This window comes from Aplidium turbinatum, chromosome 8 (assembly GCF_918807975.1).
Source record: "Aplidium turbinatum chromosome 8, kaAplTurb1.1, whole genome shotgun sequence".
In the NCBI taxonomy this organism is placed as follows: Eukaryota; Metazoa; Chordata; class Ascidiacea; order Aplousobranchia; family Polyclinidae; genus Aplidium; species Aplidium turbinatum.
This window is the reverse complement of record NC_137479.1, coordinates 8,141,784-8,204,801: the sequence shown is the minus strand read 5'-3', so window position 1 is coordinate 8,204,801 and position 63,018 is coordinate 8,141,784. Positions and strand designations below refer to the sequence as shown.

At 37.5% G+C, this 63,018-nt stretch overlaps 2 protein-coding genes across 3 annotated transcripts; one reads left to right on the top strand and one right to left on the bottom strand.

The window, feature by feature from the left end:
* Positions 1-7,181: 7,181 nt before the first annotated feature.
* On the bottom strand, positions 7,182-19,875 carry LOC145775782 (protein ANKUB1-like). Its single transcript, XM_082587150.1, has 10 exons — positions 19,724-19,875; positions 18,449-18,618; positions 17,967-18,246; positions 17,185-17,331; positions 16,765-16,916; positions 15,426-15,609; positions 14,196-14,396; positions 10,077-10,170; positions 8,441-8,578; positions 7,182-7,673 (listed from the first exon to the last, which is right to left on the bottom strand). The coding sequence occupies exons 1-10, from the start codon at positions 19,823-19,825 to the stop codon at positions 7,306-7,308; spliced, it is 1,836 nt and encodes a 611-aa protein (XP_082443276.1). The 5' UTR covers positions 19,826-19,875; the 3' UTR covers positions 7,182-7,305.
* Positions 19,876-28,584: 8,709 nt separating this feature from the next.
* LOC145776405 (AP-2 complex subunit alpha-2-like) lies at positions 28,585-57,270 on the top strand. 2 transcript variants are annotated; one of them, XM_082587805.1, is made up of 23 exons: positions 28,585-28,653; positions 31,841-31,909; positions 33,962-34,104; positions 34,529-34,722; positions 36,303-36,432; positions 36,892-37,023; positions 37,595-37,673; positions 38,898-39,048; positions 40,921-41,089; positions 41,408-41,545; positions 41,998-42,180; positions 42,519-42,743; positions 43,147-43,341; positions 43,724-43,819; positions 44,439-44,557; positions 45,147-45,224; positions 47,528-47,610; positions 49,611-49,702; positions 50,605-50,723; positions 51,072-51,194; positions 51,469-51,545; positions 52,521-52,648; positions 52,882-57,270. In XM_082587805.1, the coding sequence occupies exons 1-23, from the start codon at positions 28,587-28,589 to the stop codon at positions 52,957-52,959; spliced, it is 2,868 nt and encodes a 955-aa protein (XP_082443931.1). In that variant the 5' UTR covers positions 28,585-28,586; the 3' UTR covers positions 52,960-57,270. The 2 variants fall into 2 exon arrangements, with proteins under 2 accessions (XP_082443931.1, XP_082443932.1); XM_082587806.1 differs by lacking the exon at positions 45,147-45,224.
* Positions 57,271-63,018: the final 5,748 nt, after the last annotated feature.

Genomic DNA, 63,018 nt, shown 5'->3' with positions numbered 1-63,018 from the left:
TTAATAATCAGAACAAATGTGTGATGTGACAAAAATGTGATAAATAAATAAACTGATGGATTGATTGAACAAAGAAAATTAGGCTACTTTAAAGTTCAGTTCTTTCAGCCGGCTTTCTTTCATTCAGCTGAATCTAACTTCACCTGCAGTTCATTCTATTAATCTGCTGCAAAGCTCTTCTTCAGCGGAAACCTTCAACCGTCACAGCCAATCCAGTCACCTACTTCAACAGGCTACCAACACGTCAACAGGTACCCCTTTCATCTTCTCCACAGCAAAAACCTTCCACTCTTACCAACTTCAGTATTAACATGTAGGGCTTGTAGGCCTACCTTCTCTTCAGCAAATCCGTGCTTTCCTGGAAACTTCGCTGTCAAATTACCAATCAGCACCCATTCTTTCCTTTAAAACCCTCATCTGGCAGCTATTTTTTACAAATTTTTTTTTAAAACAATAAAAACACGTCCGCCCTTACCATTACCAGGTAATACCAAACGAAAAATAAAGACCAAAGACAAACAAAAGACCCAATGTCAACCTAGCGCTTTGCTCATTGTCACTTGTCAGTTAGTCAAACTTTTCCGATATTGAAAAAAAGTACAATACGAAAAATAAAAAATAAAAATTACAAATGGTACCAAATAGTACCAAATTTTTACAGAGTACCAAATCATTTTTTAGGGTACCAATGCAACCAAAATAGTACCAAATTTTTAACTTTTTGGCACTCCAGAGTACCAAACGGCAACACTGTGAGTGAGTGATGATTGATTCAGAATTGCTAAGCTGCCATTCTATTCTGGACTTTGAAAAGAAGACAATTGGTTTGGATTTCTCATATATTTTAAATTGAGACAAACTATTCTATCTGGCAGCACCGTTTATTGAATGAAACGATGTTGCTAAAATAAAATTTCACAATGCGAGCTCGTCGGTGAGAGTTTTTCTATTTCACAAAAGGTTCTGTAGCAAACGTGACGTATCGTAGGTAGACTTGGACAACTAGAATTTTTGTAGTTGTTTGAAATTAGTTTAGAATTATAATAAGAGTAATTCAAGCTTTTAAAATTAGACTAAGATTAAAATTAGAGCTACCTAAGTTTACACAAATTAGAGTAGAATTTAAACTAGATTAGAATTAGTTGGACTCAGTTGTCACATATCTTTTTTAGTTGGATTAAAAACGCCAATGTGGCAACGCGGGATCAAAGTGTCATTCCACCATCACAGCGCCAAAACCCCTTACGTCATAATATACATTGTAACGTCAGTGAATTGATGAATTAATCGAATTTTTCATGACTTTGCTGCTCAAGGGATGGAATGACACTTTGATTTTGATCGTTTTATTGCATTTTCTTTGTATAACGTTGATAAGAGCGCAGTATCCTACCATTTGCCAAAAAATACTGTTGAACAAACAAAAACTGGAGGTTGGATAAGAACTAAGTTACAATTAGAGCAAACAAGTTTTTACAGAATTAGATTAGAATTACCGTACCGTACTGACAAATTTTTCAGTTCAGTTCAGTTTATTTTTTGTTTTGTTGGCGAAAAAGAAAGACACAAAAAGCAAAAACACAATAAACACAAATAATTCGCACAACAAGGATGGCAGCGTAAGACCAAAAGGTCACCAAAGTCAGCTGCCACCCAAACATTTAAACAAAAGACTCAAAATTAAGAACATTAACACATATATAATATATAGCACAATACGAACACTTTACATAATACATTTACAATGGAATAACACAGGGCAACATAAAAAAAACTGTGTAGAGAAATAAGCGGATGATACGTTTCAGGAGTGATCATTGTACAAATTCTTTAATAAACATTTATATTTAAATTTAAAAACGTTATAAGACTTTTCTTTTATTTCTTTTGGTACTTGATTCCATAGTTTCACTCCATTAAAACATAGCATCTTTTTACCAGAGTTTGACGTCGTAGAAGGCAACTATAAATCATTCTTTTGGTTCTGACGGGCGGGTTTTATGATGGTGAATTTCGTTTACAAAAGTAAAGCAGCCAGCAAAGGCCCGGGGCAGCATTTTGTGCACATATTTGTACATAAATTTTGCAGTCTCTAATTTAATAATATCATCAATTCTGAGCACATTAAATTGGTGATAAAGAACAGTTGTGTTTGTTGACCTCGGCAAAAATAAGCAGGATCGAATGAACTTGTTTTGTAACACTTGAAGTGGAGCACCCAATGTAGAGTTTGCTCTTCCCCAATTTATAATCGAGTATTGGATCTTGGATTGAAACAAAGCATAATATCAAGTTTGTAATATTGTTAAAGGGGCAATGTATCTCAGCTTAAATGCTATGCCGCAGACCTTTGCAAGCTGCTTTCTAAGATTAATAATATGACTATTCCATGTCAATCGCTCATCCAAAGTTACACCTTATTAGACAACTTAGACATCGAATTAGACAACTAGAATTAGCTAATTAACTAAAATTATCTAGTTGTCCAAGTCTGAGTAGGTTGAAACGGCCACTCATACGTAGCCGTCAGAGTGACGACAACACCCCTGGGCACAATGGTGGCGAGAGGTGATCAGGACACACGATCTTCCACGTCTGGTTTATTCTTGAATGTAGACACAAATGCGAGACAATACGTCAGACATACTATCAGCATATGGAACGAAATTGTCGACTTTTTGCGGAGAAAAGTCTCTCAACGCTGCAGGACGTGGAAGGCAGTTTTATGATGGTTTTTAAAACACTGTTCATGTTCGGGTTAATGTCAGCAGGGCGGTATAGACACTTTAACATAGGACAGTTTTCCGTGCGAACCCGCTATTGTGCGTGCGTGCGAACTCGCATTGGTTAAGAAAGGTAGGACAATTTTCCTTATAAACTCAATTGATTGCAGTCATTAAGATCCTTCTTGCACTCAGTTCAGTTGCAGAAGAAAAAACAACATTAACAGAGGGTGGGAATCGAACCTCCGCAATTGAAATGACTATTCCCTTGCCCTAACCTTAATCCATTAGGCCACGCTGCTTGTGAAGATACATTCACTTAATTTTCTTTCGAGTAGATTATCACGTGATTATCAGAATATCACGTGCTGAGTCGCATGACTGAAATCAGCTGATTCGCACGGAAATCTGTCATATGTTAATGTTCCTACCCAGCAGGGCAGCTGTCCAGTACTTCCATTAATATTTAATGTAGGAAAGTTTTCCCGATTTATTTTTCCGTCTGATGTGTTGAATAAATACAGCATGTCCAGCATCTGGTTTGGTTGGTTTTGAATCTTTATCCTCGGACTGACAAAGCCTTGATAGGTTATTTCCGGTAGTTTCGCATAGTTGTAGACTGTAGAGGCTCTTGACGCAGGGCGGGTTACAGAGATTGACAGAGTGAAGTAGTTGGTTTCCAATTGGTTTAGAAACCAACTAATCTCTGCATATATTCTTTTCCAATTCTTCCACTTGGTTTCCAATTGTTGAAGTGTTGTTGCCAGGGAATTATTCCATTCCGTAGGTGCCGCTGAATTTAGAGCAGCCCTAATATGCTTTGCTCAAGCGCACACCCCGAGAGCAGAACCATCGCCGCTTGATCGTAAAGCTTCTTCGTTCACGAAGTCACGCGCTAACCAACTGAGCTATCGGAGCGGACAGCTATCTGCGATCTCAATGCCACACAGTGCACACGGACCATTTAGGCTTACAATGTTTTTTTCGCCAAAAGGGGCAGATCCAAGTGCGAAAGAGGCCGCTGTTCTCATTAATCCATACGTGTCGTCCATAAAGCGGAAGTTTAACTTCGTTATCTGCTTGTCAAGAATACAGTGCTACAGCACCCTTAAATCCTCCTTGCTCTTGACAGCCGACGTTTTTCCCAGCATTGTGGTGACAACAGACTTGTGAAACTTCGAAGGCAGTTTGCTTTCACGAGAAGCAACCACGTCCCACTTAATTATCTCATGTTTTACCATCAGTTCTTTTGTCAATTTGAGCACGTCACCAAAGCCACCCTTCGAATCCTCGAGGAAAGTTGCATATGTAGCTTTCAGTGTTTCAATCAGTGATACAGTCTGTCACACACAGTGTTGAGCTTTGCAGGCCCTTGGTGGCAAAATCGCTGTTTTCAAACAGTTTGCAAAAAGTCACAAGCATGAAAATGAACTTTTTCGTTTGCATCTGCTGCAGGAGCTGCTCTGCTTCTATTTTCGTTTGTCCACTGGATTCGGAAAAGCCAGCCAGAGCCTCCAGTAATACATCAAGCAACTATCATCTATCTATCATGCTGTGAAATGGTGATGCCACAGACAATTCAGTGCCACTTGGTTGTTCTAGTGTTAAACATTAATATGTTCTTTTTTTTCATGAATCTGATTTTGGATGGGCCCACTGTCAATTTGGGTGGGCCTATACTAATCAGGCCTACCCGGTAGATTCGCCCCTGGTTGATACCCAGCATCTCGAATCTTTCGTAGAAAATATTGAAAATTAGTTTCCACGTTGTGAATTAGAAAATTAAGCAATTGAGTAAGAGATTCATTTTTATCACAGAACTCTTATCTCATTTTGAACCTTTTAATAGGAAGAACAACTGATAGATATGCCTAAGGATGGAAATATGAAGCTGTTACTCAGAAAGGTGCCACTCGACGAGTTCTGGATGAAACTATATATTCTTTTCATCGAAGAAAAGGCGTTAGTATTTTTATTACATGTTTCCACACAAAAATAACGATTAGCCCTTTTGGCATGAACAGAATAGCCTATAACGCTTCAAAGCTTTTCGAAGCAAAATGTATGCTAAAGCAAAGGAAATAGCTTTGGATTATAAATCTGCTGCTGATGGAACATTGGGTGCTGCTAAGGAAAGACCGTACAGAGCAATGTTTTATGCAGGATGTACGGTTTTAGGATTTGCTGCATACAAGTCGATGCCAACAGAAGCACAATATACTCTTATCTCATTTTGAACCTTTTAATAGGAAGAACAACTGATAGACATGCCTAAGGATGGAAATATGAAGCTGTTACTCAGAAAGGTGCCACTCGACGAGTTCTGGATGAAACTATATATTCTTTTCATCGAAGAAAAGGCGTTAGTATTTTTACTACATGTTTCCACACCCTACCTATAATCTAAATTGAATTTTCCGTTTTGACGAACATCAAAACAAAAAGTTAAATAAGGTACTTGTAGTCAAGGAAGAAATGATGGTAGGTTTATCGCATGTGCACTTAGATAAGGATGATTTGCACGAGAAATCAAGAAAAATTTTTACACTGACTTCGAAATTAACAAACCTAATGTTCTTATCAAAATGCCGTTTCAGAGTGACATTCAATCTCCAAGTAAAATTGTTGTGATAGGCTACTATTATTATGTTGATTTCTAAAGGTATTATTATTAATTAGCTTTCCTAAAGGCACAACAAGCAGACTTGTCGACTTTACTCCACACTACATGAGAACTGAAAGTCAATAAAGCTACCGTACTGTAGGTATGAATACAGTTTAAAAATCTTTGCTATGAAACATCTAAAGTTTGTTCCAACTAACTGTTGCATTCGAGGTGAAAGATCGTAGGTGTTCTATGGGATGCCACAAAATCCCTTTCTCTTCTTTAAGGTGCAGTAAGCCTGAAACGATTGGAAACAAGCCCGGATTTATGGGGGGCAGAGGGTGCAGGTGCCCCGGGCCCCCCGACGTGGAAAAAAAATGTGATTTTTTTTTTTTTTTTTTTTTAGCCTTTGAAGTTTGTACAAAATGCTGTGCAGTGTAGGATTAATGCTACTGTAGACGTAGAAGTATTTTTTGCAAGTATTTTTTCAAAAATTTTTTGCAAGGGGGGGCCCCCGATGTAAAAGTGCTCCGGGCCCCTCATCAGCTAAGTCCGGCCCTGGTTGGAAACCATTGAGTTATTGAGCGATAGCTCATTTGGTTAAGGGCCTGACTTGATAAACGAATAAACTTCATCAAGCGGCGCTGGTTCGCCTCTGGGGATCTGTACTTGAGTAACATACTAACTTATGTAATAACATACATACCGTATGTAATATGTATGTTATCTTATGTCATGTATGTATTATTATGTTATGTATGTATTATGTGATATTATGTTATGTATGTATGTTATTACTTATGTAATAACATAACATACATACTTATGTAACCCTTATCAAGAACAATCGGAGACAGGGCTTGCATCAAAGGTCCAAAGCCTCTACTCTACAGGTAGGCTATGAAAAACTGCCCAGAGATTAAGCTCTCAAAAAAGCTTTCTCAGTCCGAGAATGAAAATTCCTTCAATCAATCGATTTGACTACACCTTGCTGGTTCGGTATTTTTTGTTTCGTGCCAAATAAAACTTGGCTTGGCTCACCAGTACGTCCGCTTCCGGATCCGTACTCACACCAAACAAAAATCTCAGCAGGCACACCATACAGTCATCCACATGGAAGGATAAATTGCCAGGGAGGAGCAGGACACGGCGTACCGAGTGGACAGTTGCTCACTACTGGTGGTCGACTTGTCCATTGTCCATAGGCTTACGCCACGTTGACGAAGATTTAGATTAATTGGACGGGAAGGCATGGAAACCAATTTCGTGTCCACCTTCAGGCATGCTTTTTATTGTCTTGCCAAAGACACAGCTACATGCCATTAAGTGGTGTCGGACAGACACCCTTTCGAGTGCCGCATCAGGGCTCTCGGCGATGCAGCCTACACGCGACACTAGCATACGCATCTGTGAATAGTCAACAACGTTATCAAGGCAAAGAAATCTCAGGTATCGGTAGCCTGCCTCAAGCTTCTATACCTCTCTTAAAGTTTTTAATGCTAAAGTTAAACTGTCAGTTAGCGACAGGCTTATGAGACTTGTCCTATCAAGCTCCAGTAGCTTACAATTAGTGGCCAAGGCTATTTTTTGAGAAAAAGAAAATATAGCCTAATTTAGATCGACCTTACTTTGAAAGTTGTGCTTGCGTGCGTGTAGCTTATTTCTTTTTACATTTTGTTTGGATAACAACCATTGAAAAAAGATCGCTACGATCTGATATCTTATTTGGCTGAAATGGCAGAAAAGGGCGACCAGAAGAACAGTTTTAGCTGACCCTGGATTCGTTCTCACGATTACAATTAGGCTATAATGAAAACGCAATTCTTCTTTTTTATATAAGATTTATTTACCACAAGCAAACCAATAAAGAAGATGATGAAAACTGAAAAAATCATTGACCTGAATTGCTATAGCAGTTAGTCTAGCTTAGGAAATAGTACAGCAAAGTCTAGCTTAGGAAATAGGCTACTGACAATTTTATCCTCTTGTTTTAATTGGGCTTGATGCTACTGTTGGCAAACTTTTAATTAGTCTGGGTGCATTGTTTGGATCGTATCTGCTCAAACAATTATGCACTCCTCTTTTTGCCAATGATATAGCCATATCTGCTTGTCGAAGCCAAGCCTTGTCCTTGAAAGTGCTGGCCACAATCATGCACTGGATGGCGCTCTCGCGCGAATTCATGCCTCGATACTTCTCAAAAATATTCAGAGTGAGTTGGACTGGATTTTGAATGCGAGAACTGACGTGAAAAAATGGACGAAGAGTGTTTTCAACGCTTACAGCCGGAAGAGAAATAGCTCCATCGATTAACTTTAGTCTACGAGAAGGTTTCGAGCTGTTGCCTGAAAGTAGAAACAAACGGACTGAGTTCAAACGTAGGTTCGGTTAGCACAATAAAATGATTTCAGATGTTGTTATACTGCGTTACCTTATCACGGAGCTGCTTTACTTTTAGCACATTGTTTTGATGTCTTTGTGTTACTGTGCCAATTAACTTTGAACCAAACAGAATAGAAGCAACAGCAAAGAGAACGAAAAAAAAAAAAAAAAGTTTTACAGATTAATTATTACTGACCTACCGTATATAGGTTTGTAATTATCAGTAAATAGTATACAATTACTGAACTACAGTAGGCCTATATAGTATATAGGCCTAGCCCAGGGTTACTCAACTAATCTTAACAAAGGTTCAGTTTGACAAGTTGAATATTTTTAGCGGTCCGGTAAATAAGTTATTTCACACGCAACCACGAAAGTTAAACTATCTGGGAGTAACTATTGGGGAGTCTTGGAGTCAAAGCCCCCCGGCAACTAGGATAATCACAGTAGAAATTGCTTCCTCCCAGTAGAAATCTGTTTAAAGAAGCCCTGAAACGTGGCAATGAGGTTATTCTTCCAAAAGCTCAAGGTCTACCATCAACACCCAGAAGGTCCGGATTCGGACCGCGGTCCGCCTGTTGAGTAGCCCTGGCCTAGACTATAGGTTTGATTCATATTAGGTTTTGCTAAATTGTGGTTGTCTGAGCCTGCTAAATATAAATTCATTGCTGCTTTGATGTGCGAAACCATACAACACTTTTACTTAGCCTAATGCTAGCTTATCTTCCACCTTCATTGATTGCATGGAGCTTGCTTTGTTGTCCAGGTTTAGGTGTTTGGATGTAAGATGCGGAATCGGTGTTGTCGTCATCAGTTGGACTCATCTCTTCACAGTCACGTGACGAGAAACGGAATGTACGAGAACGACCTGACCAAGGCAGCAGGCGAGTTGATGTAAAAGCTCGGCTTACGAAAAGTAACTAGAGTAGAGTACGTTGTAATGATGTTTTCTGTTTAAATAATGCTAAGTTATAAGACGTGAAAAATTTCGGCTTATAAACTATTATACCTTTGTGTAATTTTTCTTAAATGTAAGAAAAAGTAAGGCCGATGATAATTTTTTTACATTTGATCATTTTTTCAACAGCACAACTGCTTATAAAATTGCAAGTTAATGGCCTTGTTGATAGGCTAATGATGACTTCGGCTTTGTCCTAGTCCTATAGAAAAGATTACTCCAATAACTTAATGACAAGTTCCTGTCTTTTTCTCAACTTTTTGTTTTTTAACAAATTCAATTCATTTCTTAGCAAAACTTTTCTCAAAAAATCACACTTACCAATTGGCGGTAAAATTACGTTTCACTGAAGTTCGAAATTAAAAAAATCGATTCTCATTGGCTTAATCATCACTCTTGGAAACCATCATCTCATTCGAAACTTCGACAACTCTCTACTTTCATTTCACTGCGCTGAAGAAATCCTCAAGACCGAAACATCGCCTCCGTCGGTAGTTAAAATTATCTTTTTAGACATTATCTTTTAAATTTTTTTTATTGTTTATCGTTTTGTATACATGTATTAATAATTACAAAGATCATTAATAGAAGGAAAGATAAACGGTAAAAGAAACAAAAAAATACCAAGAATGATTTAAACATCAAACATCACTAAATGGACAAAATTAAGTTATGAAAATGCAGTACGACCAGCTCATGGTCGTGAACAATGGCGCATTGTATCAACGGATTGTATCCAACCCTCAGTACGAGGAAGGAACATAATGATGATGAATAGATTTGTATCGAATCGGTTACTTTGATATGTGTCCAAATATTATTGTGTGTGGTTGTAAATAAAAAAAATTGAAATGGTAGACTAAATGAAATTTTAAACAAAACTTCTACTCTAAACTAATTTTAATTTGATGAATTTGGTTACATACAAAATGTGCGTTTAATAAAAAAATATTGCTCCTAAAAATGCCTAAAAAGTGACCAAATCAAGATTATATTTGTTGAAATTTTCTGGAGGGCAAGCCTCCCGCTCTCTATTTTAGTTTCATTTATTTGGACATTCAGTTTTTCATTGCATTGTTCATTTATGTAATAAATTTTACCTTGTTAAAACTCTGGTCCTTTCCCAACCTATTTTAGACCCCCTTTTACATTGCCGACATAGCCTACCAACTATTTTTTCTATAAAATCTTAAAAGTTTTGAGAATTGAGACTCTTCTAAAACGATGAATGTAAAAAATTTCCCACATTGAAAAAGTTTGCTGCCCTAAACGCTTTCTGGTCCTATTTTTAAAAGCGACCATTAAACATTAGGGCCCACTAATGGATTTCAGTGGGGGGGAGGCGAGATGGTACTCACACAGTCTTATCTTGTCCATCTCTGTTTATAGGTTGTGATATATTTCTAACCTGTACTGGGAAGATTTGGCAGACGCCTATCTTGTTTTCCTAGGCCACTTGATGTCGAAGATTGTTTCCACAGCCTTGGCCCATGTGCAGAACCCTAATACATGGATTAAAAAAGTTAGGTTATTCTGATTGTAAACTATGAGATCGTACCTTTTAACATGTTTTGCAAACAATAAACAATAATCCAAGCTATGTGTATTGTAGGCCTATTGGGCTAGGCTGCAAGCAGTTATTGCTGGATCTAGACCATTGTAGCACATTCGCATTTGGTTAAATTTTTGAATATTGAAACCTTCCAGTTGGTTACAACATAATAAAAGTATACCGGTAGATTAAAGGTTGGCAAATTTTTTTATGTTTGACGTTAGTCAGTGTGTTAGCCAGCAGACCCACGACGATTTATCCCATAGTGTTTTGCGGCACATAACGGTGTTTCATATATAAAACGTGCTAAAAAACGTGAGTAAAGTGTATAACACATTTTGGGTTTGATCTACCTTTTTTGAGTATTTTTTTTTCGTTTTAACCACATGAAAACTACAGAGGCTGTGTTCTTACAACAAAATAAAGCTGCAACAAGCTTTCTCAGTTCGGAAACTGTAATGAATGAATATTAGCCTTTACTCGTGCAGACAAGCAGGGTTTCTAACTGGGTTTCGTAAACACCATAACAGATTGCAACCCTAATGTTTAAATATTGAAAAACGCTACTTCCCACAACATTCATTGATATAATTATTTGTAAACAATCAAGCAGTCTAACAACAATAAGTAGGCCTAACTGTCCTTATATTTCTAACATATTGTAGACTAAACACTTGCAAACAATCAATATGGTAACATAGGGCCAGCAGTTTGGAACAAATTTCCACCTACAATAAGAGATGAAGGTAAAACCGTAAAAGGCTTTAAATCAGAAATAAACAAGCTAAATCTTCCATGAAAGAATCCCATCTGAGGATTGCTGGTAGAAGATCTTCTGTCCGAAAGCATAAGCATTGTTCAGACTGTACACACTAAACAGACTAATAACTTATTTCATGTCCCTGCAATTTTTTCTTTGTTTTTTTTTTTAATCTTTATCCTCGGACTGACAAAACCTTGATAGGTTAGCCTACTTCTAGTAGTTTCGCATACGTGTAGAGGCGTTTGACGCAGGGCCGGTTACCGAGATTTTTAGAGTATAGCAAAAGGATAAGATCATGTTTTCTTCGGCATTTTTCGGAAATAAAGCTAAGTTTTTATGTTTTCTTGTTGCTAATTCCTGGCTGAGATGTTTGAATGTTTGGTATTGGCAAAACTCGTTCTTTTAATGCAGTTTTGTATAAAATTAGGCAATTTTTTTTAGACTGAAAGCATCAATCTCAATATTGTGACGTCATACGCGTGCCGAAGGGGGGGTTGTAACCCCCAAACCCCCCCCCCCCTTGGCTACGCCACTGATCTAACGTATAAAACGTACGGTAACCCAAATTTCTCACATTACTGTGACATGACATGCCACTATGAGGCTACATCCAGCTAGCGGGTACTGTCTTTTTATATTGATTCAACTTCTGCAGACGTTGGATCGGTGTGGAAGTGGCTAGTTTTGCTGGCTGCGGGGTCTTTTAATTATTGTTTTATCGACCTAAATTTATATCAAAACACGCTTGATATCTGTAAAACATAACTTCTGTGGGTATAATTGGATTTCCACAAGATAATGATGTTGTTTTTGCTTGTTTGTTTTTGTCATTGGTTGTAACCATTTTGTAAGTCATACAAGGCCTGATGCGTTGCGCTTGAAATGACTTCGCTCGTGGTAGGATTTCCCTTTGGGGTTTTCTTTGCCTGCCTTGCTCTTTGCTATAAGCTAAATGCAGCAAAATGTGCTCCCCATACGACCACCAACACTCTTGATAACGCACCATGGCTGATCTTCATAGCAAGTGTATATTTATACAAATCTTGAATATCAGCTATATGGGCTAATAAACCTTTAGCCTGAATGTATATTGTTTTATTTTTTATTTTTGCTGCTAATTTATTTAATTCTCCTTTTGTCTTAAATTTTTCTGAAAGTGTTGCGACCGTGTCAATTTTCTTTTAACCTAATATCTTATTTCAGTCTCAAGCATCGCTTCTACATTTTTCTAGACCTTTGCTATGTTGACATGAATTGTTTTTGCTGCAATGGTTAGAAATAAAAACAATTGAACTGAAGATTCGTGGCAAAGAAATTTGCTTAATTTTAGTTTAAAAACGCTAAAATAAAACAAATGCCCATGCTCCACTAGTCTACTACGTTTACATCGTTAGGCTAAGTCTCCAACAACAATCTTTCAAAGCAAAAACACTCCTATTCTCAATGTAAACACGGCTGTGCCGGTACGGCCATGATAATGTGTTACGAAACAGAAATTACACCCTTCCCTCACAACATCATGACTTTTCAAGCAGATGGCAAGGTTGTTGGTTGCGTAACCTCTTCCATGACCGTGTCAAACGACATGAGCAATCTAAATTTGAGAGCGACAGTACTTATCAGCAAAGAAACAAAGATAACTTATTGATGTAAACCAAGCATGTATTAATTAGCACAATATCGGCAGGGGCGCCGGAAGCGGGGGGCAGGGGGGGGGGGCGGATGCCCCCCTGCCCTCAATTTTTCTGCAGATGGAAGGGCAGGGGGGGCAATGGTGCCCTTTTAAAGTCGTGTAAGCTACTGCACATTTTGCAATATAACAATTTCTGCTACTCGCTTTTAGCCTAATTATAATCTTTCCCCTTTGCCTCAAAATAATATTTACGGCACAAAATTTTGCAACACAGTAGGCTACAGGCCTTAAAACTCGTTTTTTTTTTCGGCAGCCATCGTGGCCCACCAGGAGCTCCTTCTCGGCGGCCAAATCTGCGTGCTTGGAGGCCAAAATACAAAATAAAAATAACGATAGCACAAGTAAATAGAATTAAACTTGCAACAATGCTAAAATGATCACTTAGCGTTGTTGAAGTCTGGGCCTGGGCGACGTCCTACAATAGAATCGTTGCACCACGCAATAACTGCTTTATCGGGATTGTAATCCAGTACTACGAGACCATTTAACGACACTCGCACGAGTGTCTCCAATGTGGCTGATTTTAAAGAAGTTCGCCATTCCCCTAGAATTCTTTTTAGCAACGAAAAATAACGTTCGACATGTGTTGACGATGACGGCAAGGTAATAAAATAAGTATTTTAATGACGTGAAAGACATTACTAAAAGAAGCATAATTTTTGCAAAATATGATTGAAAAATGTTTTCCCCACGGATGTCAACTAACCTAGTTCTCCTTTTTAACAACGATTCAATGTCCGACAACATCGAATCGACATAAAAACGACAATATTGCCAGCCGATGTAAATTAGCACTTCGGATTAAGACTTTGTTAAAATAAACGTCTAGAATTACAAACAAGACTTACAGCGCTAGTGATCGCAGATGGATATATTCCATCAATAACAAATATTCCCGCACAATGCAACAGTGGCGATTATGACGCGCTGACCTAATTTTGCGTCACTCTTTAATACTACATATTTTCGACAGTTAATCCACGATCATTCTATTGCGAAATTAAATAATTGGCTAGAAGAGACCGTCGGCCAAACTTGGCCGATTGAGGAGGTAGCACCGGCGGTCATTCAAGCACTACTTAGCGGCCATGGCCGCAGGCTGCTTTAAGGCTTGACAGTAGGCTACATCATTATAACATAGCATGATGCCCTTCTTTGTATACCAGACACTTGTAGGCTATAATTACTCAATACATAGTGAGCTGATAGATTAGCATCATGGCTATATCTTATCTTAAAACTTGAAAAAAATGGCCTTTTAGTAAACAAAAGTGCCCTTTTTTCGTAATCTTGCCCCCCCAGGCAAAAATCGTTCCGGCGCCCCTGAATCGGCCTAGGCCTACTAGAAAATAAATTAGGACACAAAGTAAAAAGTATTAACCAAATGGCCTAAACAGCTTTTAAGCATTTCAACAGGTGTTCGAACTAATCATTCCATTTCAATGACAAACGCATCACCTACCACGAGTTCGCATGATTAGGCCTACACCAGGAAAATCAACCCCTGGATTTCACTCACCTTTATGTCTTGTGAAGAAGACATTGTTCTTGTTCGTTTGTGTCGAGGCAACTTCTTCGAACGCTGCAGCATAGATAGTGCCAAGCCGTTTTCATTTGTCCATTGCGAAAGGTGGGCTAATTCACTGATCTTTGACCTTGATTGCATCATACTTTCTCGATATCCATCTACGACCACACCATTTCCAACAATTGCAGTCCCCTTATAAATTTAAATAGATTTCAAGATCAAAAGTAAATGTTAAACTTGTGGTTACCTCAAAACAATCGCTTTAATGGTCAAACTTTCGGTAACGACTAGAACATCACACAATTCAGGCGAAAGAGAAAATTGAAACGATCGGGAAAAATGATGGTTTGCGATAATGAGAGAATTGAAAGTAGTTACTTTTAGCGCCAAAAAACTCGAGAGTGCGATGTTTTAACTATTTCCCGATTAGTTTTCTTTTTTCAATTTGCTCTTTCGCCTTAGTTGTGTGATGTTCTAGTTGTTACCCAAACTTTCCGCCCAAGCGTTGGAGCGAGATGATAGTCCAGAATAGGGGACAGAATACGCGGCAAAATGCAAGCCTGAAAAGAATTATGTACGGTAGTCTACATGGCCTACACAGTACACGGTATACTCTTTAGTCCTTTTTGTTTATAACTAATTTTACGTACAAAAGATAGGGAGAGTTTATTTTATCAACGGGAATGAATATTGAGACTACTGCACGTCATGAAAAATCCTATCGTCATATTTCCATGTCGTTAAAGCTTGTGAAGGGCCTGGCCGAAGAAAAAGAAGGAGGTTAGACTTTTGGCCTATGCATCAGTCGATTTAAATCAGCTACTTCTTTGATTGATGCGTCAATACAGTTTATTTCCATTGGGTCTGAGATAAATCTATTGGTTGTATTTTAGCAGATAGTCTATGAAGTACCAAACACGGAGTTGAACTGAGACTGAGACTTACTGCTATATATACTTAATATAATTAACTGTTATATTAAGAGGAGAAAGCATTGATCGCTGTGCCACTGAGCTGGCATAGCAGCAATGGCGCGAAGATACAACGCAAGCAGTGGCATATGCAATAGTTTACAGAAAAAGCAAAAATAGAAATGTAAATAACAAATACAGTGCAAAACGTCAATGTTATTAACCGACGTTTGTAGCAATACGCAAGAAATATTTGGCAACTAAGGCATAACTTTATTATGAAATTATTTATGTATGCAAGACAACATACTTTGTACGGTCGCCTTCTCAAAGATGACAAAAACGCTCCTTGTTTTGCCATAACCCGTTCCCTTGCTCTCTCTGACCATTTTCGTGATTTTATCACGATCATGGTCGCTAGAGTGACGTTGTTTTCCGTGTAGCTTCCATACAGTTTTGAAGTTAAGTATAACAGTGCCTCTGTTTGCCCATGCCTAAGCAAAAGAAATTAATTTTATTCTTTTAGAATAAGTACGTAAGTGCTTCACCGAATTTGGTATTAAAATCCATGAGGCTTTGCTCATAAAATCCTGCAGTCCTGGCCTCAATAGGCAGCTGTTTGCCGCAGGCGCCACCTATCTGCTAAATGTTTTCACGTGATTTTGCGTTATTGATTTGTGTTTTTTTCCAAGGCAATTAAGCGTCATGCGATTTTGCCTTTCCTCTGCCTTGCCGTTCCATTCTTATGCGTTTCTTTTTTCGATTTTTGTGTGTGTATCAGTTCTGTAATTTCAGCTAGAGTTTTCAAGCTAGAGGAAGGTTGTGAGATTTCTTCTAGTAAGCATAGCCGATTTTTTGCTTGCGAGTTGGCCAGAGAAGCAAGTGTTTTGCGCGGTGCAGAACAAGAAGGAAGGTGCAGCTTGAAATACAAATTTGAGCTCTCAATTTTAAATCAACTCAACCAAACTGGAGACAGACAACCCAGAAAACAAGAAGGAGACGCCGTCTCTAAAAAGAAAACGAATGCATTCCGAAGAGGAGTACCAAACGGAAAACAACCCAGACGAAAATGGCAACAATACTACTATTTACAGTCATATTGAAATCGAACCAGCCGGGAGAGCAAAAAAAAACATTAAAAATGTATTCGCCGATACTGATCGACCGATGTCTGCAATATCTAATAGGCGAATACAAATCCTGCTCAGCAAGACAAGATGGAGGACTTCAGATAAATGCAAACCCAAGCCAAATAGAGGTTATTCTCAAAACAAAGATACTGACGGATGGAAACACCATCAACATTCCGATCACCGCCTACGCCAAAAGACCACCTGGAGCAAGTGGAGTAATATATAATGTTCCTCTCGGCATTGGAGTAATATATAATGTTCCATTGCACAACAAAATAAACCAATCAATCAAACAACAAACGTAGAATTTATTAGTAGCCTAGTCCTTTTTGGGATGATAACTCGGAAGAATTTTTTTTTTAATATGTGGTAGGGTAGCCTACTTTACACGTTTGAGCTTGCAAGGTGTGGTCTTGCGTAGATTTTCACTCTTTGATTCAGCAAGTTGTAAAGTTTAAGAAACATAAAAAGCAATTTGGCCTAAAAACAAACAGTTTTTGATAGAACAAACTTTACCGACAGCACACTTGAACAGGGGTATGTCCTCGACCGTCCTTGGAAATTAAGCAGCAAATATTGTGTTGGACGAATATTCTCAAAACATTAACATTACCACATTCTGCGGCTTCGTGAACTGGGCATTTCCAGGCGTCAACATGAGACGAAGGCTGCAATAAAAGACAAATTTATTAACAGCTCTTGCTTCATTTTTCAACAATTTTTCTGCCACAAGATCATTCTATTGAGTGTATAACGTCATACTCATAACTAAAGTAACTTTATCATTGCTGTTGTTTTCCGACAAAGAAAAATAAATTGAACTGATGTGATATAGGCCAATCATTATTTCTGATCATCGCAGGGAATCAGTAGGTTACTTATCGGCTTTCCATCATCAGTACAGATCAAAATGCAATTCAAAACGAGTTGTTTCACCTTGCTCCAAAGTTTTGCCGGATGCAATCCTATGGGTTCTTCAGGCTTCACAGCTCCTCGTTTTGGGTTGATCAAAGAATTGGCTAAATCGACGTGCCCAAAGTGGGCAGCAATGTAACATGCCACTCGAAATTGAAAGCGAGAGACCTAAAAAGCAGAAACCAAAAATAAGCTACCGTACTTAATTTTCACTTCAGTTCATTTTTTTTTATTTCTGACCATCACTAAGAAAAACAACATATGCCAAACATAGCAGAGGTTTAGAAAAATGTAGACGCGACAAAATGCGAACGTTATGACGTATAGGCAATTTGAGACCGAAACAAGGTAATCAGTTTAAAATTTGTCACTGTCACAATACTTTTGGCACGGTCGCAACACTTATTTAGGTCGACCACTTTAAATCAAATTCTAAGTAAGAGGAGGTTTTGGTTCTCTTTATGACTAGGCTATTACGATTCACAAACAGTTACAATAGCCTAAATGCATAACTTAGCATGTGTCCCGGCAGAAACACCAAAAAATACACAAGCAAACTATTAAAACAGTACCCTATGTTTGTCTATAAAGACGAAACTTCTCTTCTTTTTTAAAGTGTTGGTTTATCTAAATTTTGCAGTTTGTCCTTCAAAATTTTAATGGAAATAAGCTACCATCTAGTGAACAAAAACTTTGATCTGCGTTCTAAACATGATTAAATTAGTTTTCAGAAAAGTCCAGAATTTTTTTTTTTCCATTGTGATTCTTTTAAACCACTCTTTTCACAATTAGTGGTTAACCACCTGTTCATCCATAGAAGCATTTTTGTAGACTTTCTTTGTGTGTCCTTGAGTAGCCGCGGCTAACAAGCCATTCCAACCATCCCAGACGTGAAGTTTAATGGTGGAGCCGAATACAACGCCGTATTTTTCCAGTGTGTAGTTATCAAACATTTCTTTGCCATCTGCTGTGCATAATCGGAAGATGGAGACCGGAAGACCAGTCTTTGTGGACACAATTGTACGTAAGTCTTTCAGATAAGTTTTTGCGGGATCAATTTGATCTCGAATCACAACAAGTTCTCTGAAAAAGAAACTCAAAAGAATCAAAAACTGAATTGACTTATATGGTAAATGTAAGATAAGTTACAAGAAGTATGTGTTCTTGTTTTTAAACTACAGCAAGATAAGTCCACGTGAAGGCAAAGAATCAGTAAATCAATGTGAAAAAAAGCATCGACTTGCAGGCTGTGACATCGCAAAAAAAAGATTAATTAACTTTTTACCCGTTGAAAGAGCAGTCAACGTGAAGAGCTGGTTTGTCTGAATCTCTGAGGGCGCTTTTTACCGTTGCCCCTGATGTAATGCCTAAATCCGAGCATACCCACTCGTCATGTAGCACCCCTCCGGCGTAGGTCAGTTGCAATATTTTGTCTTCCACGTGAGATGAATTCAACTAATGAAAAAATATGCCAATTGTCAAAGAATTTATAAAAAAAGTTAACTTATGGCTGATAAGTGAAGAGTGTAGGCTACTTCACATAGACTAGTTTGTGGTAAGGCAAGAAATTAGAGAATAGCTACTTTCTACTGGTTCGATTTGTTAGTTTAACCACACAGCGTAGGCTATTATCACGAAAAGGTTACAATGTCTATCTGTTTTGTTGAGTTATTAAGGAAACTAAAATAAAATTAGTGATACACAATAGTCTGTTTGTTCTACCAGTTTATTTGGGCCTTGATTGACAGGAAAGTTATTTCCAAAGCGCAGTGGAGAAAAGTGTTTTGTTGATTCAATGTTGTAAGATATCACATTTATAAAAATGGATAAATTTTATTTTTCTAAAGGGATGACTACTTTAAATTGCGTAAACATGTTGAAATAGCAAAGCTTTGTCCAAGCTATTCAAAAATTATTTCCCATTTTCAAGGTCGTTTCATTCTTGCTACTTGGTTCTACATTATTTTCTTGAACTAAGCTTAATGTTTTTAGCCTGGTACGTAATACAAGCGTACAGGAAACGATTTATTTCGTTAAAAGTGCGATTTTCTTACCAAAGAGAAGAAAAAGTCTCCTTACTTCAAAAGATTGTGCAAACCTGGTTATATGAAGCGCATTTTTATGATATTCCTCTAAATATGTTTTGTTACTTTTAATATTTTTCCTTTGGCCTAACCTAAATAACTTCTTGCGAAACAAATATTTTTCCACGTCATTGAAACGTAAGTCGGCAATTTGTCAGATGTATAGCAAGAAAGGAAACCTCAGCATTGCTTATAAAAACTTTTAAAGTCCGTTTTCCAACATTTTGAAATCCATTATTTTTTTTTGTCTTAGTTATTTTTCGCATGACGCTCATTGGCTTGATAGCTTTACAATTGACTTGAGTGATTAAAAAAAGGTATAAATTTGTTCCTAATTGTTTTACTGAAAGTTGTTTCAAAGACAAACTTCTATGTGCCAAATGTAAAAAACAACAAAACTAAAAACAAAAAAGTGGTCAATCAGCGATTGCGTGAGGTAGGATGATTTGCTGAAGTAAGATCAAGAGAACAATTACCTTGAAGTGGTCTCGCAAAACCGTTTTTACATCTCCGACTGTTTGTCCAGGTTGCACATCCAAGGGAAGCCTGACATCTTCAAAAGCTACAAATATCCTCATTGCTTATAGAGGCAATTGTAAAAAATGTCAAAATAGGCTACTTTCCTCACTAACCTAAAAATAGCTTTGTTATGATCAAAGATTGAAGAAAGAGTATAATCAAAACCATGAATTGGTCAACTTTTGTAGTAGCTTAAATTAAGCTGTAACGATAAAGCAGCATAGGTTGGAAATTGATTCCTGAATTTTGTTGATATGAAATCTTCAAAGCCTTTCTTCCAAGGCCAAAGACCACATTTTTTCTTTAGAAGTTGTATTTCTTTTTTGCTGAAATTTTACTACATTGACTAACAGAAACCTATTTTTTATAGTATATTAGGCTATGCTGAATATTGAATGAGGCTGTTCTTATATTAGGGTATATTATTAGATGGGACGTGCCATTTTTGGTTCAGTGTCTAGTGGTTGAATCCTTACCAAGCAGCTTACTGCTAGCATGCAACTTTCAAAACTAGCGATCGTGTGTAGGCCTATAGCTTATTGCACAACGTTTGTTCCTTACAAAGTTTATTAGCAAACAATTGTATTTATAAGTCGAAGTGAAATATTGCAGTCGGTTGCACTGCTGTAGTAGACTCACCGAAAGTGATGTTAAACGTCATGCAATTTATAGCCGACTGAGAAGAGAACGCAAAAATGTAAAACACCATGCGAGCAATCAAATCAGACGTTTGTACCCAGAAAGACCACAACACAACTTAGTCCTTAAGCTTACCCAGTGATAGCTCTAAAGGGGTGCAATTGGTGCAATCGCTCCCCCTTAAAACCTTAAAAAGTAACTTCATTCGCCGTTACAAGTTTTTTTGTCAGTCGTAGAGACTTTGAATAATTTACTTTGAAGTAAGCTATACGATTTTACGGTTGTTTATTCTTAACTGCAGTTATGAGATTATAATGGGCACAGTTTAGATTCTTGCTTGTTAAAAATGAAGACTTCTGTTCTATTCCAACTAGTTAGCAAAAAGTACACAGCCACCGAAAGTTATAAGATGTTTTTCCCTGTCCTGCCAACTATATGAATTTAATTTTTAGTTTTTTAAATCAAGAAACGCTTTCAATTTTTTTTCTTTTTTTATCAATAAACTTTGTAAAAAATCTTATTCGGTTTGTTCAAATAATTTCATTAACACAGAAAAAAATTCAACTAAAAAACTTTCTGATTCAACTCAATATGACGTTCAATTAACCACTTGTGCTGCACTGTGCCTCTCACAATAATTCAAACTAAATTTAAAGATCTGATTTAATCAAGGTGACATGAAATAACAAAGGCTGTTGGCTTCGCTTTATGAAAGAAAAAAGGATTTAAAATATATCAAATGAAAGGACAAAACCAGCTGGACACTACGATAGTAAGGCAATACTCTTAATTTTACGTATGCTTCGTGTCGTATTTCCACCAATGTAATTAAACCCGTTGTCATTTGTTAGAATCAATGGTGTCATTGATACTGGATAGCTTCTGAGCAACCAAATAATGGCATCAGAGACCGGAAAAAGTGTTTCTTGTTTTGAGAACTTTTAAGCCTCACCGGGGCGATGGGGGGTCGAAAAAGGCCCATCTGTATAATTCAAATTTTTTATGAGTACCACACAGCTTTTTTTTTGAAGTTATTGTTACACTATACCGATATTTTTTCTGAAAAAAACAAACAAAAAAACAAAACAACGCAAGAATAAACCGAATAATCCACGTCCCAAACACCTGATTGAGCTTTTAGCTTTGCAGAGATAGCCTACTGCTAATCCGATCATTTTAATTTTCAGTTTTTTACAACTTTGAATTCGTTGACATTTTGTCGATCAGCTTAGCCCACCTCTTATTCAATAAAATTATTTTTTTCATTAGGCCTATATTTGTTTAGATCAGTTTTAAAAGTTTAGGCCTATGGAAGAGGCCATAAGTAATGATAAGTTATTATTTTATCACCATCGTCATGTATAGCGCCAGTTTGCACTGTGGATGTGGCGTTATATAACTTAAATGTTGTTATTATTATTATTATTGCCCTTTGGCGTATTGGTCACACATTTCAAAGGAAAAAAAAGCTGACAATAATAAGTTTAATCTTAATTTCATAAGTCTACAATGAGCAAATCCACAATCAGTCTTTCACTGATATTTTACCAACGGGTCGTGGTTTTTAAGCTTTTGCAATTTTTAGCGCTACTTCATAGAATACACAATATAGCCTAAAGTTTTTGTATTTTTGTGAGTGTTTGTACATCTAGTTTTGTGCAGCTTAATTTGCTTCGTTTCCTTTCAAACAATTCTTTCAGCTTTGTTCTAATCTCTTTATCTTTGGAATATAAATATTTCTTTGGATCTGAAACTTTCATCGAGTCATTACTGAGCTGCAGAGGTGGGCAGTAGCGCGTTACTTTTTTGGTAGCTTTGCTAGATTTTTGTTAAAGTAGCGACTGCACTAACGGTGCTACTTTTTTCAATGCAGCGGTAGCGGAGAGGCGCTACATATCTTTCAGTCGTACACCCGCTACTTTCCAATTTAAAGTAAAAAAATGACTTATTTTTAGAGATTTTTTATGGAAACAAAGCGTGACAAAAGCCAAGCAGAAATCATTCAACTTGCTTGATATCGACAAAAGTGTCATCAACACTAGTCACGACTCCTTGGATGATTTTTTTTGTGTGTTGGACTGTTGGACGTTGGTGCCATTACATGAAGAAATTCGGTACGGAAAGAAAATTCAATTGTGGAGGCCTTTCTTCAGACAACAGCACGTCCTTTAGCTTTCGTAGTGCCGATTTATATCTTCTTTTTATTAAATGCTGTAGGCCTACAACATTCCCCTAGACAGCCACTTTGTCTGGCCCATATCTGGTAAAGATCGACCAAATAAAGTGGCTGTCTGGGCCTATTTCTTCTAATGCTGCAATAGAGAGATTTTCTCCGTTGGAAAAACGTGCTGAAGCCAAAGCAGGCAAGACAGCAACTCGCATTTTGAAATGCCCGTGTTTTTCAAAGATGCGTAACAATAAATTTCACCAAGAACGTGCTTTCTATAACTAGGCTACTTTGAAATGGCTGTGTAAACGAATGATATCGTTTGTTTTCAAGGTCAATTCGACATCACAAAGTGCTTCCTGTGTCATTTCAAGATATGATGAAAGAAAGTAGTTGGAAAAGTAACTTAGAGGTAGCGCGCGCTACTTTAGCCAGAATAGTTGTATAGCAGGTAGCTCGCTACTTTTATCGATTGGTAGCGGTAACGCGCGCTATTTTAACCCGAGTAGCAGTAAGCCTAGCGGGTAGCGGATTTCTTTTAAAGTAGGCCTAGTCGATTTTCACTTATGCTGAGGGCCGCGCGGCATAACTCCCTAAACGACACATCACGTTTTTGGTAGATCAGTAGCCTATCATCTGTTGCTACAAAGCCTATTCCTAAATATGATGTAAGCTATAGGCTATTGTCGAGCAAATTGGGCGATTATTTTACTGCCAATAGCCTACTTTGGCACTTTCGATTCACGTTTTGCCCCAATCAGCATGGAAATCAATTGGGTCTAAAAATGATTGTCCCTTTATTATGTAGGCTCCATTTCCATACAAACTTGTGTTGTCATTTGAAAAATTACGTTATATACCGATACCGATGTTTAACAGCATAAGCAAGAAGGTAAATTACACCGAAAAAAACAAAACAACATTAGCATGGTGAAAACACATTCGGATCAAAACAATACTGAATAAATAACTTTCAAACTAATTGCGTACCGGGCCCGACAGTCAAGCGCTTGCGTACCGGCATCGGTGCACGTAGACTTGCCTTTGCTGAGCACTCCAACATCGGGAGCTCCCACTCTCGCAAATAAAGCAACGTCGACCAACGGGTGTGAGGACTGGTGACCCTCCCCGCAAATACACACTACACAGCTTGAAAGTTCCGATTGTTGAAGTCTTGCTGTTTTTAAACTGAGGTGAGAATCCACTACTTTAAAAGTAGCGCTCTACCCGCTACTCGGGCTAAAGTAGCGTGCGGTACCGCTATCCGCTATCAAAATAGGTCATTGAGGGTGGCTGACAATTTGAAGCTTCTTCTTTTTTGCGGAATGTTGAAGAGTAGGCTAGGCTACGAAAGCAAGTATTTTCATGCAAAAGAAAAGTGTCAATAGTGTTTAGTTCTTTATGTTCTTTTTGCTTATAACACAGCAATTCAGGCAGCACCCTCTTCCAACAACTCCAAGTCCTACAACCAGTAAGCTAAGGTGTTGCGACCTTGCTATATTTTAAACGGATTCCTGATTGTTCTGGTTTGGTATCATGCATGTTATAACGTCCACGTTCATTTGCTTCTACCCTTTTCTAGACCTCTTCTATGTTTGGCTTATATTTTTTTCGTTGTAATGGTCAGAAATAAAAACAACCTGAACCAAACCGAAGTATTTCATTGTTTGGGCACAGTCAGAGACTGTGGTTTGGGTATGAATTTTTAATTTAACGATTTGCAATTTTGTTTTTAATAACTTGGAAACTCTAAAACTAATCACTGGGGTGAGGCGAATGCCGAAAGCAAGCCCTGCCAGAAACTAAAACGTCAAAGGTCAAGCCGATTTGGAATTAAAGTTGATCGTCTGACCGGCTTTCTTTGACAAGTTCTCTTTTTACTATTTGGTTAACTTTTAACCGTAATCGTCTGATATTAACCTTGCAGTGGCCTAGCAAATTCACTTAAATTTGGCCTATTTTTATGATTTTTTTAAATTTGTAAAATACAGTAGGCCTACTGCTCTAAAAGGTTGGCTACGTAAGTACGGAGATGTACAGTAGAACTCGGTTAATCCGGATCTTCGCCTAATTCGGATAAAACTGGAAGTACAAATGAACAAGCCTTGATAGAACCGTCATTGGTTAATCCGGATCTTCGCCTAATCCGGATGGAATCGCCAGTCAAATCGAATCCGGATTAACCGAGTTCTACTGTATGTGCAGAGGATACCGTACAGCAAAAGTTACCGTATTGCTACAGAAAATATTCCCCCAGAAGCAATGTTGCATGATAAGCCTAAGGGTTGCTTTTACCCACAACACTTATAAAGGAATTCTTTCACCATATTTTTCACCAGGTTTGACTCTCAGGGCATGCGCTTGAGCAACACACCTTAACCCTTAGAAGGTTGGGCCCCTGGAGTCTTGCTCAGTTTTGGGTAGGGGGCTGTCATATTTTCTTATGCTTTAGGAGTGATATATCTGTTATTTTTAAGGCACGGTTTCAAAATTTGGGATTCACTTTGTAAAATTATTCACGCTGAGCATATCCGAAAATTTAAACTAGAAGTGAATTTTAGAGATGCAACCTAGTTCGTACCATGAACAATTCGTACCGTCAGTTCGTACCTTGAAAAGATCAAGAGAAAAAATTAAAAAAAGCCGAAGTTGCTGATTGCAGTTTCAGCAAACATTTTAAAATTTTCCGCAAACAAACAAAAAATGTTTGCGGAAACTCCGATCAACCCTAACCTTTTTAAAATATTTGCAGAAACTCCAATCAACCCTAACCCCTAACCATTTTAAAATGTTTGCAGAAACTGCAATCAGCGACTTCGGCAAACTCTTAGCATCATTACCGGAAATTTTAAAATGTTTGCGGAAACTACGGAAAAACGGTAACTGCGATCAGCGACTTCGGCTTTGTTCTATTTTTTTCTCTCGATCTTTTTAGTTTGCGGAAACACTCTAACCCTTTTAAAATGCTTGCGGAAACTCTGATCAACCCTCCCCGTTAAAAATGTTTGTGGAAACTGCGATCAGCAACTTCGGCAAACCCTTAGGATCATTATCGGAAATTTTAAAATGTTTGCGGAAACTGCGGCAAAATGGAAACTGCGATCAGCACTGTTCTATTTTTTTCTCTTGATCTTTTAGTTGGATGCAACCTAGTTTGTACCCTGAACAGTTCGTACCCTCAGTTCATACCCTTAAAAGATCGAGAGAAAAAATTAAAAAAAGCAGAAATCGCTGATCGCAGCTTCCGCAAACATTTTAAAATTTTCCCCCTGAAAAGATGAGAAAGATAGCACAAAGCCGAAGTCGCTGATCGCAGTTTCCGCAAACATTTTTTCGCAGTTTTTGCTAACCCTAACCATAGACTAATCTATGCTTTAACCCTAACCTTCGCTGATCGCAGTTTCCGCAAACATTTTTCCGTAGTTTCCGCTAACCTTTACCCTAACTCTAACCATAAAGTAATCTATGCTCTAACCCTAACCCTCGCTGATCGCAGTTTTCGCAAACATTTTTCCGCAGTTTCCGCTAAACTTTACCCTAACTCTAACCATAAAGTAATCTATGCTCTAACCCTCGTTGATCGCAGTTTCCGCAAACATTTTTCCGCAGTTTCCGCTTACCCTAACTCTAACAATTGAGTAATCTATGCTCTCTAACCCTAACCCTCGTTGATCGCAGTTTCCGCAAACATTTTTCTGCAGTTTCCGCTAACCTTTACCCTAGCCATAATCTATACTCTAACCCTATTTTTGCAGCAGACAAAATAAAAGGTTTCTCTCTCTCTCCTCACTGATCGCAGTTTCCGCAAATATTTTTTCGCAGTTTCATTTTTCCGCAGTTTCCGCTAACCCTAACCTTCGAGTTTGTTTGCGGAAACTCCGATCAGCGAGTTTGGCTTTGTGTTATGAAATTGCGATCGGCGATTTCGGCTTTTTTTAATTTTTCCTCTCGATCTTTTCAGGGTACGAACTGAGGGTACGAACTGTTCATGGTACGAACTAGGTTGCACCCTTTTAGTTTGTTTGTTTGCGGATACCGATACCAAACCGATACTCCGATACCCTAACCCTAACTACCGATACCTAACCTTGCAAAAACTTCAATCAGCAACTTCGGCTTTTTTTAAATTTTTTCTCTCGGTCTTTTCAAGGTACGAACTGACGGTACGAATTGTTCATGGTACAAATTACGGTAGGTTGCACCCGAATTTTAGAACTGCTCATATACATTGAAATGTTGAGGTGACTTATGACTGTAATTGTAGCGTGAAATTTTTTTACATACAAACAGCCAATTCCCTTGACCTTGTGAAACAGTTAGGAGGGCCAAATTAATTATTTTCATCCAGCTTGTGGTAAAATTTTGAACAATAGAATATGAAATATTTCAGAGGATGTGCTGAGAAATGCCTTATATCTCTCAATTTATAACCTTTATTTGCTCAAAATTTCAGCTTAATATAGGTGAATAAAAGTTAGGAAAAGTCAAGAAATCTCGTAGTCGCAGCCTCAGTGGTTTTAGAGATATATACAACTGTTGATACAAAAAAGTTGAATTGACAGCCCCCCAACCTTCAAAGGGTTAAGGACTGCTCTCCATTCAGCGGCATCTAATGGATGGAATAATTCCCCTGCAACAAGACTTCAACAATCTGAAACTTCACTCTGCCAATCTCTGTGACCGGGCCTGCGTCAGTGATTCAAAGCCTCTACAAGTAAGCGAAACTGCCAGGATTGAGCTCTGCAAGAAGCTTTCCCAGTCCGAGGATAAAGATTCAATCAATCAATATTTTCAAAGTCCGTTTTGTGCTCCAGTAGAACACAAACCAACTGTGTTTTAACAGCTCCCAAAAAACAAAGAGATAACTTTTACAAAAACTTTAAGAAAAGTGAAAATGTCGAAAGAAACCATTTTAGAGCATAGAAGTTGATGAGGCAGCAATTTGATGGGGAGTGCGCCTTTCAGAAACAAAAGTAGCAGATTTTTGCGCATAAAAAAGAGGTACAGTAGCAAGGCAACAAGGAAAGAAATTTTCAAAACAACATCCTTAATGAGATCACAGACCACAATAAGAAAATTTATAGGAACCCAAAAAACTTATATATATGTTATATTTCAAGATGTTTTTATGCAGGGTTTTTTGTTTTGGTTTCCTATTTGTTGTTGGTTGTAATAAGGGTTGAAAATATAGCTTACTGCAGTAGGCCTATTTTTAGTATTTAAGTATATTTTAGTTAATACTGTCTACTGCCTATTTAAACATACAACGGGTTTAAAGCAATATCTGACATTGCTTTAGATGACTTTTGAATGCATTGGTGTGCAAACTTTTTTGTAATTAAAAATATTCACGCAGGTTCATTCTTTTCTTTCCCAAAAATCAAACTATTTCACTGAGTTGCAGTCTACAGTTTTCCCATGGATTTTGTGTCTAAAGTGTCGGAAAATTTTAACAGTTGTTGGTTAGGCCTATTGTAACGGTTGGTTAATTTGCTTCATTTCAAACATAGACTAAAATACTATTTTTGGTTAATGGTTTTTCCTTTTGATTACTTCAATTTTGCACAAACTATATAATGTTGGACAACTTTTGAGCTAGATATTTTGTTGCAATCAGGCTAAAAATTTTAAAATTAGGTAGTACCATTGCTTACTCGTATCAATGAAGTGGAGGGAAACATTTTAAAATGTTTTAGGGAAACTCCAATCAGCGACATCAGCTTTGTTCTATTTTTTTTGTTGATCTTCTCAGAGGACCAAATAGGGAAGCATCCTTTTTCTAATATTCTGGCAAAGTTCATTTTTTTTTTAAATATTTTGCTTAATGTTAAGCATTGTACATATGCACAAATTGCACATGTTATCTCTAAATTGTCCAAGAATTTGTAAAGATCATTTCTTATTAATTTTTTGAGTTCAGAATAATATTGCACATTATGTTTTAGCAGTTTTGTTTCATATTATATTATCAGTGTTCCTTAACGTTTAATTCAGTGAGTTTCATATAATTCGAAATGCCTGCTGTATCCAGAGGTGATGCCATGCGAGGTCTGGCTGTGTTTATTTCAGATATTCGAAATTGTAAGTATGAGTTGAATGGAATTTTTTATTTGTTATTGTGTTTTTTATTTATTTCATTTACGCATTATATATAATATATATAAGATCAAATGTAGTTATTACTATCTGAAGCCTTTACAAATTGTTTCACCTAACGGATCATCAGAAGGTCTTATTCAAATAGAATCAATCATTTGATTTAATTCGCTCTGCTTTGCCTTTTTGCTTGGCATTGAGCACTTTTTGTAGTATTAATAGTTTTCATTGTTTTAATATATATAAGATATATAAATACATTATGTTGGTGAGGTATTGAATAAATCCATCTTGCTTTGGCAGAAGTTCCTTATCAAATATCAAAAATGGTTTTGTAATCTACTTTCATTATATTGTTGTTACTTGACAAAATGTATCGGCTACTGTACCTAATGTTTTTTCTGCATTTTATAAGATACTTTGTTGCACTTCCAGATCAGAATCATTAGGTATCAAATCATGTGTTGTGTACCGTACATATAATCATATATATACAGGCCTCGAAATTCCGGCGGTCATGGCGGACATGACCTCCGGAATGACCTCGAATGTCTGCCGAAGGCGACTCATTGGTCGGTCATAAATGACCGCCACAAAATTCTTGACAAAAATAGAGCTAATGCAGCAAAAATATATTTTAAATTTGAATTGTTACAATTGTTTGTTTAACGCGAACAAATACGGAGCTGAAGCAATAATAGTACAGGCAATTGCTTTAAAGATCACATTAGACTGGCGTGGTTAACGAGCTGATGGCAAAAGTAGCCATTTTTACATCATTTCAACGCCTTGCAATGCTGCCTTGAAATAAAGTTGTCTGAACTTTTCTGCAGGATATGTATTCTAATTTTAACAATGAGGATTATTGCGTTACACATTTGTCTGGACGATCCTGAGCTGGAGATTTACGACCCCGCGCCGGCAGTAATCGCTTGGCACAACGATTCTATAACGCGAAAACCACGGAATAAGTGATCGTAGTTGCTTTTGTAATAAGGAAATTTGGATTGTTGTTTTCAATTGTGTTTATTGGGTCATTACACAACTGTCATTAACGCACTGATTTATTTGCAAGCAATCTGCTCCTGTATACTTCAGGGTCGGTTAATTAAGCCATCAACCATTGCAGAGTTATTCTGTTGTAGAAAATCTTCTACAAACACGACTACACAATACTGTAGTGTGATTTTGTGCAAAATCTACATGCAAAAAATATGTCCGGTTGAGATATTAAATGTCCGCTGAAAGGGCCAGTCCGGTATGACATGCTTGACCGCCGGAAAAAAGTACAAATTTCGAGGCCTGTATATATATACTTTTATTTGGAGTTGATAGTTAAGCTTTCAGATACCATATGCATTGCACAAGTTTGCACACTGTGCAGTGCACCCTTCACAGGCTAAACAAAAATGTGTGTTTTTTGCAATGAATGACAATGCATATGTTCATGTGAGCTGCAAAAAAATTCTGAAATCAGCAGGATTAGTAGATGTATGCTGTATAATAGCTTACATATAGGCTATACATCAAACCATTATTTTGCATATTTGAAGTTACAAAATGTTTACTTTTGATATTGCGTTTGTAGAGCACCTTAAATGTTCAGTTGATCATGTCATGACAACATAAACATCATATTGTTAAAGTCAGCAGCAAATGGTTTTTGAACTTCACTACAACTCTAATTTTGAGGAAGACTTTTAAAATTTTACGATAAATGTTATTCTAGAACTCCCTCTTTTTTATTTTAAATATTTTTTTGACCCACCTTATTGTGTTGCTATGATGAAATTTTTTCTGCATTACGGTTTATATATATATAATACATTATATATTTTTTATTAATAATATTTTAAAGTTATGGTAGAGAGTTTGCTTTGTTGAACCGTAGAGAAATAAAACAAAGTAACTTCAGCGTGTTTAACATGATGTATTACATACACAAATATAACATAATTAAAAATAAACTCTAACGTTTTCGACACGTAGGTGTGTCCTCATCAGGAATTACATATCTGCAATATACATAAAATGAAAATTGTAAGGTAAATTTGACTTGCACTATAACTGTAACTGTATACTAACGACACTTCAGACTGAAGGGTCTGCTACTATTTGGTGAGTCCGATTCGGTGAGTTCCTAACCTCTAACCCCTAACCCTAAAACGGCAATGATAATTAGGCTACGGTACCCGATAATTAAAAAAAAAAGTTGAAAAAATCCCCCGTTAAGGGATCGGACTCACCGAAACGGGCCATTCCGAGACTGAAAAGCACAAACTGGATCAATCGATCGACCAATTTAAAATCATCTCTCGAGGCAGATCTGAATTTCAGACTGAGATCGTGGAAGCCTTAAGAATCAAACAAAAAATCCGTCTCTCAACCGCCAGTTATTCGCCTGTGGCTCATCGTTCCTCTTGTGTGTGTTCTAATTGTTTGTCAAATGCCTGTAGTTTACACCTCATGTGATCTGTTTTCCACCGTATAATTTACTTGTAATCATTCCTGTGTCACTCGTTCAGTTTGTGCTTTTCAGTCTGGAGTGTCGTTAGTATGCAGTTACAGTTATAGTGCAAAGTCAAATTTACCTTACAATTTTCATTTTATGTATATTGCAGATATGTAATTCCTGATGAGGACACATGTACGTGTCGAAAACGTTAGAGTTTATTTTTAATTATGTTATATTTGTGTATGTAATACATCATGTTAAACCCGCTGAAGTTACTTTGCTTTATTTCTCTAATATTATTTTATATTAACATATATTTTTTAACCACTTGAGGTCGTCGGGTATTTTTGTTTCACTTAGCCTACGAAACGAGATTAATTTAGAGATTTTTTTACTGTACTGTATTTTTGTTTCTAAATAGGTTTTCAATTTGGTGCTTTCCTCATAATAATGTTGCCAATATTAAAATAAAAAAATTGCTGAATGTTTTGCGTATATAAACTGACCACGTCTAGTCATCAAAATGCGAATATATACACGTCATCTATCTTATTGCAAAATTTTTCTCTCGCGTATATATACATCCTCCGTCCACAAGTGGCTAATAGAATTTGTGTCTTCAAAGTATATGTAACCTAGACTTAAACAATTACAGAGTAAGGTGGGCTAATCTTGATAAATAACCATAATTTAATCAGAAATTATTTTATTTTGAAGGTAAGAGCAAAGAAGCTGAATGCAAACGAATTAATAAAGAATTAGCAAATATACGATCAAAGTTCAAAGGTGAATTATAACATTATTATTACTGCATTTATTTCTGCATTTTGTAACCTTCCAGCTCGTTTGTGGGTTTTTAAACTGTTGATTTGCAGTGTGGTGTGATCTGAAAGTGTTTTCTGCAAACTTGTGTTATACTAAATTGCTACCCACACCACTGTCACAGTATGTATATATCTGTTTTATCTCATAAACAAATTTATTAAACGTCTGGGCCAGTACAGATTCCAGTTGAATGTAATGCTTGTAAAATTGATCATCCCATTAACTGGGACCTGGGTTTATATATTTATTCTCTATTTTGCGGTATAGATGTGTATGTATTTTTTTGACCTAAACATGTACACATGATGCTGATGGAAAACAAGCTAAATGGAAAAGTAAACATAATTCCATGTATTTTATTTATATATAATTGTATATGATATAGTTGCAAGCTTAAAACATTCTATTGTTCAAGTGTTTGTCATACTTTTTGTGTTCCATTAGTTTTAAATCTTTTGGTGAAACTTGCTTTTTTCTAGATCAGCATTTGTTTGTGTCATCTGATACCTTAACATAAGTGTTTTTTCACCAACTGGTCTGTGAAGCACTGAAACTAGTCAAGCAATATATACTTGCACAATGAGCAAGTATTAGTGACAGGAATGATTGAAATTTGAAAAGAAAGCTTTTGGCATTTGGAAGAATTTATTAAGAACCATAGCAAATGAGAACGTGTTCTGACGTCACTCGCAATGTATTTCCTGGCAAAACGTCTTTGCTGCAACGAATGTAGTGTCAGGAAGTCATTAATTCTTGATGTTTAACTGATTTCTTTGCCGTTGTGCTGGCACACAAAAGCAATTTCTTTTTCTGATTTCTCAGTCATGAGTTGTAAAGAACCTTCAATTTACACATGCCCTTGACAGAAGTATTGCAAAATTTTTGTATTATTAGTTTTTGCCATTCCAATTGATATTTGTATAAATAAAATAAACATGCTGTTTTTCGAACACAAATTCTCTCAATTGTTATTTTTAAAGATAAATTTTTATTTTTAAATTTTTATCTTTTTCTCAGATTCTTTAATAAATTAAATTAATTGTATTAGCTGCAGCTAATATGGTGGATTTTTACTTAAAGCACAAATTTTTTTAACATTAGCTTTTTTTGATCCAAGCCAAGTGTACAAGCCTCCAATTTAGTCAGGAAAACACTGTGAATTTTGAATTTAACATAACCACCAACAAAGTCATAAAAGTGTTGGTGGTTTTACATTTTTGGTTTTTAAATTTTACCAAGACAGATTTTTGTCAACCTTGATAAGAAAAAATGCATTTCACGACAATGAAAAATTGTACAATGCTGCCAAAAGTTAATACGCCGGCAGTGGCGCAGTTGTCAAATGCTATCTATAGTTCAGCCCTGCAGAGTTTCAAAGCATACTAGCCTATCTCTAGAAGGGTTTGTTCTTGGAAACTTCCGTATTTTTTGTGCATGTCGTGGCAAAGACGAAAATTTACGGCAATTTTCACAATGCAGTGCGGTGCTAACTTCACTTAGTATACTGTATATAAAATGTTTTGAACACAAATAAAATTGTACAGAAAGAATTTATATTCACAGTCACCGCTAACTGATGTAATTTCTTCCATACAGTATGATATATAATATAAAAAACTGCCTGTGATTAAAAGTCTCCACACCAATACAGGCTCGCTAAACAAATTGCCATAAATATCACAGCGTAGTTGCCATTCTGTAATAATTTTGAGCACCCATGGTCATTGGTCACTTGGTCAGCTTGTGAATACACACTACACAGTAAGGATAATCATCATTTGAAAAGAAAAGATCGCTTAACTTTTATCACTGCAGCTCTGTTTTTCAATAAGACATTTATTGGAATTCCTTTAAAGTTTACTTTCACTCTCTGAACGCTTTGTGGTCCAGGGTTTTGTGAAACATTTAAAATGCATTGAAGACTATTATTTAAGTATATTTTGTTTGTATCCGTTTATTGCCTATCCTATACCATACATCTTCTATTCGCTGTAAGCTTATTTCATTTTACAGGAGATAAAACACTAGATGGGTACAGCAAGAAGAAATATGTTTGCAAGTTACTGTTTATTTTTCTTCTCGGCCATGACATTGACTTCGGCCATATGGAAGCTGTCAATCTTCTTAGTTCTAACAAATACACAGAGAAACAAATTGTAAGTGCATAGAATGCAAAAATATTAATATATTATATATGCAATTATACATGTATCTGTCACCATTGCGTGCTTAGGATGGTACTGGGCTACGCAATTAAGACAGAAAGAAGTCCTATGCACGGTTTTGTACTTACCAGTACCGTAATTAAACATTGTATACATGGCATTGCATTTAATTTCGGCATCTTGAATGATTTTTTTTGTTTTGCGATTTAAAATCTGTATTAAAGTCAAATGGCGGCTTTTCAAGCGATGAATTATTGTTCAATTCACAAGGAAAGTTGTAATATAAAAGTTGCATTATATATATATTTCATCTATGGCTTGAGCGCAATATAATTTCATACAAATTTCGCGTTTATGCACTTACTATGCCTTCTTTTATTACTATGCACTTACTATGGCCTTCTGCTCTCTACAGGGCTACCTGTTCATATCTGTCTTGGTGAGTTCTAATTCGGATTTGATGAAACTGATCGTCCAAAACATCAAGAACGACATTTCATCTCCTAAGCCAGTACATGTTAATCTTGCTCTCCACTGCATTGCCAACATCGGTTCAGTGGAAATGGCTGAAGCATTCGGTTCAGAAGTACCAAAACTCCTCGTCTCTGGGTGAGTTGTGACATTGCTCTGCATTACTTGTGTGGCATACACTCGCATTTTTATTAGATTTTTTGTTTCCATGATAAACCTGGTCTTATCTATTGATTTTAATTTTCTTTAACAAAGGTAAAGCTTGTTTCATTTGCAAATAAACTGTTAATTTAAACATTACACAACGTGACTAAGAAAACCTGGTCACATTGACATCACTCTGCAACGAAACTGTGCCATAGAACTGTACGCTGTCAAATGACACGTTTTGCTATTCCTACAAACTTTAGTTTGAACAGCACTCGTTTTTGTTGTATTAATATGCACCCGGGATTGTACTTTCTCATCAATTGGAGTGCATTTAGAATCTCAAAACTGTTTATATTTAAGACATTGTGTTTTTTCGCATCGTTTCAACGTTTATCGACATTGTAAAAGAGTCCAATTTTGCTAGTTGTGCTTTGAAATGATAATTTCTTTCTGCACCTTGTTAGTTTAATTTCCCCTTTCGCCGCACTTCAGTAACTCGCATGTTTTTCACTTTGACCGCGCTTGTCTTGTAAGATGGCTGGTATTGTGTTAGCCTGTAGTTCAGATGATAATGCGGTTGTTACAGCCAGCAAGCTCTTTATTTTGATCACTAATTGATTACCAGGGTTGCCAGATGGCCTAAAACTCGGACAAAAAACGATGAACTGGCATAACTTCGACGGCTAGCAAATGATTCGGACATTTATTTGTGTCAATGTTTTTAAAACAAATAAAGCAGTTTTTACTAACTACCTAAACTGTCCAAATTTCAGGCTAGTACTGTTCGAAAACTTTTAGGATTACCTGGCAACGCTGTTACACTGCCTAGTTTGCTTGCTTAGCCTGGTAGCCACTTTAACAAGTCGAAATTCTGCCACTGAAATTGATTAGAATGAAACCGCCAACCAATCATAAGCTACGGTTTAAGTGACGTAAAAAATGGCGAAAAGAAGATCATAGAAAGCAAATTAAGTGATTGATTTTTTGTCAGCTGGTTGGCTTAGGGGTTAGGGTTAGGGATAGAAAGTAATAATTTCATTGACGCGTGTTCGATTCTCACCACTGCTATTGCTCTTTTTCTTCTGTAATTACCAAATAAAGTTCAAAACAAGCATTAACTCTCTGGGTGAGTGCTAGAAGAGTCACAATTGGACGGTAGCCTCTTATAACACTTTCTGATTGGTTGGCGCTTGCATTGTAGTCAATTTCAGTGGCAGAATTTCGACTTGTTAAAGTGGCTACCGCTTAGCCTAGTCGTTTTTGAGTGTTAAACTACGATGGACAATTTTGAAGTTTATCTGCAATAAATGAGTTGTATTACAAAACCGTGAATGTGTTGATCTTTTTTTTTAGCATTATGCTTACAAATTGTTCTTAGATCTGCCATTTTAGGCTCGTTTTATATCATGTATTATAATTAACTTTTTTTAATTGATGTATGTAATATGAAAAATTTTATGTGTGCCAAAAGTGGAAAGGATCAGCTTTCTCTGCAATTCTCACACCTGTGATAAATTTCCTGACCGGTGATGCCTTTTTCGATTGTCACAACATGTTTTATTTCTCAGCCAAACCAGTGAATCTGTCAAGCAAAGCGCGTCTCTCTGTCTCCTGAGACTTTTCCGAACTGCACCCCAGTCAATGGCTCATGCAAAATGGGCCTCTCAAATGATACATCTGCTCAACGACCAACACATGGTACGGCACTTAAAACTGCAATGCTCTATACGAGATTTTCCCCTTGAGCTTGATTCCGCGACAGATGTTTAAAGAAAATAAATGCGTTAAAAGATCTGTGGTTGTCAGATGGTTTTAAGCACGCTATACGGCGGGATTTGCATTTTGAAGCTTATGCATATATAGCTACTAGAATGTAATTACATTTGATTCAGGTGGTGCATCTTCTAGCAGTGACACGATGTTAGAAAAACTTTGCCTTTTCGATAACAATCACGTAGCCTTTAAAAAAAGCTTCTTTTTCTTATTTATAGTTTTGATTCACTCACTTGCGGAGACGGTAGGCTTGGTATAATATAGAGTCACATAGCTTGTGTCGCGCCAGTGAATGAAAGCTGCTCTGCACAGCTTATAAATACAAACATTTTTTTTGCCCCCTTTATAACATATTATGTTAATCATGTGCGTGTTTTTTTCCAGGGAGTGGTCACGGCAGCCACCAGTTTGATCCACGCCCTCGCCCAGCACAGTCCGGCCGAGTACCGGGGCTGTGTCACTCTAGCGGTTTCAAGGCTAAGCAGGATAGTCACTTCGATTTATCACGATTTGCAGGTATTGCTTCACTTAACGATCTTTCCAGTTAGCAAAATCCACCTTTTTACTTCGTTTCAACGTCCACAGACGCTGAATTGATGGGTATGTGATTGAAGATCGACCGATTTAGCGAATTGATTAATCAACGTGTCATATACCTTGGTCGCGGTTTTCTATCGATTGCTTATAAATTGGTAGGCAGCGTCTGCTTGAAGTAACATAAATGTTTTTGATGACAACACAAAAGCAAAAACTATACATCTGTACTTGCTTCAGAAAACTAGCATTGTTTAAAAGCAGTTTAGTGTGGTTGCATTGAACATTTAAGTGCTTGCGTTGCTATTTCAAGGTGAAACAAAAAGTATATATATATAATATGTTTTTTAATATCATGTATTATTATATCATTTGGTTTGTCACATTTCAAAGCTTACTTGAACTATCACTAGTCACTACTTTTGCTTCACTTTTAATCACTGAAAATATCTTTATTACTTTTAAGTACGCAATTCTTTATAATACCACGTTCGACATGAACATTGAACAAGGCCATGTCATTGCCTGTTGTGATACAAACTTTTCATTCCAGGACTATACTTATTACTTTGTGCCTGCTCCCTGGCTTAGTGTGAAGTTATTGAGACTTTTGCAGTGTTATCCAGTTCCAGGTGAGCGAACCTACTTCATTATGATTCACACATACATTTGCTACATCCATTCAATGTCGATGGAACATAGTATTTTAACTGAAGTCAAGATATGTTTTCGATGACTGTATTTTGCTACAGGCAATATTATGTGGTTTTACAGAGCATTATTTGTGTGTTAATATTAATATTATTTACTATCTGTCGTTGTACGGTCTTATTCTCTCATTATCGTACTTGATTTAAAGCATTGACTGGTGGCCTCTGTATGAAAAGTTCCCAAGATTCTCTGTCTTTGTGAAGAAAGGGGCGTTCTTCCCGGCTATCAGCACAAGGCTGAGCACTCACTAGTACAGGGAGCAGTTGCGATTCGCCAACCATAACGGTGTAGCTTCCACGCTAGCCATTCAGACCATCCAATCAACAATATGTTTCTCGGCAGCCGATTTGTAGCAAGAATTGACAGCGATAGACACGTGTTTCGCCCATGAGGCTGGGCTCATCAGTATCGCACCGTATTCTGCCACAAATTTATTCGACCACCTAAACTGACTGGTAAAGCGGTGGTCGAATAAATTTGTGGCAGAATACGGTGCGATACTGATGAGCCCAGCCTCATGGGCGAAACACGTGTCTATCGCTGTCAATTCTTGCTACAAATCGGCTGCCGAGAAACATTCTCTGTCTTTGCTATTACATGTATGTTGGTTTTGTCGGTTTCTTGGTTTAAATAGGTTAATGTTTGTCTGCCTTGGGCACGTTTCTCTTTAATTTGTCCTGTGAGAAAGATGTTCTAATTTTCCTTTTCGCAGCACGTGTCTAAGGAATTGAAATTGTTTTTCTTTGATATTTTTCAGTAGATTCTTTGTTTGATAAACTTGATTTAAAACACTTTCGTTATTTTTTCTAGCAGTCTAGGAAATCCTCTACATTTTTCGGAATGCCCACATTTCAAACATTGTACAGTACTAACTCGCTTATACGCTTACAGGTTGTACTTGAGCATTTTAAGCCTTCATAATGCCTTTTGTTTTAGTTCTGAGAGTTGATTTTACGAAAAACTCATTTTCTCTCTACATTTAGTTTGTAATTGCACAGAGTCAGAGACTATAGTTTAAAATTAAGGTCGTAAAAGTGCATTGCTGAATTAAGTATTCGGTGTTTCTGAGGATTTGCGGTCAGTTCTTAACAAAATTGAACAATAATTGAATCAGGAAGTCACAAAACCTTTTTTTCTGTGCGCAGAGGAGCCGGCAATTCGAGGGAGACTGGTGGAATGCCTGGAGACTATTCTGAACAAATGCCAAGAGCCCCTCAAGTCGAAGAAAGTTCAACATTCCAACTCAAAGAATGCGGTCCTGTTTGAAGCCATCAATCTAATCATACACATAGATAGGTGAGTGTTGTGGTAATGTTAACAGCTTCTTGATAGAGCAACGGTGGTCAAGTGAGTTGAAATGTGTTGAATTTATAAAAAGAAAGAAAAAATAATAAATGGATGAATGTAGTACCTTGACCAGATTGAATTAACCTGGTACAGTCAATGTATTGTTGAAAAGCTGAAGGTTGGAATACAACTAAATACGTGAGGTTGTTGAAACATCACAGTCGCCATACCACTCCACTGTTTTTATACTTTTGATAAGTGTTGTTTTGTATGCACAGATGCACATTGTAGTGCTCTCTGTAAGCACACTCTGACAATTTCACTTAAAATCGAGTACAGCGACATTTTTTATCGGAACTGAAGCTAAACGGCCACGGTCAGTTACCATGCTTGATTATTGCTTGTTTGACGCAAGGCTGCTTTGGAGTAACTACTGTGTTATTGTGCTTTAGCACAATTTATTCATGTTCTTTTCCTCTTTGTTTGTGTGTTCCTGACTTTATTTTTGGTAACATGTATTATAGTTTTGATCACTTTTTCGAGTGGCTTACAGTAAATGCGATTTCGAAGAACGGTTGTTTTGAAATAAGAAATCAAAGAACTCACCGGCACATATACGTTTGCAAAAGACTTTCTCTTATTTTTATCCAACGATTTTTTTACTGCTCATGTGACTCGGCTCTTTCACTCTTTGTCTTTCAGTTTGTAGCCAGTTTCATTCAACGCAACATGACTTTGGCGGCCGATGCTGTATCCAATCTTGCACGAATGGCACTTGATTTTGCTTTTGTTGAATACTCAGCAGATATCGCACTCAGTCCGAGGAACAATGCGTGTCGTCCCGTGTTTGTGCGATACGTCATTTTGAGAACACTCGTTTATTTACGCTGGACACGGCATTACACGCCAGAAACACATACTTCATAACTACTGTACATAAGATTGACTCTTGGTGGAAAAAAAAATTAATAACACTTTGTAAAATTTTAAATTTACAAGCATCATGAACTCAAACTTCTGAAATCTGACTTGCTGGAAGACCATTTTTTGACACTTTTTGAGATCACAATTTTCAAGCATCATCAACTCAACAATGTTGCCGAGAAAATATTTATGTTTTGTTATCGATGTGTTGTCGTTAGTGATGCGCTGTGTTATTAGCCGTTTCTCTCTCCAGAAATAGTCATCCTCCTAAACGTAACTAGCTTGTAATCTTTTCCGTTTTCACCACTATTCTATCGATTGTTGTTTACCACTTCCTATTGTCACGTGATCTGGTTCACTTTTTTTGCCATTGCGCTGGCAGCAAATGATAATTTGATTGTTGTTACCCAAACAGCAAAATCCGTAATTTTTACATTGACTCAACGTTCGCAGCTACGTTAAATCAATGTAAAAATGACGGATTTTGCTGTCTGGAGAATTGGAGATGTGTGTGCTGTGTGGTCATAAGCAGAATTTTGTATGGTTTTTATTTTTTGTTTTTATACGACGTCATGTCATCCGTGTCAGTGAGATGACTGATTGATTATGTGAATATTTATTCGTGGACAGAGAAAGCTTCTTCTGAAGCTAATTTTGGCACCATCACAGCCTTGTAGCCTACATTCAGTGTGGAGTGAAATATTTCATCCAGCAAGGCCCAGCTACCTAGTTTATTTTTTGTGGTTAAAGGTTTGTTGGTTTGTTCCCTCCACTTGCTCCCTCTAGTTGGAGAATTGATTTTGAAAATGTGTTGGACCTCTGTTCGTGGCAAGAGCAGAACGCCATTGCTTTGATCTCGGCGCTTTTTCAGAGGAGAGTGTTTACCCATTGAGACCCCGGTTGATATTGCGCATGTATTCATGCTTCTGCTTTCTTAGCTTTTGCTTTCATTTGCAGCGAGCCAAACCTTTTAGTTCGCGCATGCAACCAGTTGGGCCAGTTCTTGCAACACCGGGAGACGAATCTCCGCTACCTGGCGCTGGAGAGCATGTGTCTGTTGGCAGGATCCGAGTTTTCTAGCGACGCTGTGAAAAAGCACCGGGAGACTGTGATAAATGCCTTGAAGGTAATTTGCTGAGTGTGAAGTTGACTAAACTTTTTATCGTTCCAACCTCACTGAACATTGACGTGATTTACTGACAATTTTGCTGCCAAACGTTTGCCGCATCTAAAGTTTAAGTGGAAAACATACAGCAATTTCGTTTCATTTTAGCAGTTTCCATTTCGTTTTGCCTGATAGATCTCGTTCCGCTGTATTGGAGCGATTTATAGTTCAGCATATATTTAACTTCTCAAACAGTATTTTTCACAAGTTTAGCCAAAATAGCACCAATTCAACAGTTCTGTTTCATTTCAAATAAAATAACTTATTTAAATCGAACAGACTGAAAGAGATGTCAGTGTTCGCCAGAGGGCAGTAGACCTCCTGTATGCGATGTGCGACAAAAGCAACGCTGAAGAGATTGTGGCGGAAATGTTGACTTACTTGAAGAAGGCAGACTACGCCATAAGAGAAGAGATGGTGAGTACTTGAAGTTTTCCTGTCCTTGTCTTGTTTGCTTTAAACCATTGAAAACAAACCACATTTTAGTTTTTTTCTGCGGTTTGATGAATGCCTCCCAGAAGTGTAGCAGACAATGCAAATATTCCTTTATAAGAAATGAAATCTTAGACACACGTGACTCGTTTTTTCATCAAAAACATGCGTTCGAAAAGGCTACGAAGCATCAGTGAAAATAATCAGATGTAGTAGTAGTCCAGTTTTAATCCGGTAATGTCCCTGTTACCGAGGATGGCCAGGTTCACCTCTAAGTACCGCAATCGCCTTCACAGCCTGTCTCCACATCGATCTGTCTAACGCGTCCTCTCTTGTCAAGCCCAGCACAATGTTATTAAACAGATCCAATAAGCATTAGCGTTGATGATTGAATTTTTATTTACTGACTTCATTTCTGAAGCACTGTTTCCGCTCAGGTTCTGAAAGTGGCAATATTGTCGGAGAAATACGCATCCGACTACACATGGTACGTGGACACGATACTCCAGCTGATTCGTGTAGCCGGAGATTACGTATCCGAGGAGGTGTGGCATCGAGTCATACAGATTGTGATCAACAGAGATGATGCTCAAGGTTATGCGGCTAAGACAGTGTTCGAGGTACAATTTTTCCAGACAGCAAATCAGTGTTTTTTTGCATTGATTCAACGTCCGCAGACACTGAATCAATGCAAAAACGACTAATCTGCTATCTGGGTTCTTTCAATACGTTTTTTACATTATTATGATGCTTTAAGGCGTTCTGCCAGCAATTGGTTAATTTCACAAACGACTGCATGATCTGCATGTCTTTGAAGACGGGAGATTCGGAAAGTAATTCTATCTTTGGTTTGTACTCTATAGTTTAGTGTCTTTGCTCTCTGGAGGTAAAATGTGTCTTTCAACTCTGAAGGGGGCAGTGTTACTAGCGACTTGATTCAAAAATTCTCTTTATTCAGAATCTTCAAGCTCCAGCCTGCCACGAGAACATGGTGAAAGTTGGAGGATACATTCTAGGGGAGTTTGGCAACTTGATTGCCGGGGACGCTCGCTCTTCACCGATCATTCAATTCAATCTTCTCCATTCGAAATTTCACCTGTGCACCCCCGCTACAAGGGCTCTCCTTCTCTCCACCTACATCAAGTTCATCAACCTTTTTCCCGAGGTCAAATCCTCCATTCAGGTTAGTGGCTTCTGCGCAGTTGTTGATGATGTTTTGGACTTGTAGGAATATGTTTAGATGAATATTTGAGGCCCGCAATAGGTGGTTATATACGCACAATCGCACATCATTCTTCCATGACTGATAATCATTTTGCATCATTTTTTACGGGAAAAGTGTAACTTGTTCCTTTGAATTAGATGTACATTTTTAAGTAAGGCAAGTCGTTACCAGCAAGAAAATCAGTTTTTTTTTTTACATTGGTTGAACCTGAACGTCTAAACGTGTGAAATTAGTTTTTAAAAAAGGACCGCTTTGCTGGCTTTTGTTAACCTTGAGTATGTGGCACCAATTTTCTTATTGAATCTCTTTACGTCATTTGACCCCACGACCCGTTACCAGACTTTCGATCTGTTATCTCCAGAACGTCCTTCAAAACGACAACCAGCTCCGGAACGCGGATGTGGAACTGCAACAACGTGCACTGGAATATTCCCAGCTTAGTTCCATCACATCCCCCGATGTTTTGGCAACGGTTCTTGAAGAAATGCCTCCCTTCCCAGAACGTGAATCCTCTATTCTAGCCAAGCTAAAGAAGAAGAAACCCTCATCTGTGCAAGTTAGTTTTTTTGTCCGTTTTGAGCCACATGCGATTTTTCAAGATGTTGTATCTTTTTTCTATCAAGTGTTCTTTAAAGGGCGTTTCCTAGTTTCAAAATTTTAGTATTGTTGGTGGCGTGGAAGGTCAGATGTTTTCATATCTTGTTTGTCAGGCGACAACAGTCATGTGGTTGATCCAACCCCTTTCGCAGCAAAATTCAGGGCTGTGGAGTCTGAGGGAGTTTGGCGTGTCCGGATTCGAAGTCGGCCAGTGATAAACCGAGGAGTCGGACTTACATTTTTCGGCTGACTACACAGCCCTGGCAAAATTAACATAAAAACGTTTAATTCTGTTTGATGACTCGAAACTGCAGATTATTCAACAGTTGCATTTGCGTCAGGCTACCATGGAAAAAGAAGACGATAAGCAGAAGACGAAGGAGACGAACTCGGAGAATCACGTCGATTCGAAGAAGGAGAAGCCAGCTGCTGTCACGGTGGGCAACTATCCTCATAAAGTTATAACATTGTTGGATGCGTTGGCTGTTGAATGTTTAACGATACCATGGTTCGTTTGGGCTTAAGTTTTCACTTTGGTTCCCTTTGCCTCAATGAAAGAAACTCCGTTGGTAAACGAAAAGATAGAACTTTTGGTGTTGGGGTGTGTGTTCCTGGCTCGACGCCTGGTCGGTTGAGATTTGAATTTCTTTACATTGTCTTAAATTGAGTAGAGGTAGTCGGTCAAGAAATAAATAACCGGTCACTTTATTTTGACAAGTGTCTAGGACTTCTCTGAACTTAACTTTTTTTCGTGTCGTTAATTTTGTTTAGTCCTGTGCTGTGTAGTCTAGTGTGAGATCACGATCATCTTTGTTCAGAAAAGGTACAGCAAGCCTGGCGCCGTATCATGAAATCTATGGGGTTTGCACTAAACGTATTGCTGCAGCCTTTCAAACAAAAATTCTTGCAAAAAATCAAAGTTTCAATGATCCTTCCCTTGCTATCGATAGTTGACGTAGCACAAAAGCAACACTTCTGAACCTCTTCTTTTTGCATTGTAAAATAGCAATTTTGTTTCCGTTGTTTGGAAACTTAACATTTCATTCATCATTTCAGAACTCGAACTTCATCAACATGAGCGCCGCCGTGCAGCCGCCAGCCAGCAACTCTTTGCTCATTGACGTCACCGATACACCGCAACCCAATCACCAAGTCATCGAAGCAAATGCGTCAAAGTAAGTGCTTGATTTCGAGATTTGATAACGATTTAAGTTTTGCCCTTTTGTTTCGATGATCAGTGTGATCGCTTGTCAAAGTTGTAATGTTTGCGAATTTGTGATGTTCAGCTTCACTTTATTTGATGGACTAATCTTATTTTTGAAAGTTTGCTTGTGACCAGCCACCACTTGCTTGCGTGTATAATGGAAGCTTGCCTCGATCGGAGCTTTGCAAATAACACCACAACTCACCCGCTTTACCTTGCATTTCAAAGTGAACGTTTTAACATATTTTAAAAACCTAACAACATCTCCACATAAGTCAAACAGGAACATGGTACTGTTTAACAACGTAAACTTAAGCGCGACCAAATTTGGGACATTTAGCGCCACCTTTCTTTGTGCTGATCATAATGCTGATAACAAAAAGGTTTCCGGTTCGATTCCAGGTGATTGTGTAAACAAACCTCTTTAAAACGTTCACTTTGAAAGTGCACAAGCGTGCCAGAAGTGTTGGTGTTCATGAAGGAATGAATTGAATTGCATAACACTCTTCTGCTGCAACATTGTTCTGTAACATGATTTTCTATTTTCTCCGCATGCTTAGTCCTGCAGATGCTTTTGCTTCTGCTTTCACCGAAGAGGCGAATCTTAGTCCCGAATACGAGACGCAGTACTATTCAAAGTAAGACTTGTTTGAAATGTTCTAGAAATTATATGTTTAATAATTGCTTGTTTTATTTCTATGCAGCTTTATAAGTAATTTATTTGTCATGAAACTCCCCGCTGGATTTTGTATTTATTTGAAGTCAGGATGCACAGAAAGTATAAATACCTTGCAAATTTTCTGTGGTTGTTTTTGACATGCTTTATTGTTGAAACCAAACGTCTTGCACTGCGGTGGCAAGTAAACTTGACATGCAAAGCGCAAAATCAATATTTTTTTTTTGCTTCATCGTCTAATGATATAAATCAAGGTCAATCAGTATATTTATTCTCAAACAATCGCCATATTCCCAGACAGAAAATCAGTTGTTTTTTACATTGATTCAACGTCTACCGACGTTGAATCAATTTAAAAAACGACTGATTTGCTGTCTGTGATGTTGATTTGTATGTGCAAGCGGACGATAAAAAAGTCACTTCCAGTGAAATTATTTCTGTCTTGATAACCAGCGAATCTTCCCAAATGGGTTCCGATCTATCTCCTAATCCTGCATCCGGAAAGTTACTTTCTGTCGATCATCATACATCAGAAACTTCGTCTTCATCTCCAAGTAAAGAGAAAGACACACTTTCTGTTATCGGGAACACCATCAATCAGAACTTCTTGTACACCTTGCGTAAAAGCTCCCTTTCCAACATCCTCACCAAACGGAAGAGCTTGATTGACACGGACAGCTTGTCTCCTCCTGATGTTCCTTCCACCAGTGTGCAAGAATTGCAAGATGATTTAAGAAGCGTGTTGGCTTCTGTGGAGCAACTTCCTCCAGCACCAATGATAGAGGAGGATGATGATGATGATGAAAATGATAATGATGATGAAAACATGCAAAAGTAATCTTGGTTGTAAACTCCGTCACTTTCACGTCAGTATTACGTTGTCAGACGTAATATGAACGTAGACTGACGATAGATTGCCCCAGGTGTTGGTTGATGGGATAAGTAATTCGGATAGTAGCACTGTCACGACTCACCTGGAAAAGGAAAAAGAATTTCTTTAATATCACGTTAAGCGAACACAAGATATCACATTCAAGAATAACCAATTTAGACAGCATTGAATCAATGTAATAAAATGACTGATTTTGCTGTCTGGAAATCGAACATCTTTTTAGATGACAAGAATGTCTTTTTACATCGATTCAACGTCTGGCGATGTTGCAACGACGTAGAAATGTTTTCTGTTAAATTTTCTAGACTAGATTTTCTTAATGTGTAGTTGCATGTTAGATTTGATAGCTGCGTTTTGTTTGACTGGAGATTTGTCAAAATGGAGAGTTTTTACGTTGATTCAACGCTTGCAGCGTCGATTATCTTGAGCCTTATTTCAATCATACTTTCACTCCATTAACGCCACCACGTTGGCTTGCTGTCAAGCCACTGTCCGACAAGACAGTCTTGGAAGCTGCAGATACGTACGTTGGGAGCGGTCTGTGTCATGTCACTGACTTCATTGCAAATCTAACGTAGAATACAAGATGTAGAAACAGAATTAATGTTTTGGTGTTTCTTCTAACCAATTTTAGTTTGTAGTTGTATGCCAGAATCCATGCTAGTGTGTAGCTTGCTAATTAAAAAGTGAAGACTGAACAACGAGTCTTCATTTTTGCATTGTTTTAACGTTGCTAGAGTGATCCCAGACAGCAAGGCATATCCCAGATTACAAAGCTTATTCAGACAGCAAAATCCGACGTTTTTAGACTGAATCAGCCGTCTTGCTGTCTGGGGTATAACTTTGCCAGTGTAAGCAAACCTGATTTGTTTCACCGTATCGAAAGTTAGTTGCAACGCAAAGGATATTCTTTTCATCAATTAATGGGCTTCAGGTTGTGCAATGTGCAACGTTCTTAAAGCTTTTGAAGAGCTTCCAACTTGCATCACTGCAAGACCAGCAGAAGTTACATAAAATTTGTATGCTCAGTTGCACACTGAACTCCAGCATTTTAAGACTAAGGTTACAATATGTAATGCGATGAATGCAAAACCCTTTGTCATTTTCACAACTGTGTGCAATATATCGCTTGATTTACATGGGATGACAAGATATGTGAGAAATCAACAGTTTCATTAATGTCGTTTTTGAAGTGGTCCTTCAGTTTATTTTCTATCGGACCTACCCAGTCAGCCAATACAATAATACATCCTTTTTTACTGATTAAACGTCTGCTGATGTTGAATCAATATAAAAAGGATTGGTTTTCTGACTGGTACCACTGTAATATTCCATGCCGGAAATGATTTTAAATTTCATCTTTTCACGCACAGGTTCCTGTTCAAACACAGCGGCATTCTGTTCGAGAACGACTTGCTACAGATTGGTGTCAAGGCGGAGTTCAAAGAACATTATGGTGAGAAAATTGAGTGCTAGCTAGCTCCATTTTTACATTGATTTGAGCGTCTGCAAACGTCGAATCAATGTAAAAATGAACTCGTTTGCTGTCGGTTGCTTTTACGATATCTGAGCAGGTGAAGATTGCCGTAATTTTATTGTATTCAAAAAAGCTTCCTTGTCTTGCTGGTTTAAAGATACTTTCTAAATAACTGTCTTCGACGCTAAATTACCAGAAAATACATTCAACTTTGCTTTGTGGGCTAAGTGTCTGTTTTTTAGTTTATTTTTAAACGAGTCCAGTTTTTGTCTTATTCAACTTGAAACGAAAAAATGCTCCAAAAAACTCGATTTTACTATTTGTTTGTATAGTTAGTAAATTTGATTCATATACTGTACAAGTGTACAGTGTACATCGGTTGAATGTTTGCAGACGTTGAATCAATTGTAGAATCTGTGTTGCTGTTGTTGTAGTTAGTTAGATTAACTCAATCAAATTGATATCTAGTTACATTGCAACCACCATTGAGTTATTTCTTTGAAGTTCTTGTTTGGTGTTGAAGCTTATAAGTGGTGAAAGATGGAAAACGTAAACAAAGTTGCCTTTTCTATGTTGTAATTAAAAACATCGCTACACATTCACTTATTTAACGTTTGTGGAGGTTAAACCGACATCAAAACGAAAAGAAGCAAATGCTTGTTCACATAACCGACAATTTAATCCACTGATTACTACAGCAGGCGAAGAAATAGGTTGTAATCAGCATATTGTAGTTGATTGGAGAAAAGGGCCGTGTCCAATCAAAAGTTTACTAGTTTGTGAACTGAAACTCTTGGAATTCATTGTTTTTAAGCTGCATTTGCTGATTACTATCGAGGGGCTGCCTTCTGTGTTTGCTAAGCAGCTGTATTGAGAACGTTGTTTGGTGTCGAAGATTACTTGTTGTGACTGTTTTGTTGATTTTTGAAACGGCAACGTTATTTACTTGCCGCCAAAAGTCCACGTTCTCTTACTTTCGTCAACCTACGCCGCAGCGTCCGTTGTTTGTTTTTTTTGGTGAACATATTTATCTATTTCCGTTTCATTGCATTCTTGTGTGCCTGTTCCCTAATGTTCTACTGCATTCAGAGAGTTAACTGTATTAAAGTGCTCAAAGGTTACATATTTGTCTGGGCACAAAGCTGTCCGACTAAACCCTAAACGTGGATATTTCACACGGATCAGCGTTTAAAAATCGCTTCAAGTTTGGGAGCAAGTCTTTTAGGCGCCGGTCAAATAGGCAGGCACACTGTGGCGTCAAGATATTTAGGTGCGGAGCACTGTGGCGCCCGTTCAGTTAAGTGCTATTCCTAGTTAAGTCTGCAGATTGTATCAGCTTGGCAGGTAGGACAATGCGTTTCACACAAAATGTTATATTGAACAAAAAAATATGTTGTTTTGTTAATGCGCGTGCATTTATTTGTTGTTAGTCATGGTTTCAGTGAGTGAAGCTGCTTTGTCGAGCAATGCTTTTCACACAAAATGTTATATTGAACAGAAAACTATATTGTTTTTTTAATGCGCTTGTTCTGCATTTATCTGTTGTTAGTCCAGATTTGCGTCGGCGAAAGCTTTATCAATAATTTATTCAAGTTTCCGAACATGAATGAGTTCACTTTTAGTTAAGTCAATGACAAATAATAACTACACTAAACATTAGTAAAAAAATATATCGTAACCTGTATTCAAACGGGTGGCTTGAGTGAAGAGTAACTTAATTTTCCGTCAAAACCCCGACTAGGTTTTGCCAAAGCTGAGCTGATACAATCTGCAGACTTTTCTATGAATAGCACCTAAATGAACGGGCGCCACAGTGCTCCGCACCTAAATACCCTGACACCACAGTGTGCGCGCCTATTAGACTGGCGCCTAACTGTCTGCGCCTAGCTGTCTGCGCCTAAAAGACGTGGACCCTCAATTTTGTCACCAACGCACGAAGTATAGAACTTGAATTAGATTTGTATTAACTTTTTGTACAGGTCGCATCGGATTTTTCTTTGGAAACAAAACCTCCACTCAACTGATGAATTTCGTTGCCTCAGTCCAACAAACTCCAGACACAGAAGGAAAAGTAAGATTCAAGTTGACGAATAAACATTAAACAATGCCGATCTACTGTTTTGTGACGTCAAATATCAAAAATTTTTAAGCAAGCTTTTGTGTCGAAAAATAAAAAAATATTCAGACACCGCCATAGGCAAACTTTTAGTAACCATATCTGTATGGTTTGCTGCATAGAAGTTTCCTAGCAATCTAATCCCAGCCAACATATCAGTCCCTTTTTACGTTATCAAAAGGGACTGATGTGTTCACATTGTACAGTTGTTCACGTTGAAGTGAAAATGTGTAAATCAGCAAGCAGTTGGGTGAAAACGAAAAGAATTTGCTGAAGACCAGTGTGTTGACATATAGATAGCGCCCCCAGCTTCTCATTCGTTGGATGCTGGTTCGACTCTGTATCTGGTCGTACCAACTTGTCAATGCAATTTTACTCAGCATTCTGGAAGAAAATCGCGAGCCCTGGCAAACTTAGCCGTGCCACCAACTGGCTGAGTTGTCCTGCGCCGATCGCAGCACTTAACTACCGATGGATACATTGGCTCGTAACCATTATTGCTATCCAGGACACACAGTGCTTCGGCAGTTTTAACATACAAGAACAAGCAAGCCATTGTGGCCATTCGTAAAGAAAATGTTGTTAAAACCGAACCAATCTTTGTAATTTTATATCGCCTTTGTTACATAATAAGTAGATGGAACAATTCATAGACAACAAGCGGGAACTTCTGTCAAGTAAGATAACCGGACTTGTGTCACGCTATACGCATATACGAAACTGCCAGAACTAAACTCTAAACTTTAAAGGAAACTTTCTTAATCCTGGAATAAAGATTGTCACTGTCAGAGTGTCAGTGAACAATAGTGCTCATTTGTGTTGTAAAGAATCCTAAATCTCACGTTTACATCACACAGCTTACAATCACCACCCAAAAGGAATGCCCCTCTGTTATAAATGGGGGCGCGCAAGTGCAATACTTTGTCAACTTGGAGTGCTTGGCCGTCTTTAAAAACTCTCTATGTCTCAAAATACGGTAAGTCTACAACTGAAAAAATCTTTCCTTCGCATTTTTTTTCACATCGATATGACGCAATTAGATATCAAACCAATGCAAAACCCTAGTTTTCGTTATGAATATAATTTTCCGTGAAACAATGTAGTGAAGTCTTGCTTCAAGTATAAGTATTTCTATTGTAGCGATTGTATTGAAAGCGTTTGTTTATAAACAGCGTTTCCGAGTCGGTATACTGTAGTGTTTTTCTAGGAAGCGCTTACCCTTAAGGAAAGCTAATGCGAAGTTGGAATACTATGTTCGGTGTTATTCTGGAATTGATCAAGTTATTTAAATCAATACTCATTAAGCCTTTCTATCTGCCCGCAGCTGCAACCACTCCGGAGCTCCACAGTCGCTGTCCTTGAAAGTTCCTGTTCCTGTCAATAAATTCTTTGAAGGCGTCGACATGGCATCATCTGATTTCTTTGCAAGGTGGAAACAGCTCGGCCAGTAAGTGAAAGCAACATCCCAGACAGCAAAATGCGTCTTTTTTACATTAATTTACCATCTGCAGACATTGAATCAACGTAAAAATGATGGATTTTACTGTCTAATGTTCGTTTCGCCGGTTGATGTTTGTCTGTTTTTGAATCTGTAGATTTCCATCACGCATTGAAGCGGTGATCTGATAATGAAATTTTCTACGGTTCGAGAAAAAGTTTTCTCTGCCTATAAAACGTTGAATGGTAGTTTAATTAATTATTGTTCTCACCTCTTCTTTCAGACCAAACCAAGAATGTCAAAAAATCTTCGAAGCCAAACACCCGATTGACTCCGAACAAGCCAAAGCGAAGCTGATCGGTGAGTTGCTTTGTAATACATACTAAGGCTCCTACTTTCAATTGTTTTTATTTCTTTTTATTGACAACAAAATTTCCTTAGATGTTTATAGATTTCCTTAAACTTGAAAACTATACACCATTAACACCTTTGACTACTTTTTTGAGCATAATATCCATATGAAAAATTTCAACACACTGTCCTTCGAAACTTTATCATTTTAAGAATCACATCCTAATTTACGGTTACTTCCAGTGTCACTTATTGCACTTTTAGTAGTGTCAGCAAACAAAAGACACATGGACAAAATCTTTTTGCAACGTAACAAATTTTCTCACGTTTCCTTATTATTTCCATAGAAATTTCCTTGAAACTTTTAAATGTCGCTAAATTTTCTTAAAGTGATCACGAAGAATAGGTTAAAAAAGTTGTTTGCTGGGAAAGGGTAATGCTGATTAATTAGCTTTTTACCAGCTCTATAGTGTATGAGTTGTCTTCCCACTTTAAACTCTCTCTCACACCTCAACCCAGTGAAGCATGCTCAATAGCTCAATGAGCATTGAGCAATGAGCTTCAGCAACGTCATAATGGAATAAAAATTACATTTTTCAAATCAGTGTCCAAACTCCCATCATACGCTAACCCGAACGTTTTTAATTTCGAAAGTGTGGAAAAAATGAAACACTCATAGTAGCATATAGATTTTCAATGACTGCAAACTTGGTCCCAATTATGCTTCTGCCAGGAAAACCAACTGTGTACCTGGGCAGTGGTTAACTTGTTGACTTACGGCTCACCACAAATTTTGGGAAACTCTGCGACTGGGAAACATCGCTTTTAACAAATTTTGTATTTACAACGCCAATTACTGAAGGCGATACTTTTGTTTTAAAGCGGTGCCTATTAACTGTAATGTTGCGTTTTATTCCTAAATAATTGCCCTAGAAAAGGTTGAAAAGTTTTGCAACCTTTCCTTTGACGTTTCGATTTCAACAGGGTTCGGCTTGTCTTGTCTCCCGAACGTTGATCCAAATCCGGAAAATCTGGTTGGAACCGGAATTTTGAAAACTAAACAGGCTCAAATTGGATGCCTGTTACGCTTGGAGCCCAATACAAAAGCTAAGGTTAGTGAGGTTTACTTTAACCTTTGCTTTACCGGTTGCATCTTGCCCAATACCAATGTGTACTGTAAATGCCATCTTTCTACATCGGCGTTAAAATGTATTGACTTCGTATTCGAAGTCAAATTTATGTATTGTATTGTATTGTATTGTATGTATTGACTTCGTATTCCAAGTCAAAATAATATTCCTTCCGTCTGTTGTATCTCACATTGAAACTCATTTATCACCCGCAGATGTACCGTCTCACCATTCGCTCCAGCACTGGGGAGTTGTCTCCTATACTCTGCGAGCTCCTCCAGGATCAATTTTAAGAGGACTCCATTTTCACTTTCTGGTTGTGAAGAAGTGGTGGTGGCGATGAAGACGTCTTGTATTTTGATCAAAACTTTAGTGAAGTTTATTCAATCATAACATATCGAAACATTTTCCTTTTTTTTGTGAATGAATTGCGAAATACGTAGTTGTTTGACCTAAGGAAGCTAGTACTTTTTTTAGCAGAGCTCTCATTTAGTGAGGTTTGAACAATGAACATATAATCTCAATTTGGTTTCTTCATACGCTTCCATATTTTCTGCATGCCACCATGCAACATTGTACCCACCTACCATTGCTGCTTCTGCTCTTTGGTTCAATCATTCTTTCTGCCACAGACTAAATGTACTGCTCCTTTGAACACTGATGGCCAGTTAACTTATTGCAACCCATTTAAACGCTATAACGTACCCTTCCCGTGTTTCATATCTCTTCATAGCCATATACGCACCTGAATTGCTTTTGAATGCCGAAGATTTTCGTTGTTTTAAAAAATGCGAAAATTGTTTTCAAGTTACAAATAATTAATAATCCTTGTCAAAATGAAATAATTTATTCTAAACTGTGTTTAATTGTTAGCATATTGTCGAAAAGATCAGCTGCTTCATAGACCAATTTAGTTTCAGCCTGTGCTTGTGCAGACGCTTTTTTAGTTTAAAATAGCTCCAATATCGATCCCTTAATAGAGTAAAAAGAGGGTCGTGTTATTTATCTTTATGGTCGTATGATTACCACAATGCTTCTATTGCTGGAAATCGACCAACTCGTAAGGTTTATTGTCAATGAACATTTTTCGCATGACCCAATGCTACTTGGTTACCATTGCATAAAATTTCTAAAATTCAAAGATATTTTTAACATTTTAGAAACAATTTTCTTCAGGAATTAACCGTTGCTTTAATCAATGCTGTTTCTATCCTTTAACTCAACTTTCTACATTCACTTAATTGTGCCAGCACATTCTCATCTTGAAGAAGTTGATGTTTTACATCGTTTCAACAGCAGGCGAGGTTGACACGATTGAGAAACAGAAACGTGGCCGTCTGAATTGACTCTCAATCTTCTGTCAAAAGGTTCCATAAAGCAACATTTGCACCACGCGAACTTGATCGTATGTTTGCGTTTGTTCCGCCGTCTAACACCTGATAGTGTAAACCCGCTCCTGGTCGGTGGCTCTTTCGTTGCCAATCCGTGAATATATCTCTACGTCATTGCGGCATGTTATAACATTGAAAACACGCGCAAAAATAATCTTTTTTTTCCTGTTACCCACAGAAGACAAGTGATGTGGTTTGTTAACAACTAATGACATATTTCGAGGTTTAATCTTTACTTCCATTTGGCTTGTTAAACTTGTATAGCAAGAGTAAAAGTAGCGTTTCTCCTCTTTTGTGCTCTTTCCAAGCATTGCACTAATTGTATAAAAGCGTAATTTAGACCTTGATCTTGTCACAGAAACTTGTGCTTTTCATCAGCGTGTGTTTTGTTGGCAAAATCGAACTCTTTGAATAATATTCTACCATCTCTAATTAGAACGCTTCGTTTTCAGCTCTTGTGGTTGAAAGGTCCTTTTTATATTTTATATTAAATAACCGTAAGAAGTGGAGAACAAACTTGCAATTACTTTTGTCCTGCATTTCGTTTGTCAATTACGCAACCCAGACAGCAAATCAGTCGTCTTTTACATTGATTGAACGTCTGTAGACGTTGAATCAATGTAAAAAACGACTGATTTTCTGTCTGGGCATACACAATTCGTGCTAAAACACACTGCTCGAATGTGCAACAGAATGAACCTAATCATGTCATAACCTGTGTAGTATGTATTGTATATGGTTGTATACACTTATCATAACCTAAATCTTAAATGATAGACGCGTGTCAAAATGAAATTTGGTGCCATCTCAAATCAATTTCGTTGTGTTTCGTTGCTTTGTCGTCTTTCCAGACGCAAGTTCTTATCGAGAGTTTCTGATACACATTTTTAAAAACAGTTTACGTCTAACTTGTACATTGACATGCTTTAATTGGCTTAAATACAGTGATGGATTTTCTTGTTTTCTGTCGAAGCTTGGCGTTGTGTTTGACTTTCAAAATAAGGTGATTAGTGATTACCCAAAGCAATCGTGGTAAAAGAAGGGGTAGGTTTACCCAAACATTTCTAAGTAACCGTTTTCCCCCACACTTCAAGGCATAGGCTCTTCGCTTGTAATCTTTATTATAAAAATCAATTAATAATCAATCTAACGTCTTTTATGGCAATTGACAAGTGATTACACTGGTCTACACGATTTTCCCGGTATGAACTTTGAAAACCGATTTAGAGTAATTTTAAGGTGCTGAATCTGAATCTAACCTCAAATTTATTCGATCACGTCAAGTTTGTGAGATATGATAACAACAAACTGTTGCTTTTGTCACAAGTGGAAGATTTGACGTTGCATTTGTTACACATTGTGCTATATCCAGAAGTCCACGCCAACGGAAGCATAAATAACTGAAATGCACCCACAAACTACAATTTTGATACCAATTTGTTTTGATGTAACATTATCAACAAAGCAGTAATAACAAGCTAAAAGTAAAACTGACCACCCCCTGTCAAGGTTTTGCATGAAATCACAAAGATTGAAGTAGGCCTATGGTAATGCTTATGTAGTAATCTTATTTAAGCTGCTTTGACCTGTCTAACACTAACCTTTCGCTATGGCACTGCATATGTTGGTGGTAAACGCAATGTCAAATCTTCCACTTGGCAAAAATAAAGAATTTATTGTTAATGTCATCATATCTCAAAAATCTGATGTGATAAGAAAAATCTGAGTTCAGATTCGGATTCAGCAACTCAAGATTACCCCACATCAGTTTTCACAGTCCGAACCGCAGAAAAACATGCTTTTGTAGACCAGTGTATTTAATTATTTTCTAATCGCACTGAGTTTCTTACCTTGACAGATGTCGTATTTTTTCAGTTATTAAATTATTGTTCAAATTTTATTGTCACTCCTTACACTTGGGTATTATACGACCTTTGTCAAATGAATCTGTCGTTGTACTGTACTATTATTTTATATTTCATCATATTCCCATATTTCTACCGCTCACAATTTGTAAAAGTCAGCAAACATGAGTTGTCTTGACTGTTTTTCAACCTGCATTCGTGTTCTATCAATATGAAAAGTCGGTATAATGGAGTTCTTTCTGTTTTTAAAATATTGAGCACACAATTCAAGAGTGTTTTGATCCATTCTTTTGTACCATCTTCTTTGTCATGACCTACCTTTTTGCAACCAAAATTTTTGCTTTTGTGTTTTTGCGTTGTACTTTACCGTGTTGTTGCCATAACAACGTTCCATTATTATTTTTCACCATATACTTTTTCACTAACCTCGCATTTGCGTTGTTTCACTATACGACAATTTCATATCAAAATCAGTTGAAAACAGCTGCTTGCTTGTGGCAGCTTATCCCCAGTCAGAAAGTCAATAATATTAATTATTGACATTGATTCAACATCTATAAACGTTGAATCGATGTAAAAAATGCTAATGTGCTGATTGGGTAGGATACACACAAAACATCAACTGTGGCTCTGAAATCTTTTCCGCAGAGGGTATGACCCAAACAGCAAAACAACCTTTTCAACGTCTGCAAACGTTGAATCAATGTAAAAAAGGTTGATTTGTAGTCTGGGGGAAGGATCCTTCGATTATTATCATCGCTGTTGAAAATATGAACGAATTCATTGGTTGCTTGACAGTTGCGTTAATATGATGTTTTGTGATGGAAATAATTTATTGCGATGCTTTCATTTACAAATCACCATTTATGTATTTTTGGCATGAAAGCAACTTCTTCCTTTCACGTTAAACTAATGGAGTTTACCATCACGTTGTATACCTTTGTAACACATATTCCACATTTTTGGATCGATAATCACAGCAGTTTGCGGTGTTTTTGATCTGAACCTCACGATATATTCCAACAATGGTGAATACATAGTATATCTGCAATTTCTTGATCTTGTTAAGAGTTGAAGTCACTTCTGCTTTGTTGTGGCAGTTTTTATGACCTACCCAGTTGGCAACAGTTGCCGTTTTCACATCGTTTTAATTTCGCTACACTCAGCTTTACTAAATATGATTTTGGCAGCTTAGAAACTTAGTCCTAATATATGGCGAAGAGGAAGTTTTTCATTGCTCAAAGCTGCAGTACTTTTGTCTGGCTCTCTTCAGGAACTTGTTGGGATAGTAGTGTTATGGTTTTATTTTTGTCACTCTACAGTCTAAAGCTACTAAGAGCTTTTAGCAACAGGAGGGCTCATGTTTAATTTTGTATGAGATTTGTCGTCATATTATTACCCGACTTCTCACTGCGTTATGCAAGAAAAAATACAATCTGTACCGTTTTTAGAGTCTTCGGTATGACCCGACCTGGAATCGACCTCAAATCTGCCAGCACTAGAGCCGAAGGCATAACCCCTTGGCCACTGAGCATGCAATTCTCATAACTAAACAAGGACTCTAGTGCTGAGTAGATCTTGGCCACTGAGAGTGTAACTCAGAGTGTGATTAATATTAAGTGCTTGGCACTAAAAAAATCACAGTGCATGGAGGGTGGGGGATGTGGTAGTTTTAGCTTTTCTTTTCTAGTGTTTTGTTTTTCTTGGGCTTTTTGTATCCTTTTTTTCTCGAAAATTTCTGTGCCTTCCCTAGTTCTTTTTCTCCAGAGGGATCTGTCACTAGCAATTTGTTCCCTTGAATCCAGATCAATGTTTGCATGGTTGAGGGAGACTTTCAGCTGATCTTTGCATCTTATTTTTGGTCTTTCGAGGGGTCTTTTCCTTGTCTCTGGTTCACTATAAAGCATTATTCGAGGAAGTCTCGTTGGGTCCATCCGCACGACATGTCCTGACCAGCGAAGGCGGTGTTGCAATATTGTGGCTTCTAAACCTCTACGAAATCGGAGTGTCTAGGGAGCTGACTTTGTTCAGCCCCCCAGATATATATAAATTATATATAAAAGAAATGTTATTACTTTGTGAAGAAGAGAGCCTTCTTCAAACATCCATTCCACAGCCTGTTCACCCTAAAGGTCCTGAAAAATATGCAAAAGCAACAAATCGGTAAAAGGCCTACCTGAAAAGTATCTTTTCAGGTATTTCTGATACTTCAGAGTCGCAATTAAAAATATTTGTAGACACTTGTTTTTTTGCAATTTCGTCACAGGGTTATCTAAAGAAGGGGATAAAATGGGTTTTGTTACGACTGACAATAAAAGGGCTTCTGTTTATCGTAAGATAACAATTGGCAACGATAGTAGTTTAATAAATCTTATGATAACCTGCATTGCGCTAACAAGTTATCATCAGGTCTGGATATTCGCTGTATGCTCATGGTTACTTGTTAGTTAAAGTCAGTGGCGGCTCGTCATAAGGGACTGCAGCCCCCCAACATTTTTGTGCATATGTGAATTATAGTACATATAGATAGTTTTGCCATGTTTTTTTTTTAAATTTGTTTTGCTTGAAGAATTAAAAAACTTTCAATAGTAATTTTTTTTGTAATAAAAAAATATTTGTATTACAAAAATTAATTGGCAACTCTGGGTCTACAAATTTTGCAGGTCCGATGTTGTTCTTTTTTCTTCCCAAACGCAATCTTGATGACGTCATGAAAAGCGTAGCTTCTGATTGGTTCGTGCTGGATTGGATATCTGCATGTTAAAGTGCCTACCAAATAGAACAGACCCTGGTCAGGGATTCCATCTTTGGTTCTCGTAAATCTTTAGGGTAAGCGTGTGGTGGAAGCTATCGGTGATTATGGTTAAGGGATCGTAGATTACTTTACTTGATCTGTGTTTTGAGAAGTCACTGAGACAGACTAGTTTTGATGTGAAGTATTAGGGAACGTTCAAATATTATGAAACGCTTTTTTCCAAATTTTTGACCCCCCTCCCCCATGTAAAGCCAACGTAACGTTTTTTTCAACCCCCCCCCCCCCTCCCCCATGTAACGCTTTTTCACTACGAATTCAGCACAAAAAACTACCATTCCGTACTCGAAAGCGTTACGTAACGTTTTGCTTGAACCCCCTCCCCCCCGATGTGACGATGGCATAAACCCCCCTCGTAGGAGTTACGTAATATTTGAACGATCCCTAAAGCCAATTGCTGTAATTGATTGATTAATTATTTTTAATCATTTCAGACCAGTAGAAGCATGAGATATATTGTTTACGCTTGTCTTGAAAAGAATTATTAAGCTGTGATATTTTCAAGTAGCCTAAGAATTATCGGTACGGTAGGCATGATTTAGATTAGGGGTGTGCAACCTTTGTCACAGGAGGGCCAGATATAAATAATTGGGTGAAACCGCGGGCCGCACGTTTATTTAACATATGATTTCTAGTATTTGCAGGCACAAAAGAGTAGTTTTTCTTGTTATTCATGTTATTCTTATATTAGGGGTTATCTCCTTCCAGAAATAATAAGTTAGGACGCATAAATTTCTGAAGAAAACTGCTATTCAAATTTATTGTCGCACTGTCTTTAAACGAGCTCAGTGAGAAGTTTGCAGCTGGCTTCTTTTCCTGACGGCTTTTTCCAAATTTAGTTTAATGGAAGTGATCGCAATTCGAAGTCCATTTTCCAAGTGTTGGTCTGTCAGAACCGATTAATAGGGAGATTTCATGACGCCCGTTTTAGAAAAAATGTTCGCACAAATACGTTGAGCCAAAAAGTGCCATTTTTGAAGCCATGGATTTTTGAAATGTGGAAAGTCATCTTAGTTGAAATGTTTTCGGTAAAAATCGCCAAGATTCATTTTTAAGTACTTTACTTTCAAATCCTTTTTCTCTTGAAGATCAATCAGTTCAAGTTGGATATCAGCTGGTGCTATGTCAATGTCTGTGTTGAATGGCGAAAAGAATATATCAAACAAATGTTCATGAGATTTGAAGTCCTTGAAACGAGCCAAAAATTCATACAACAATTTTTCAAATTTAGTTTTCTTTTCCGGATGCATTCCATAGTCTCTCAAAGTTGGAAAGTGGAAAAGATGTCATGTCTGTATGTGAGCTTTCCAAAGTCGTACGTTGTTCATAATGCCTTTAATGTGACCATACATTTTTAGAAATAATTGATTAAACTACCATTCAACGTTTTATAGGCAGAGAAAACTTTTTCTCGAACCGTAGAAAATTTCATGATCAGATCACCGCTTCAATGCGTGATGGAAAGCTACAGATTAATCTGCATCTGGCATTACAGAGTGCATAAAACAGTGTTGCAGAACGCGTTTTCGAATATTAAATTCTCATCAGTGCAACTACGTTTATGAACGCAATAACAACGGTTAACTTTAAACTCAATACAATACATTACAAACATTATAAGGACATATTCTCAGTGTTCAATTGAATATTAATAAATCCAGAGACATCAGAATAGAAAATTAAATACAATGGATTGGCGGTGGCCGGTGGGAGACTTCTAAAATGGTTAACAGAAGGTGCGAAATCTACAATATTCCACTCCACAATGAATTGTTCAAACGTACCAGACTAAACTAAATTACCGTATAAACATGTTTCGCGGGCCGCACACAATTCAAAATTGGCACATCTTTGCGGGCCACATAATTTTTCTCCGCGGGCCACATTTGGCCCGCGGGCCGCACGTTGCACACCCCTGATTTAGATGTTAACTGTAGCCATTTTGGTGCTCTTTCACATTTGCCCTGTTGTCAACTGGATGATGACGTCAGCAACGCCGCACACGTTGGAATGGACTATTATAAAGGAGGAAGTACGGAGTGGAAATGCACTGAAAAACACTTGAAGGAAACTGTCTCCCATTTATTCATTTGTTATTCAATTTCAACAAATTTGCTATAACCAACTAAGTTAATACCAAGTCCCATAATAGTACTACCTTCATCTGGTGGCCATATAAACTTGACCAAATTCAAACCATTATCAAAAGTTTACTTTAAATGATAAAAACATTCAACGACAGCCAATTAAAAGAACATGTTACTGTGTACAGGGGCGCCGGAACGATTTTCGACTGGGGGGGCAAGATTACGAAAAAAGGGCACTTTTGTTTACTAAAAGGCTAATTTTTTTTCAAGATTTAAGATAAGATATAGCGATGATGCTAATTTATCAGCGCACTATGTATTGAGTAATGATAGCCTACAAGTGTCCGGTATACAATTTAAGAAGGCATCATGCTAGGTTATAATGATGTAACCTACTGTCAAGCCTTAAAGCAGCCTGCGGCCATGGCCGCTAAGTAGTGCTTGAATGACTGCCGGTGCTACCTCCTCAATCAGCCAAGTTTGGCCGCCAGTCTTCGCGGAAATTCAAAATAAAACTTGTTTGTTTCGAGTGGTTTATACCTTGTGAATGTTTGGCACCTAGCAAACAACATTAGTTTACGCTAGTGTATGCGCTGACGCCACCAACTTTTTTTACAAGTAACGCTGACGCATACGGCAAATGGTTTTTCGAACGTTTGCGTTTACGCTGACGGCGTCAATATTTTTTGTATGCGCGTACATCACTGCTTGTTTGTATTTCCCGACGTTTATTTTAACAAAGTCAATCCGAAGTGCTAATTTACGTCGGCTGGCAATACTGTCGTTTTTATGTCGATTCGTTGTTGTCGGACATTGAATCGTTGTTAAAAAGGAGAACTAGGTTAATTGACATCCGAGGGGAAAACATTTTTTGATCATATTTTGCAAAAATTATGCTTTTTTTAGTAATGTCCTTCACATCATTGAAATACTTATTTTATTAGGCTACCTTACCGTCATCGTCAACACATGTCGAGCGTTGTTTTTCGTTGCTAAAAAGAATTCTAGGGGAGTGGCGAACTTCTTTAAAATCAGCCACATTGGAGATACTCGTGCGAGCGTCGTTAGGTTACCGTTAGATGGTCCCGCAGTACTGGATTACAATCCCGATAAAGCAGTTATTGCGTGGTGCAACGATTCTATTGTAGGACGTCGCCCAGGCCCAGACTTCAACAACGCTAAGTGATCATTTTAGCATTGTTGCAAGTTTAATTCTATTTACTTGTGCTATCATTATTTTTATTTTGGCCTCCAAGCACGCAGATTTGGCCGCCGAGAAGGAGCTCCCGGTTGGCCACAATGGCTGCCGAAAAAAAAACGAGTTTTAAGGCCTGTACTGTGATGCAAAATTTTGTGCCATAAATATTATTTTGAGGCAAAAATGAAAGATTATAATAAGGCTAAAAGCGAATAGCAGAAATTGTTAAATTGCAAAATGTGCAGTCGCTTACATGACTTTAAAAGGGCACCATTGCCCCCCCTGCCCTCCATCTGCAGAAAAATTGAGGGCAGGGGGCATCTGCCCCCCTGACTGTGTTACTAACCCTAACTCAGTGCATTTATAACTCAGTCCGGTACAGGTTTATAATTATTTGTATTAGGTTACTGGTTGATGCAGCCCCCCCATGTTTTAAGACCACGAGCCGCCACTGATTAAAGTATTAAACTACCCGTAACCTATAAGCCTACTTGCTTTAAATCTAGCCTGCAAAAGAAAAACAGCTTAGCCTACTGGTATTTTTTAACTGTCTTTCCAAACAAGTATTCTTTAAATATGCTCTACGTAACATTTGCTAACTGTCTTACTCTTCTATAGGCTATCTAGCTGCACTACAATTTCTGCGATTTTAAAAAGAATCGCATGTTTTTAACGCGCTACAAACTACCAAACTGGTAGTGTCGTGAGAATAAGGCAATCGCTGCGAACCTTCGCATCCCCTTCTTAAGATATCTCTGTTTTGTCAACTCAATCGATTGAGTTGCATTTACACGCTCGTGTATCGTATTGTAAAAAAGTTAGTTTTGAAAAGGTTTCGATGTCATTCTATTTGACCTTGATTGGCTTTGAATCTTCATCCTCGGACTGACAAAGTCTTTGATAGCTGCAAGTCTTTGAAGTCTTTGATTCTTTTCCCACGCTTTTCAGAGTAGGCTAAGCAGCAAAATTTTTCTCTCCAAGCCCAACTCAAAAAAATGG

Coding starts and splice junctions, on each gene's coding strand:
- LOC145775782 (XM_082587150.1), bottom strand. CDS start 19,825: ATGAGGATATTTGTAGCTTTTGAAGATGTCAGGCTTCCCTTGGATGTG. Junction 18,619..19,723: donor TTTTGCGAGACCACTTCAAG/GTAATTGTTCTC, acceptor TTTTTTCATTAG/TTGAATTCATCTCACGTGGA. Junction 18,247..18,448: donor GTTGACTGCTCTTTCAACGG/GTAAAAAGTTAA, acceptor TTTCTTTTTCAG/AGAACTTGTTGTGATTCGAG.
- LOC145776405 (XM_082587805.1), top strand. CDS start 28,587: ATGCCTGCTGTATCCAGAGGTGATGCCATGCGAGGTCTGGCTGTGTTT. Junction 41,546..41,997: donor ACGCCATAAGAGAAGAGATG/GTGAGTACTTGA, acceptor GTTTCCGCTCAG/GTTCTGAAAGTGGCAATATT. Junction 42,744..43,146: donor AGGTCAAATCCTCCATTCAG/GTTAGTGGCTTC, acceptor TGTTATCTCCAG/AACGTCCTTCAAAACGACAA.